A 72,089-nucleotide genomic window follows, 5' to 3' on the forward strand; every position below is an offset into this window, starting at 1 on the left:
TCATCCTAGATACAGTGATGATTCCGTAATCGCTATATTCTATCTAGTGTAAAAAGCAGCACCGTGATGGTAGACTCTCCCTGCTCACTCCCCCCAACCAAAGGATGGATCTTAATAAAGTGCAACAATTATCCATGTAGAAGCTCAATTGTCCCAACTTTACCAATAGAAGCCTCTTCCCCTTGGCTCCAAATCCTATTCTCACAACTATAGCAAATTCGCATAACTACCTTGCTTTATGTATGAGTGTTTGGAAAAAGAAAACATCTTGTTTTTCCTCTGATCTCACTCTTCAATCAGCACAGGGGCTTCTATCCTCTGATCTCACTCTTCAATCAGCACAGGGGCTTCTATGACCTCAAAAGGTAGAAAGTTTCTTCCCATCAGCTAGCAAGAAATTATAGAAGGGACATCAGCTGGATTCCTTTCATTTACATTCAACTTGGACACTACATACCTGGAGATCCTGTCAGAGCTCACAGATTGAACGCTGGGGCCAGAAGAATCCCCGCTTTGCCAACATAGACACACATTTCAGATGAACCCATTGTTTTACCTGTTCTTTTGATCTACTATAATCAGGAGTTCTCAAAACTCCCCTCTTGGGTTCAGTTAATTTGAGCTGATTTGGGAACTCAAGGAAACACTGACTTACATTCACCAGTTTATTATAGAGGTTATTATGGAGGACATAAATGAGGTATGTAGGGTGAGATATGGAGACGGGGTGAAAAACTCTGATCCCCTCCTCAGATACATTATTCTTCAGGAGCTTCCATGTGTTTATATCACCAGAAACTCTCTGAACCTGTCTTGGTGTATTTTTTTTTATGGAGGCTTCATTACATAGCTATAATTGCTAATAAGGTGGGAAAACCCAGCAAGGTCAGTCTATTCCAATTTTTCTTGGCTTCTGTGCAGCATTCATTCCTTTTGTTTTCCCCCTGGGTATGGAGCAGAATCCCTGAGTAATGAGGAAGATCTTATAATGTACTACTCAAAGGGAGGTCAGAGAATTTATGAGCAGCTGCAAGACAAAATGGTGGAGGGAAGATTAGTACTTTTGTGATCTATCATGGAAAACAGAAATGCTAGTTTCTGTGGCTTGCCTTGTGGAGAGAATTATAGGCCAGGAATTGTGGTTGAAAACCAAAGTAGATATGCTGTAATCTTACTATATGATAAAGTGGTTTGGGTTATTTTGAACATTTTATTCTTTAGGACCCTGAGTCAGCAATATTTTGTTGTTATTGTTTTCATTCCAAGTGACAAGTGGCTTGTTAAGACCACAGTCTGAGTGCTAGAAATGGCAGCCTGCTCCTGAGTTGGTAATTTTCTAGATCGCTTAATAGAGGTAGGATAGTTCTTCCCTCTCCTTTTTCGTTCGACCCTTTCTCATTTCCTTATTTCCTTCTTTTTCATCCAACTATTTCTTCGGCTATTTCAGTATAAAACATTTAATAACTCCAATTCAAGTTCGAGAAGTCTATAGAGTATCTGACTTAACTTTTTCTACACACAGACTTAACTTTTTCCTTTCACACACAGTCCCATGGGTCTCAAAGTCAAAGAGTGGTAGAATTAGATTGCTCCAACATTACTTATTCCATTTTATATTTGTAAGTCTTTTAGTAATGCTATTTTTTTTCAGAAAGGAATTTTGATAACATATTTTTAGCATTTGCTCTCCTGCTTTGGTTTTCACCAAAGATCTCTGTTAACCATATAGCTACTCTTTTTTTGTGTGTGTGCCTCATTTCAGTATTTGTTACTTTCCCTCAAATGCTTTTTACTTGTTTTTATTTTTGTTGCTGCTGTTGTTGTTGTTGTTGTCGGTTGCAGGCCTTGAACTCTGGGCCTGGGCGCTGTCCCTGAGCTCTTCAGCTCAAGGTGAGCACTCTACTACTTAAGCCACAGCACCACTTCTGGTTTTCTTGTGGTTACTTGGAGATGAGTCTCATAGACATTCTTGCCTGGGCTGGCTTTGAACTGTAATCCTCAGATATCAGCCTCCTAAGTAGCTAGGATTACATGCATGAGCCACCAGTGCTCAGCAAAATTGTATTTTTAAAAAGACTCACAAAATTCATTATGACCATGAACAGCCTGATTTAAAAATGGGCAAAAGTTTAAAACAGATGTATCAACAAAGAAGATGCACCAAAGAAGATGCTAAATACGTGTATGAAGAGCACTGGAAAATGAACATCATTTTCCACTAAGAAACTGAAAACTTATATCCACACATAGACACATACATGAATGCTTATAGCATAATTCATTCATAATTACCAAAATTTGGAAGCAACTAAGATATTCTTCAATTAAAAATTGTGATATATCTAAACAATGAAATATATAAGTCAATTGGTTAATGACAGTACATCTTTGCACAGTTTTTTTAGGCGTGAGCCACTGGTGCCCTTTTTGCTTATTTTTTTTAAAGAGTTGTCTTACTTTTACTTTCCACATTTGTAAAAAGTGTTATTTTGCTACTTTAGATTTTTTTTGAAATAAACCAAATAACATACTAATTCTTTTCTGAATTTCTCATTTTGGGTTTTACACCTTATGTTATTTAATTTCTTTTAGCTCTTTTAAAATCTGTTCTATGCACATGTGTTCCTGCCATGCTGTGCTTGTTTGCAAGGAAATTTTTATGTTTGATATTCGCTGTTCTTATAATAACTATGTATGGAGTCTGACCTCCCTACTTTTCTGCTTGTTAGACTTTCCAAGCTTTAACACACAAGACTGACTCAGGATATCTTGTCTAACTTCAGAGAACTCTATTTTCTGTTTTCAAAATATAATTTTATTGTTATGATTAATGTGTTGTACAGAGGGGTTACCATTTCATGTCAAGTAATGAGCACATTTCTTTCTTTGGACAATGTCGACCCTTCCCCAGTTTCTCCCTCCCATCCCAGCCTGTAAGTTACACAGGTCACTTTCCACATAGTGTATATAGTGTATAGAATGATGGCACATGTTCATCTTTCCTCCCTTTCTGTGCCCCTCTATCCCCTCTAGAAGAAAACTCAAAGCACAAATACCACCACCAACAACAACATTAACAAAAAAAATTTTAGCTGTGAAGAGTTAAACATAAATTTTAACTCTGGGGGCTGGGAAGGTGGCTCGGTGGTAGAGTGCTCGCCTTGCATGCATGAGGCCCTGGGTTCGATTCCTCAGCACCACATAAGCAGAAAGAAAGCCGGAAGTGGCGCTGTGGCTCAAGTGGTAGAGTACTAGCCTTGAGCTGAAGAGCTGAGGGACAGCACCCAGGCCCAGAGTTCAGGCCCACGACCGGACCCGCCCCCCCACAGTTTTTATTTTAACTCTGAAGAGTTAAAAATGTATTGTGGTTTACTTTTCACACTGTTTGTTCCACTCTTCTATTGTCTTATAAACATTTTCCTGTTTTTGTTTTTTTTTTTTAAACAGTGGTACCGGAATTTGAACTCAAGGCTTCACACTTGTTCACCTTTTTCACTCTGCCGGCACTCTATTGTTTGTACCACACTTCCAAAACAGCCTCTTTTTGGTTTTTGGACATGGAGTCTCACAGACTTTACTGCCCAGCCTGACTTTGAACCATGATCCTCTAGACCTCAACTTCTCAAGTAGATAGAATTACAGGCATGACCCGTCTCCTTTCCTTTATCTTTGTTATGCCTGTCCTATTCTATTTCAATGCTACTGTTTCTCTGAGTAGGGTCCTACCCTGGAATGAAGCCATGAAGTCAGGTTTTTTTAAATACATAATTTTATTATTGTTAAGGTGTTGTAAGAGGGTTTACCATTTCATCAAGTAATGTGTACATTTCTCTTTTGGACAATGTCACCCTTTTTTTTTTTCCTTTCCCCAGTTTTCCCCTCCCATCCCTGCCCACAAGTTGTAATTTCCACATAGTGTATACTGAATACCATGATTGCATTCATTCACTCTTATGCCTTCCCTTTCTATGATCCCTATTGTTCTCCCCTAAGAAGCAAAAAAAAGAAAGAAAAAGAAAAAATAAAGCAAGCAAAGTGCACACAAACACTACTGCCACCCCCATCACCACTACCAACAACATAAATAAAATAACATGTTATTTTACATATTCATGGGAATGATTCCTTTGGGTTCTTCCCCTACTGGTATCTTCTTTGGTCTGACTATGTATGAATGCTTAGAGTCATGTGTAGGTTATCACGTCCAGTTATATTTTGGATCTAGCTTCCACATTTGAGAGTACCTGTGCTGTTTGTCTTTCTGTGGTGTCAGTTTTGAAAGTTCATCCAGACCAGTCTTCTCCAGATTCCTCAGTTCCCACAGCAGATGTTGGTGATTACCCACAGATTAAGTGGCACAGCCACCCAGGACCACCATTTGGTCCTCTGTGTCCTCCAGTAAATTCTCTTGGCAATCCTGTTCTGAGATCTGCTACCCCTTGTAGCCTTCCCTCTGCTCTCTTTCAGCCACAGAGGCTAATAGGGAAGATTGTACTGTTGGTAATTTATCCCCATCTGCTTGTATTTTGTGCTGTGTAAGCCACTTGGTTATCTGTTCACTTATATTTTGCACATGCTATTTATGGTTACCTATTATATAGTTGTCCTCTTTTGATGTGAGAATCTGGTTAAAAACAAAACAATGTCACTGCTGCCTTCCTTGAATAAACAATGAACTCTTATTATGAACATACAGTTACCAAAAATATATTATATTCCCTTTAGTAGATCTTTATTCAAAGGAAAGTTTCATTAATTATCCTGAATGTAATTCTTTTTAAATTTACTTATTGTGAAGGTGATGAACAGAGGGATTATGGTTACATAAATCAGATACAGAGTCCATTTCTTTTTGAACAATGTCGCCCCTTCCTCACTCCATTTTTCCCTCCTGTCCCCACCCTCAAGTTGATAGTTTATTTTCAACAAGTATTTAGTATCACCTATAAAGACAATAAAAGCCATCACTGAATCCATGCCTCCCACTCAAAGTTGGGCCAGTTATATATTACTTTCCTAGTGGCCCTGTAATAAACTACCACAAACATGAAAATGCACATTTGTTACCTTAAAGCTATGGATGTCAGAAGTCCAAAATGGGCTACGGTCAAGGCAGAAGCAGGGCGCATCTGTAGGCTCAACAGGAAGCTACTGTCTTGCTTCTTCAGCTTCTAGTGACTACCTGTATTTCTTTTCTCTTTTTTTTTGGGGGGGGGTCCAGTCCTGGTGCCTGAACTCTGGGCCTGGACGCTGTCCCTCAACTCCTCAGCTCAAGGCTAGCGCTCTACCACTTGAGCCACAGCACCACTTCCGGCTTTTTTTTCTTTTTGCTTATGTGGTGCTGAGGAATCGAACCCAGAGCCTCATGCATGCAAGGCAAGTGCTCTACCACTGAGCCACCTTCCCAGCCCCAAACTACCTGTATTTCTTAAAAGGTATTTCCTTCTTCCATCTTCAAATCCATCAACAGAGCATCTCCAAATTTCTCCTTGTAATTTCCTTCTCCCACTTAAGTAATTTGAACTCAGGAGATAATTTATCCCATGAGCTTGAGCCCATCTAGAAAATTTGTGATAGCCTTCCATCTGAAGATCATCACTGAAGAGCATCACTGAATCATATCTGCAAAGTGTCTTTTCCTGTGTGGACTTTGGGAGATTAGGTTATGATCTTCTTTGCATAGGCAAAGTTGTATACACTGCAAACCTCTGCTCTCTTCAGTTGTTAGTTGAAGACTGACCCCAGGTTGGATCATTTACCTGGCTCCAGTAAGCTAAACAGACGCTGCTGGTGATCCATAGCAAGAAAGTAAACCAATCATTAACTTTGATCTCTTACAGTTTAATTTTTCCATCACCTACTGTACTGAAAATGAGGGTGAGTTAGGCCTCGTTGGTTAGATAAAAATGGTGAACATAACACATGGCAAACAACATGTGACCCATCCTGAAGATGCTTCTTCCCATAATGTCCTGGGTTTTTAAAAAAATTAATGTAAAAATACTGTACAGAGGGGTTACAGTTACATGAGTAAGGTAATGAACACATTTCCTATCAAGTATTGTTACCTCCTCTGTTCCCTCCCCCCGCGCCCCAGCCTCCCTCCCTCCCTCCAAGCTGTAAAGTTTGTTTTCAACATAGTGTCTTATACATCTAACAAAACGCTGAAATAAAGATATAGGTTGTCCTGAGTTTTTGCTCAAGTGCTTTTTCCCATAATGCTTAAAGTTCCCATTCAATCAATGAAAGGAGCCAGAGCCATCAACACACATCTCAAGGGAGGAGTTATGTGAGGAGTCCTTGTACTAAGACTCCTCCGCTCTATGGAGAGTCTTACATTCTGCTTTTGCTTTCAAATAAACTTTCTGTCTGCTGTAAACACTTTTCTTCCCTTTACTTCTTTAATTAGTGAGGATATTAACCTGTACCCCAGATGTCAGAAATGCCTCAAACTATTTTCACTCGAGCCTTCAAGTTCTAGAGGACCTCAATCTAAGAGTGCTTCAGATGGTTTTTGTGATATTTGTTAAATTCTTCAAGATTGGATGGAAGGGAAAGAAATTGTTACATTTCTTGTGTTTATTTTTTGATGATGTTTAAGGAAGCTGTGCATGAAGGAAGCTGGCATGGTGGGTGCCTTTGAAGGGTATGTCTTGACCTTCAACTCTTTCTATCCTTCTATTCTGGTCTGTCATAAAGTGAGCATTAGCCATTTTTTCTTTTTTTTTGGGGGGGGGGAGGGGTCTGGTCGTGGGGCCTGAACTCTGGGCCTGGGCGCTGTCCCTCAGCTCTTCAGCTCAAGGCTAGCGCTCTACCACTTGAGCCACAGCACCACTTCCGGCTTTTTTCGTTTTGCTTATGTGGTGCTGAGGAATCGAATCCAGGGCCTCATGCATGCAAGGCAAGCACTCTACCACTGAGCCACCTTCCCAGCCTCCATTTTTTTTCTGATCATACATTACATCTTTACAATGGAATAGGGTCAAGACAGAAGCTTAACTTTTTTAAAGCATTAAGCAAGCTGAACATGATTGCACAAGCTTATAATCCTAGCCTTCAGAAGGCTGAGGCAGAAAGATTGTGAATTCCAGGTCATCCTGGGATATATAGGAGGCCACCATCTCAAAACAAACAACAACAACAATGACAATAACAATAACTAAACCACACACAAAAAACCCTAAACCAACATAATGAAAGATTGACTTGTTATTAAGCTAACAAACTTCTGAGTCTGGCTTCTTCTTTCAGTTCTTATTTACCAAGAAAAAGAGAAGACTCATATCCTGAGTCAAGGTTTTGTAGAGTGGTCAGTACAAGGGACACCCAGCCAGTTCAATAAAACATCAAAATGTATACCTTGAAGAAATTCATTAGAGGTTTCTTATGGCCTTTCCAAACTGTCTCTAATTAGCACGGACTCTTATATGAAAACAACCTGTAGAATAGTAACCCGCAAAAGTTTGAGGTTTTTTTAAAAAGCGGATGTAATTTTTCTCTGATTTGGAATGGTATTCTGGGCAATCTGGTTTAGGATTTATGGTTTTTGAATTTGTGGTCCATTTTAAAGGGACCATGAGCTTTGTTACAGTTGCTACAGGAAATGTTTCCCCCATTCTAAGTAAAGAAAATGGGAAGAATTGTATGAATGCTACAGAAACACTTCCCAGGATGTTTGCTTGGTCAGTACGAGAAGTTCTAAGTGGCTATGGTCACTCCAGGCTACTGTAGGTGCAGTGGAAATGCATGAAATGTCTAACTGCTGACAGTAAAGGCTGTTATAATTTATAATACTAATTGATAGCATTCTTTAAAGTCAGGAACACTGATTCATTCATCTTTACCTCTTCAACCATAACATATTGTCTCTTTGAATAAATGCATTATGTACTAAAAATCATTGAAGTTTGGCTTGGAATAATGTCAGAGCCACTGAAGGAAAGATTTGCAAAATCAACTAATGTCAATGATAGCCCATGCTAAGTACAAAATTCAGGATCCCACATTTGGAATCTCAAATAGTGACAACTTCAATTAGTTCTTATGATTTCAATATTTGGCTAGCTAAGCATTGAAAGTGGTCTTGGAGAAAACAGTCCCACAGCAACTCTGAGCTCTCAAATTTTGAACATTTCCAATTCTTCCATTTCTTTATTGTTTCTATTCTGCTTCATCTGATAGCAACCACCTGTTGAAAGTGGAAGTTTCCCATAATTTATATTCAACATATTGATATTTAGAAAGAATATGTAACTAAAGTAGGAATGATCTTTTCCATTGATAGGTAGCTGCAGGTTAAAGATGGTGGCCCTTCCCTCTTCCTGTCACTCATTTTCTCCATAACCTCAGATAAATGTTCATTGTTTTTATGATAATGAACAATCTCATGTTACATGTTCCGGAGAAATGTCTAAAATCTTTTATTCAAAAGTTTCATAATGACAAGCTGTGAAAAGAGGGTATGTATACATACCATGGGTACTTTTACCATGATTTCCCTCACCTTGGTTTGATTAAAATCTCAACCTGAAGACTGTAACAACTCGGCTATCTTCCAAGTCTAGTTGTTTGTTTCACTTTGAGAAAAACCTCAAAGTGGGGCATGAACCGTGGCAGAGCGGAAGGAGAAGTTAAGGACTGAGCTGCTCTGCCGAATGGGGTTTGAGGCAAAACCCACAGAAGACTTAATGCCTGTTCATTTCATTGCACAAAGTCATTCTGGCTTTTTCTCCTGTCCCCTTCCTGCAGCTCGCCTCTTTTTATTTATCTCTTACGTTCCATTCTGGTAGAGACCCTGATCCAACTCTGAAGAACTGAAGGGCAGAAGGGATGCTTTTTCTATCTCTGACATATTCAGGGAAAGAAGACTTTGCCTGCCATGTTTGGAACTGGAAATCATTTGGGGTTCTCTTTCTACTTCTGCATCTGAGCATCTGTAGCATCGATGGTAAGGCAATTGTGTAGAATTCTTCCTAGTTTAATGTCCTAGGGGGTCATGGAGGCACTGCTTGTCCTTTGCTTAGACTTAGTAGGGTACAATGTTTTTTGTGAAGTAGGTACTGACAGATGAATCAAGCAGTTAGATGCTATAGGAATAAACCAAATTAAGAAATGGTAGTCACCTGCTTGAATATATAGATGCTAACCATCAGTTGGCCAATGTCCCTAAAATTTTGGTTGTAGTTAGAAAAGAGCATTGAGCAGACATAAATAGAACAAGTAAAAATTTATCCGTACTACTAGGCAAAAGCCTTCTGACTTCCACACTGATGGTGAATAAATAGCATGTTCTTTCTAAAATGACTCCAACAGAATGTTGAAGTGCTCATTTAGGCAAGACAGGTGGTGATGAATTTGGATTATATCTGTCTCCATGGTTATGTTGTCTCTAAATCTTTATGCTTGTTTCCATGGGGTTTGCACCTTGAGAATACTAAATGAGAAATTTAGGAGCAGAGCAACTCACATTGTTCCTAATGAGCTGAAAAGCGAACACGGGAATGTTTGTGTTGTGCATAAATGACATTTGGCCATCCTTTTTGAGACTATATGTAGGCAAAAAAAAAAAAAAAAAATGGCAGTTCCTTTCTCTGAGGACTCTTGTTCCCTTACCTTGACACAGGAGGTATATATTATAAAGGGAAAAGAAGGCCTAGGAGTAATCAGTAGAAGATTTTCGTAGTTAACTGAAGATAAGAGTTTCACAGTCTCTCCTGCTTGGGCTGGCTTTGAAACGCAATCCTAAGATTTCAGCTTCTTTAGTAGTTAAGATTCCAGGAGTGGGCCTGGCTCCCAGCTCAAATATGTTCTTTTATTGCCTTCCATAAGCACATATGTATCAGTTCTTGTGCTAATGTTTTGAATTATAAAATGCAATCACTGCGGTCCTGTAAAATATCATCTTTAAGTCTAGAACTTGTAGATTGGAATTTGACTCTATGATATCAAGATGTCACCCAACCAGATCCAAAGTAAAAATTTCTCCAGTCATCCAATTATTTTGTTGTTGTTGTTGTTCTGTGGTTTGAACTCAGGGCCTAGGTGCTGTTTGTTGTCTGAGCTTCTGTTGCTCAAGTCTGGTGCTCTACTACTTGAGCCACAGCTCCACTGTAGCTTTTTGGGGGTTAATTCAAGAGAAGAGTCTCATAGGCTTTTGTACCCAGACTGGCTTTGAACCACAATTCTCAGATCTCAGTCTCTTGAGTAACTAGGTTTACAGATGTATGCCACTGGCACCCAGCCAAGTATTTTTCTTAAGTGTTTCTTATTAAGTTGACTGGGTATTTAATTTAAATGGGTGACTTGAGGATGTTTTTAAACTTTTGATCAGATGCTCACAGTCAGTTACATAGCTACAATTAGAGTTAGAAATTATTCAACAGAATGTATCCCAGTTTGAAGGCTCTATTATATACTGTTCTGTATGAAATAAGGAAATTGTTTTTTAATGTTATCCTGTAATTGGTATGTAGCATTACTTACACTTTTTCTCCCAATGTGCTGTAGCCTAGTGTTCCCAAAAATACACCTGCTTGTTAGAATTGGTTTGCCACTCACTGTGTGAGATATTGGTTACATTTCTCTGTGTTCTTTCTTCTTAATTGTGATATTCAGTATGGTTGATGGATTTACCTGTAAATGCAATACTCCTCATCTCACCCAGATGATATTGGTCTACCACAAACTGGCCATTGACTTGGGTTGAAACAGACATTCCAGGGTCGATGATGTTTTAAATCTATCATTCCTTGCAATTTAAGTTTTGTAGTACTGTGTCTTTATCAGGCTCATGTCATGACTTCATTTATTTTTCCTATGGATATATGAGAAAGAGCTGTGTTATCAATTAAATGCAAAATACTTACATGGTGTTTTCTCAAACATGTCTGCTATTTATGAAAATGTTTAGAAGCAGATTCTTCAGTTTCAGGATTTCCTGGATTAAGTCATGAACAGATTAATCCTCATGCTGATTACAGCTTTGAATTGACTCCTTGAACTTATCATTGTTTCCTTTGTCCCATCATAAGAATTTCTGCTGGGAGAGACTAAGGGAAGGGTGATATTGTCCCCCCCAAAATGTACTCTTTACCTGACTTATGTAACTATAGTCCCTCTCATCACCTTGGTAATAACAATAAAAATTATTTATTTTTTAAAATATTTTGTTGTAAAGTTGTTTACAGAGGGGTTACACTTACATAAGTAAGGTAATGAGTCCATTTCTTGTCAAACATTGTTACACACGCCTACATTTTTCTCCCTCTATCCCCCCCCCAATTATTTAAGAAGTGTCCTCTATTGTGACCCTGAAGTCAAAAGTTATTGTCTTTTCTACCTGGAATTTTCCTATTTAGTTTCCATTATCTGTGAGTTTTGCCTTTACTTTAGAGTTCATAATGGTAGAAAAAGGTAAAACCAATGGTTTGCTTAATTTCTTGTCTATCACAGTACGTTCTGATAGAAAGTAAAATATTGCCACTGTAACAAAATTACAGATGTTTTATACATTTAGTAACCATTTTAGTTGTCCAGGAAATTATTTACATATCTGTGTTCATCTCTATCAATGTCAGCTCAAAAATAAACTATCTGAACTTACTATTGTCATTAATTTTTTTTCAATAAGTGTAACCATTTGTAGGAATTTTTCAGTGGAGGGATGGTGACTCTGTTGGGAACTTCCTTGTAATAATAGCTATAATCAAGTAATAGAATCTTCAAAAAAAGGAATAATAACTTTCACAAAATATTCCAAATCACAATCCTATAACTTTACTTGCTCAGGAGGAAGGTTCTAGACTAGGTTGCTGTCTGTTACTGGCATTCCTTTCTGATGAACCAGTTTGGGTGACTGTGGAATATCAGTTAGTAAGTATTTGAATTTCTACCACTGAGTGGACACAAATCAGGTCTTGCCACATTGAAGAGCTGAATGTCTCGTTTTTTGTCAGTGGTTAGAAGTTAACCACTACAGGATATTTTAAGATGCTTAACCACCATGCAACCTCTCAAAAGACACAGCTGTGTCTACTCTGTTGCCCTTAATGGACAAGCACAAGTAGCATTGTGAAAAGGCTTTCTTCATGAGCCTCAGGAAACATGATGTCTCTCCCCTTCATACTTTTCTAAGGCTGTCTCCTCTTTTTGCAGAGGTATCATGCAATAGGAAGTGGTAGACCAGAGAGAAAGCAAATGTGTGAATGTAAACATAGCTGTAATGGTATGGGGCATGTCACACAGAAAAGTATGGGGATTCTACTGAGAGTATGTTTGGTGTTAATTATGTCTGTGGGAAGAGGGCCAAGTTTGCCTAGAATGGGTCTGGGAATAAGAAGAGACTCATCTTTCCCTCAAAGGCTTTTCTTAATTGACACAGATAGTAGGGCTATCTCTTACTTTGGGATTTGAAAGCTTTAAGAGATTTTGTTGTATTTAACAATCTAATTGTGAGATGATATGAACAATTTTCTGACTCTCCTTTGCACTAAAAATTGTCACATTTCTGAATTGTGGTGAGCACTTGAATGGCCACAATTTTGGTTTGTGAGCAATAAGGAGGTACATTGCTTTTACTGTGTATTGTTGTGTATTGTCACCATACACAAGTTCAGAACAATGTCAGTGCTAAATTATTGTTCCCCAAATATTTTTGGTCTAAGTTTTAATAGTTATGTCCTCATTATGTTACTGTTTAGTCTAAGTTTTAATAGTTATGTCCTCATTATGTTACTGTTTAGTTCTATTAATATGTATGTAATTTTCAAATGAGCATATTTACAGTCTTTATCCTTTATTAAAAACTATATTCCATGCACAAATTAAAAACTTCCCAGCTATGTATTTGTGCTGGACACCTAGGAAATCAATTCCATGTCCTTTCAAAGAATAAATTCATAATGTTTAGAATCACTTGAGTTTAGTTAAGGTATGGTCCACCCTAGTGTCTTTCGGGCTACCTATTCATGACCTGTGGCTGTCCATTTAGATAAAAAATAATGCCACCATGCTTATGGGTATAAAGCAGCACCATGGATGTGGTTTCACTTCTGTCACTATACATAGCTCTGTTTCATTTTACTTGCATTTAAAGTTTAAAATAGTGAAACAGAGTACAAATTATTAGGCACTGGTGATTCATGACTGTAATCCTAGGTACTTGGGACACAGATCTGAGGACTGCAGTTTGAAGCCAGCTGGGACAGGAATGTCCATGTAATTCTTATCTTCAATTAAGCCCTCCGAATCCTGCATTTGAGCTGTGGCTCAAGTGGTAGAGCCCTATCCTTAAGCAAAAACAGCTCAAAGACAGTATGCCCAATCCTCGAGTTCAAGCCTCAGGACAAGCACAAAATAAAAACAAAGAATATTTAGGAGCTATAAGATATCCATAATTTTTACTATATATCAGTGATGTAGTTAGGACTAACAGCCAGCTGTATGGTAACTGTGCACCTCTCCCAAGCCTGTAGTCACTGAATACTAGAACTGGAAGGCATGATGAATGGTGCTACTGGCATCAAGCAACAGTTTTTTGGTTAAATGGAATGGTAATACATTTCAGTAAAATAGGCATTGCGGACTACAAATGGTTTCAAGTCACTTATGAGAAGTGCCATCATGTTTATCTTTGTGTTGGAGTGAGCAAATTAAGAACCACCTGTTTTGTAGTTCAGTCCTTTATTTTTTGAAGAATTGGAGACTGTTGGGATTGGGTGGCTACATCAAGTTTGTTTACTATGTTAGCATTCAAAACAACCACATTAAAATGAATATGGGTATATTTATAAGGGGTGTGTGAATGCTCCATTTATTTTAAAACTGTCTTGTATGCCACTTCCAGAAAACCATGATCCAGTTGTGGATCAATTCCTTGAATTGGCCATATTTCTGGACCTGAAATTTTGTCTCTCCATTTCCTCAGTTCCATAATACCTTGTCAATGCTCTGATTCTCAAAAGACTATTTACTAAATGGTGTGTAGGTCATGTTTCATAAGTGGTTTCTCCCTACTTACAGCATTATTCTCCAAGTCATTATGCACCTTGATTTCCCATTAGAAAGCAAATTCTACAAAGGCAGGCATCATGTCTTAATTTTGTATTTCCTAACAGCTATCATATAAGTTCTCTGTGAACCCTTTTTTCAAGCTCAGGTAAATTTGAAGAGAAAAACAGTGGTAGATTGTAAGTTTATTCCAGTTCCAGTTTATTATTATTAGGTAATTTTGTTTCACAATGAAATAATCAGATCCTTGAAGATGAAAAGGTCTTTGTCTATAATCATCTTGTTTTCCACAGATCTAGCTCAGGTCATATGCTCATAAACTATATAGTTTCACTTGGCTTTTCTGTCTCTGGCCTGTTGGCTTGTTTGTCATAACTCTTAACCACATCTACATGTTGTATTATTGACACTTCCTATTAGCAAACTATCTTACCCTTCCTCTTCAAAAGTTTTGGAAAACATCATCCTATAACTTACCTTTTAATTTGCTTTCAATTTTACACTGAGTTTTTGAAGCCAACTAAATTTAGGAAGTCCTAACATGAACTAGTTTGAAGTCTTGACACCGTTATAGAGAAGTAAATCATTGGGCATGGTAGATTCCTCCAAACTCAAAGTTCAGTTATTCTAAGCAGAAGTTGGTGAGCTATTAACAAAAATTATAGTGAAAGGTTTAGTAAATATAAGGAAGTAAATAAAAAGAAGATTCATGCAGGCAAGGGTGTAGAAATAAAGTGGAACATTATTCTCGGTAGGGAACATATAAAACCCAAAGACAAATAAACCAGGTACTGGTGGCTTGCACTTGTAATCTTTGCTACTCAGGAGGCTGAGATCTGAGGATCATGGTTCAAAGCCAACCAAAGCAGAAAAGTCCATGATGGTGAGTCATCAGTTAACCACTCAAAAAAAGTCAGAAGTGGAGCTGTAGCTCAAGTGGTTGAGTACTAGCTTTGAACAAAATAGCTCAAGGATAGTGCCCTGATGGGTCTGGGAATGTGGCTTAGTGGTAGAGTGCTTGCTTAGCATGCATGAAGCCATGGGTTCGAGTCCTCAGTACCACATATACAAGAAGTGCTTGCTTAGCATGCATGAAGCCATGGGTTCGAGTCCTCAGTACCACATATACAAGAAAAGCCGAAGTGCTGTAGCGCAAGTGGTAGAGTGCTAGCCTTAAGCATAAAAGCTCAGGGACAGTGCCCAGGCCCTGAGTTCAGGCCTTAGGACTGGCATAACCATCTACTTAGAGAAGGTGTGTGTGTGTGTGTGTGTGTGTGTGTGTGTGTGTGTGTGTGTGTGTGTGTGTGTGTGTGTGTGTGTGTGTGTGTGTGTGTGTGTGTGTGTGTGTGTGTGTGTGTGTGTGTGTGTGTGTGTGAGACAGTGCCCAGGCCCCGAGTTCAGGCCTTAGGACTGGCATAACCATCTACTTAGAGAAGGGGTGTGTGTGTGTGTGTGTGTGTGTGTGTGTGTGTGTGTGTGTGTGTCCCGTGTGTAGGCAGGCTGTCTTTCACTGAGCCACATCTGGCTCCAACAGGTTTCTCTTTTCATTGTTCTTGGCTCTTAAGTTTAGTGAGATGTTCCAGTTACAAGGCAGCTTTCCTGATAAGTTTAATATTTTCATGACATTATAATTTGTTCAATAATAGAAAATTAAAGTTTTTTCTGTGCTATTTTTTGTATGCCTGGCAATTACTAACTGTTTATAGATTGTAAGATTTAGTTTCAGGAAAAATTTCCCATCTCCAAAGTAAAGAGAGGCACACTTTCAGTTTTCTCTGGCCAATATACAGAAATTCCAAAAGAGATGGAGCAGTTGTCCTTGACTAACTAGCTCAAGTTGTGTGTCTCCAACACAGAATACTCACAGACAAGACTGCAATGCAGTATTAACAATACTGAAAAACAGAAAAGACAATTCCTGAAGCCAAGTGTTTCAGGGAAATGATTGCGTACAAAAATTTCTCTCTTTGGAAGTGGTGATGTGGCTCAAGTGGTAGAGCGCTTGTCTAGAGCTGAAGAGCTGAGGGACAGCGCCCAGGCCCAGAGTTCAAGCCCCATGACTGACAAAAAAACCTTTTTTTCTCTCTTTTACTTAATGTAATATCAGAGCTGGTAATAGAAAATCTGAAATACCACAGATTAATGAATTATAGAGAATTATAGACTTCAGTATGACTTTAAAATCCTGATCTTAATTCTAATAATTAGCACATTTCCGTAGACAAATTTTTACTAGCTCAGTTTCCTCATCTGTAAATCAGAGCTAGAATCTGTCTGCCCATCTGTCTGTCTATCTGTTTATCTATATAATAAGTATATGCCTAGTTTCTGTTGGAAGGATTAAATTTGTTTGATTTTTTAATGAAATATTATATGTGTGTTAGGTATCAGACACTGAACTAGTGAAGGTTTTGATTTTTGTGGGGGTGGGCTAGTGAGGGTTAATTGCTAGTAAATGATTCTTGAGGAATTTTTGTCAGGAGCTGTTGCATTAGTATATAGTATTTGCAAAAGAGCAGATTTGATTTTTATTTTGTCTCATTTTTCAGGAGAAGAGTCATGTAAAATTCAACTTTATGTTAGGAGACATTTAATACATGATGTCATAGCAGGACATCAGTTTAGAATGGAATGCCCTGTGAAGTACTGTGTTAGCAGACCTAATGTGAGTTGGTGCAAGTTCAGTGGCAGTGACTGTTTACCCTTTGGGAGTAAAGTTTCGTCGCACACAAGTTGGGAAGAAAAGAAGAATATTTCCATTTTCAGCCTTCATTTTCACTCAGTGCTTCCTACAGACAATGGGTCATACCGTTGTTATGTGAATTTTTCTTCTCAGTTGATTACAAGCCACTCAATAGTCATAAATGTAACAGGTGAGTTCTCAACTCCCAGAGTGTCTATTGTTTTCCAGGAAAGAGAAGATCCAGGTTCTCAAATGATTGAGTCAGAGACTGAATTCCTATATTGATCAAAAACCTGACACATCTCACAAAATGAGACCTCTAAGTCCATATGGCTCTCTGTTTGAGTTTGTAAAGGAAGGTGGCGAATAATATATATATATATATATATATATATATATATATATATATACACATGTGTATATATGTATATACACATGTGTATATATGTATATATATGAATGGAGAAAAATGTAGTAATAGTTATTGTTCTTTGGGAATTATAAAACTGGTGTGGTAACGCCTAAAGTACACTGAAATAACTAAAAACTGTGAACTAAATATGAATGCTTTTAGCTTTTTATTCTTTGTCCTTGTTTTTTCTTTAATTTAAAAAATATTTTTCTGTCTTTAACTTCTGTTAATTTCTTTTATAAAAAATTCTGTTTGTAATGCTCGGATAAGTGCATATTCATTAGTAGCTTACAGTGTGCCCATCCAGAAAGCAACATACTGATAGCCTGACCGATGAGTTTGGGGGAAGAGTTAGGGCTTTGGCTGATTCCCCAGATCCTCCCCGGAGGCCTCCAATTACATGTAACAGTTTAGAAAGTACAGGTGAAGGTTAAACTGGTGAAAGCCAACTCAGCAAAGCATGGGAAAAAGTAAAAATGGGGGAGCAAATAGGATTAAAAATTTCATTCAGCAGTATGTTCACTAGTGAAAGACAATGCTAGCACCATGCCTTGTGTCTCCTGACTCTCCTCCTGTCACCATGGTGTCCCTCTTCAACTCTCCATTAAAATTGATCTGGTTTGTTGAGACTGTTTTCCTGCTCTTTCTTTATTCTATGAACCCCATGGCTCAGTTTCCTAACAGTATTAAGTGTATTTGAGGCTGCAAGTTTGGGGGAGACATGCATCCACTTGCAGTCACCAGCTTCCTAATAAACACCCCAATTTGACCTCTCAAAAAAAAAAAGGCTGAATGTTTTTCTCCTAAGAACAGGATCATGATAAGGATGCCTGCACTTGACATTTCCATTCAACTTGAAGTCTGAGCCAGAGCAGTAAGAGTGAGAAATAAAAAGCATCTAAAATAAACTATATACTGCAAACTATCTCTATCACAAGTGGCATGGCCTTGTGTTTAGAAAATTCATTAAAAAAACTACTTGATACTTGTATTCATCAAAGTTGTAGGATTCAAGAATTAATGTATAAAATTAGTGGTACTTCTGTACACAAGTAATCAATACTCTGAGAAGGAAATTAAGAGAATTTATTAAGAGAATTTCTAATACCTATATCACAAACCATGCAATACATAGAGAGTGGGGGCATGGCCCAAGTGGTAGGGTACTTACTTAACATTTGTGATTTCCTAGGTTCAATTCCCAGGACTGGAAAATAAAACAGGATAAAATACATAGAAATAAATTTAAGCAACAAAGTACAAAACTTTTGCATAGAAAAAAAAAGCATGAGAGCAAAAAAAGAGATTCAAGAAGATATAAATGAATATAGACATTCCATGATCACAGACTGGAAAACTTAATATTCTGAAGATGATACTATAGATGATCTACAGATTCAGTGTCATTTCTACCAAAGTCCCGATAGCTTTTTGTCCCTAAAAATGGGAAGGTTTATCATAAAATTCATATCAAATTGACAAATCCAGAATCGCCAAAGAAATCTTTAAAAAGTGAGAACAACACTTTCTTATTTCAAAGCTTAGTATAAAACTACTAATAACCATGTGGAACTGACATATGGATGAACACAGACATTGGTGCAATTGAATTGATAGGATAGAATAAAATGTATATGGTCAATTAATTTTTGAGGAGCATGTCAAGACCATTTAATGTAGAAAAGAAGAATCTTAGTAAGAAGTAGCAAGTGGGAATAAATCTCAATGTTATAGCTCTTACCTAATTTATTCTAGGTCCTAGATTTGGTTTCCAGCACTTGAAAAGCCGCACCAAAAAAAGGCTCAAATCCTTCAAACAAATTGTATTGGGAAAATTATATAGTCACATACAAAAGAATTTGAACCTTACTTTAGAATATATGTAAACAAATCAGAATGCATTAAGGATTTTAGAATAAGAAATAAAACCATAAACCTACATTTATATGAAACTACAAATCTATGTTCAAAAGAACATAGAAAACAAATCTACATTCAAGTCTTCCCAAACTTACATTTGCTAATAACTTTCTAGATAGGATTATGAAAGCATGAAACAACTGAACGAAATAAGATTTCATAAAAATTTACAACTTTTCTTTATAAAAGGGCATTATGAGGAGATGCCTTCAGCCAACCTACAAGCATGAGAACATATTTGCAAGGCATACATACATTTGATCAGGAAGTACTGCCCAGAATATATAAAGGGCTCCACTTTTTATCCCCAGGTACCTCTCTGGATTGTTTGTAGGTTCCACCCAGAATCTGTCAGTTACTGTCTACAGCCTTCTGTTTCCCAGGTCTCTTCCACTCATTGGTCATCCATTTGTCTACTCCTTCAATACCCAAGTTTGAAAGGAAGCTTTCCAAGATTACCCTAGGGAAAGTGATTTTTCTTGTCTGTCTATTTTAATGCCATAAGATCTGTGCCTTATCACGTTTCCTTCTACTGTTGTAAAATGTGGAAATATGTGCCCTTTTTTTAAGTCTTAAGAAAAGATTACAATGCCTCAGAAAACAGCAATCATATTTATTGGAGTTGTCTCTGGTTTTATTTTCAAAAGTTAGATACATTATTTAACAATTAGGTTTGATTTTAATGGGTGTGGGTTTTCCTTTAGTGAAACAGTGAAAACAAAGATAACAGGGAAAGGGAAAAGAAGGATTTCCTTCTAATCCTGGGAGTGCTCAGTTAACTAACTATGAAGCGAGGAAAGAAATGCATAAACATGTTTAAAGGCCATGATTTTATATGTAAATTTTGGAGATAAGATTTTTTAAAATTCTCTTGCCTCCCCAGAACCATTGGCTCATTCCTATAATCCCAGCTATTCAGGAGACTGAAATTTAAGGATCACACATTCAGAGCCAGCTTTGGAGGACAAATCCTTGAGACTGAATCTCCAATAAAGGAGCAGAAGGCTGAAGTAGAACTCTGGCTCAATGGTAGAGTGATAGATGTGAGAGAATAAGCCAAGTGAGCATGAGCCCCATAGTTCAAACACCAGTGCTGGTACACACACATATACATATACACCTATATATACACACATACATATACACACACCCACATACACATACACATACATATACACACATATACATGCACACACATATACACACATATACATATACACACAAATACACATACATATACACACATATACACATACATATAAACACATATGCACACACATACACACACATACACATGCACATACATATACATATACATATGCACACATATGTATACTCACACATAAACATTTACACATACATATACACACATATACATGCACACACATATACCCACATATACATATACACACAAATACACATACATATACACACACATATACATATACATACATACACACACACATATACATATATACACATATACACATACATATACAGACACATATACACACATATACATATACACATACACATATACATATACAGACACACATATACACACATATACATATACACACATATACACATACATATACACACACATATACATATACACACATATACACATACATACACATATATACATATACACACATATACACATACATATATACACATACATATACACACATATACATATACACACATATACATATACACATACACACATACATATACTCACACATAAGCATACACATACATATACACACGTATACATACACACACATATACACACATATACATATACACATACATATACACACATACATATACACATACACACATATACATATACATATACACACATATACACACATATACACACATATACACACATATACACACATATACATATAGACATACATATACACACATATACACATATATATACACATATATACATATACACACATATACATATACACATACACATACATATACACACATATTCATATACACACATATACCTATACACACATATATACATATACACATATATATGCACACACATATACACACATATACACACACACATATATATACACACATATACATATACACTCATATACACACATATACATTTACACACACATATACACACATATATACATATACACATACATATACACATATACACACATATACACACATATACACACATATACACACATATACATATACACATACATATACACACCTATACATTTACACACACATATGCACCCACATATACATACATATACACACATATACATATACACACATACATACACACATATACACATACACATACACACACATATATACATATACACATACATATACATACATATACATATGCACATACATATACACACATATACATATGCACATACATATACACATACACACATGTATACACATATACATATACACATACATATACACACATTACATATGCACATACATATACACACATATACATATGCACATACATATACACACACATACATATATATATATATGAATGGGTTGGTATAAGTGTGTGACAGAGTAGTTAGTCCCATAGTAGGGATTTTGGATGCCCTTGTGAAAGCAATAATTTCCCAAAATGTATAAAAGCACTTTGGAAATCAAAAATCCTAGGGGACAAGAGGACAGAAATGGAACATTCATTGGCCTGCAACTCTGTTCTCCTCACCTGTCCTTGGGTCTATCTCTGATTAGGGGTTTGGAGAGCACCTTATCTGAACTGGAAAGTGGTTGTGGAGTGAGCAGACAGACATAATCTCCATCTATTTCACAAGAAACACCCAGGATGTCACCAAAAGTACACCTTCCCTGCGGCAGGCCATTCAAGTGGTCTTGTGTCCTTCCTTATAGCTGGGAAAGAGGAAAGAAAAGCAGATAGATAAAGATTATGCTGTCTGCACAGAGTGTTTCTTTGGGCCTGACAATAAACATTTCATAGTCTCAAAGTGATGCTCCATTAGCAAAATGACTTTGGGACTGGGTTATTGGATTCCCTGTTAGTGAGCAGACCCCCAAGTCCTCTCTGAGATTAGCTTTAATGTTAAACATACCTAAGTGGACACCTCACTATTTTCTCAACTAATTTCAATTCTTCTTCTTCTTTTTTTTTTTTGGTTTTCAATTGCAGAGCAGTCTCAAAATAATTCAGAACGACCTCTAATTAGTAAGTAAATAAATAAATCAAAAAAATTGGTGGTTAGAAGACACAATAGAAGTTGTATCGCCATAATTGGATGTATTTATACACTCTTAATTGTGTGTATTTATTTGTATTATATTTATTATCTGTTGTTTGGTATGTAGCTCCTCTCCCTCTCAAGACAGCTATGTTTGCTGCTTCTGGTAATGATTTGGCTCTTCGCCCAACCCAAACAGCAGCTGCAGCATGAACAGTATGACAGTGCTTACAATTCCGAATTACCAAACTGTGTATAATATGGCCAGCTTAAATGGCCTCCTGACCTCCAAATGCTAAGCATCTAAGTGGGATGAGGACTCACACACATAATGGAGTACTATACTTCAGTCCTCTCCAGGCTGTGTTAACAGTAACTCAGAATAAATAATAATTCTTCCATCATAACCCAGAATACACTTGTATGTTTGCGTGTGTATGAAAGCTCCACATGTGCATTCTTACTAAGGTGGATAATTCATTGTGGTGAGGGAGGGTGCTCTGTGTAGTATAGTTTAGTAGAATTCCTGGGCTCTCCTCACAACCAGCCTCTCTGGCCAGCCTTCCTCTCATTTCATGACTTCAAAACCCACTCTGGATATTGCCACCTGTTTCCCCTAACTACTTTTAGCATTGACTAACATTGCAGATGTAACCAATACTTCCGGACCCCCCTCCATAGAAGAGATGGCACACAGGAGATGGCTGCTTCACAGTTTGCTTCCTGTGGGGGCACTGCCACTACTCATCATTGCCTGTCTCTGCCTGATCTGTGGCCTGAAAAGGAACCAAGGTGGGTTCCAGTTTCTCTTGCCTCTCTCTGTCACACATTTTGAGTTCCTTAGATGGGGACAGAAAAAGAACCATTGGTTCTTACTGTCTTCTTTTCTGATCTCTGTGACAAGCCATGGATAATGATCTCCTGGCCTGTGACTCATTTCCACCAAGAAGCCAAATGGATTGATTTGGACTGCCACCTGCTACAGTGAGGCATGCCTTGCCACAAGACATGCTCCACTCAGTTACTCAGTTGTGGTATTTTCTCATTTTATTTGCATCCCAGGGTTGAAAGGGTGGCTGAAATAAATCTCTTGGGTCCACATGTTTGACTTGAGTTAATCTCCCCACCTCCCCCCACCTACATTTCACAACTAAATGACATCATCCCTATCCAAATAAAGAACCAATGTCCTTTGAGAGGATGCATGCTTATGTGTGTATGTATATACTTTCTATTGCCATCATAAATGTTTAAAGTGAGTATTGAACAATGTCAAATTGAAAAAAATGTGGGTTGGGCTATGCTTGGCAAGGTGTGATGTATTGAAAACAATTCCTATCTCCTTTTGAAAATATTCCTCCAGTCTCACCACCAAACACTTAAACACAGAAAGCAAAGAATGCACAGAGTATTCTGATCTGGCTTTGATCTGGCCCACGTCAGCTTTTCCTTTCATGTTTTCTTATCCTTTCTTTCCCCAACACCAGACAAGATATGGCTTATCAATGATCCAGACAAAGCAACCCTTAAATAGTTGTCACAGGAGAAAGCTTTGTCTGGGCAGAGGTGCTTCTGGTGTTTTGGAGTGAGGACTTCTGGAATGCAGAACTTTCATCATCTACAAACTGGACTCTGAATTTATAACTCTGCACCTCTTTCCACAATTTCTCAGTTGAGTTCAATACTTAAAGAACATCTCTCAGAACTTCAGAAAAAAGATGTTGGGATGTGTATCTTAATTGATCCCATTCCAGTGTGACTAGGCACCTGGCTATGGATGTGACAAAAGTATGTCTGCCATTGAGTTGGAATAGCCCAGAGCAGAGACTTCCATCCTTCTCAACTCAATGACCTTCCCCTTCCTCTGGGTGTGGCATGGAAGCCAAGGCAAACAGACAAGAACCAAACCGAGCATGCCCACTGTTATACGGCAGGATAGGTACAGGTGGTTCAGCCCTGTCTCCTTCTCTCCTAATTACTTTCTTTTTGTTTGTCTTCCAGGGAAACAAAAGAAGACTTCAGATTCAACAGGCAGGGAAATTAACCTGGTATGTTCGATGTATCTGTTAAGACAAATACAATTATATACATACATATATACATGGATATATGTATAAACACATACATATTGCATTAAATATATTTACTACGCTTATATGACACAATGAGCAGATATTGTTTACACTCCCCCCCCTCTCTCTCTTTCTCTCTCTCTCTCTCTCTCTCTCCACATAGCAAAGCTCTTTTAAGTGTCAAAACAAAGCGTTCTTTGTGAAACAGATTGGAAACGGTATTAAATCCTCTTGGTTCAGCACTTGCCTGTTATGTGGCTTCTGATTATTCATTTATTTTTACAAAATTACTTTAAAGGGTTTTCTTTTTTTAAGCAGGATAGTAGGGTGTCAATGAACAATGAACCTAAAAACATCTTCACTTGTGGGTTATTTATCACAATAAGTCATAACGCGATCATAATAACTAGGTTTCATCATGAAACATCCCAGTAGATAGAGGCCTGCCCCAGGCTTAGTTGCTATGCAGAATTTCCTGGGGATGAATGTGGGCTCATTAAGGAAGAGACTAGCCAAGGAGAAAAAAGGGCACTTTGTAGAGAATTTTTTCTACAATATTTTGGGAATGCATTTAAACTTCCTTTAGATTCAGAGTTGTAGTGATATTAGAATGCAAGATGAAGGCAATATATCTGAAAAATGGGAACTTTAAAAATTAAATGTAAATAGTCATAAATGAGATGCTTCAAAGGAACTTGATTTGTATGTGCAATGTGTTTCAGAAAGAAGTAGAAATGAACAATACATCTATTGAAAATTACAAAAATGCCAGAGAAAGTTCTAGCCAATTATTCTCTCTACATATTAAATGGCAACCAGCATTGCATACCAAATTTCAAACCAAGCAAAGGATGTCTACATTGATAAGATTGTATTAATATTTACTAAACATATTTTCAGTGATAATGATTTGTTTTTTCAAAAAGGAACTTTTTCTTAAGTATAATTTTTCCCTATTCCATAGAACCACAGAACTAGATTCTGTCACCATCAGATTTGAGAACTGGGAAAGTATAAAAAATTACAATGTAATTTACTAAGCAAATAAACCATAGGTTGGTTTAAACTGTAGTCATATTCATTCCTATGTAAGTTAGACAAATTATTTGAGGTTTAATTTAAAAGGGGTTTTAGCCAGGTGCCCATGGCTCATGATTGTAACCCTAGCTATTCAGACCGGAGACTATGGAGACCTGAAGCCTTTGAGACCCGAGGACCATTGTTCAAAGCTAGCCCAAGCAGAAAAGTCTGAAACTCTTATATTCAGTTAAACAGCAAAAAGCCCGAAGTAGAAGTATGGCTCAAATAACAGAGTCCCATCCTTGCGTAAAACAAAACAAAACAAAACGAAACACTGAGGAAGAGCCAGAGGCCCTGATTTCAAGCCCCAGAGCTGATTTGGGCACACATTCATGCACATACTTGAACATGTGTGCATGCATACACACATGTATGGTTTTTTTTTACTGTGTATATGATTATTGGGGAAGTTTCCTTTTAGTTGTCCTTGTCATTTACAGGCATTTGACGTTTTTCCCCATTTATGTTAACATTTCAGAAAATAATAAAAAAGATGCCACATTAGGTCCCTGCAAGGTTTTTTGTTTTGGTAATATTGAAAAGTGGAAGTTTAATTCAGTGTTAAACTGGCAATATGTCTATTGAGAGGCATACTCTCAGAAACACTTTGGGTTTTATTTGTTTTTTTTGGTTGTTTTGTGTGTGTGTGTGTGTGTGTGTGTGTGTGTGTGTGTGTGTGTGTGTTTGTGCGTGTGTGTGCGTGTGTGTGTGTGAGTGTGGGTGTGTTTTATGTGCTTCCATTACTGTCTGGATTTTCCATTGCAAGGACCACAATACTCCTATATATTCCATCCAAATGGTTGAGATAACAGGTATTTACCATCACACCCAACTTGTTTTTTGGGGGTCCTGGTAACATTTTGCCTCTACTGAGGCAAAGATCTCAAACTGAGATCTTACTGATTTCTGCCTCCTTAGTAGTTAGAATTGTAGGTATGAACTACCACTCCCAGCTAAATTTTTCTGAAGAAGAAACTTGTGTGGGAAACAGTGAGACAATCCAAAGTAGAGAAAGGAACTAGGTTTAAAAAAAAAAAGAAAATGAAAACATGGTATGAACTGTGAAGCAAAAATCAGGAACAAATTTGAAATTTTTAAAAACCAAACACAAAAAACCTGAAGCAAAACTCATTCTTGTTTGGTGCAAACCAAAACACACACGTTCAGTTTAAAAACCTAGTAAGTGCACCCTGAGATGAGACAGGATTGAGGCTTTTATAACAGTAGGGGAAAGGGGAGAACACAGCTCAGGATCCTTTAGAGAAAAGGCCTTGGATAAGCCTAGTGGTGGGAAACTGACCCAAACCAGGGAAGTTGCTAATTTTGCGAAGACACTGTTGTATCAGTGCCAAGAGCAGACTGGTCAATCCTCCCATCTTTGCAGTCCACAGGGTATTGATAAAGTGCCAGAAAAGTTGGATTTTCAATTCTTGATGCATTGTGAAGCAGCCTACACCTGTGAGCAAACCTCTAAGGCTTTCAAAAGCATTCATGTTTTCTTTTTGACCCTTCAGTGACCACTTAATTTTCCTTATTAGTACCCATAAAAGCTAAAGTTCAAATCTTATTCCAAAATGGCAGTTGGAAAAATATAAACGTGCTTGTGTACTAAAAAAAAAACACTGAATCGTACATTTATTTATGAAAAGTGAATTATATATATTATATATGTATATATGTGTATGTTTAAAGTGCTTTATACACTGTAAAGTGCCATAGGAATACAATATAGGATTGCTTCTGTCATCTTCTGTCTAGTGTATCTGTCTACCACCATATGTTACCCACCACTTTCTAAAAAGTTCCAGGAGAGCTTCAGGTGTGGAGTGTTCTGTCTATTCTTAGAAAATTTTACATGAAAATGAAACATTTTTGGGAAGAGAACTAGGTAACCCATAGACTGATTAGTACAGATTGAATTCAAGAGAGGGACTGTGTTATGGAGGATTTACATCTTGAGGATTTATGGATATATATTAGGTTATGTGACAGACTCTTCTGTGTAAAGGCGAGAGCCATATTAGCAGCTGAGAACTAAATACCTCAGTTCTCACTACCTCAGGATAGGGAGACAAGCTTGCAGTGAAGATACAAAGGACAAGGGAGGAGTCTGTAGGTTGTCAAACATTATGTAAAAACTAGTAAGTTAAAGGAGTAAGGTCAAGTCTTAAGGATCTAAATTGACTGGCAAAATTGAGATTACGTTTTTAAGAAGAACAACTAGTATCTTCATTTTTTAGTTTTTATTTATTTTATTATTATTAAGTAGTGATACAAAGAAGTTTCAATTCAATGTATCAGTTTGTAAGTACAACACATCTTGATCATAGTGTCTTCATTTTTACCTAGCCGATTCTTCTTCCTACAGCCAGGAATGACTAACAAGCAACTGAAAAGAATGAGAAAATATCAAGACTCCTCTATTTTTAGTGTCAACAAGTATATTTCTTTGTAAGAAACGTGATATTTGACACTATCTGAAAGTAAGGATTTTCTTGGGATAGAAATAACAACCAGAATAAGATTTCAGAAATTTAGCTAAACTTTGCCCCTCCAAAACTGGCACCAGTTTTCTAATTCCAGATCTGACATCACCATTTGCCTGGGATAACTCATAGTATTTTTAAAAATTCTTTCTTCCTCACTTTTTTCCCCTACTTTATGCTTAATCACTTTAGTCTATACAATATTACTATTGCCCAGTGGGTTATAAGCTGTTTGATGATTTTATTGCTTATTCAATAATTTGCTTTTATCTTGAAAAGGGATTAGAAAGCCTTCTCTGGCACAAAATAATTCTTTTGTTGGAACGGAGTGGGTCTCCAAACTTGCTAACTATGTGGATAGCTGGAGCATCTGTGAGGGATAGTAGATAGTCTTTTCATTCATAATTTACTAATCAATATGTATTATCATGTCCTTGTTTATCCTTTTAAAAAAAATTTTACAGGCTGATGTTCCCCAGCCCCTTAGCATCGAGCAAACTGAAATGAGCACCAGGCAAAATTCCAAAACACTGCCATCAGAAAGTGCAATTTATAATAATGATCCCTTGTTCAGGCTATCAGAAGAGCTTGAAGCTAATACTAACCGAGGACTGGAGGAAAACAAACACTGCATTGTTTATGCTTCCCTGAACCATTCCATCATTGGAAGGAACACAAGACAGACACGAGATGTGCAAGAAGCACCAACAGAATATGCATCCATATGTGTGAGGAATTAACTCTGGTCCTGACACCCATCAGTGATCGCTGACTGCCCAGCAAATCGTCGTCATTGTCTGACCTCAGCAAGATGTCAACAGTCCTTAATGTGTGGACTTCAGTGGTTCATGGTGGTGGCTTGGGGCTTCTGTGTTCATATGGAGTAAAATCTCTCCTGAAAATTTCATTGGGAGACATTTAACAACAAATCTTCTCTCTGGAACTGTTTCATAGCATGACTAGAAGAGGAACATTAACATTTAAACTTAATCAAATTTTTACTGAACATGAACACTTATTATTCCCTTTGGTTTTTATCTCAGACTTATAGCAAAGAGTGGTTTGTGCTATCTAGAACAACTCACTACAAAAAAGTCTCAATTTGACTAATTGTAATACAGAAATGATTGTTATTTTACAATACAAGCAGTTGTTTGTTTCTTATATACTTGAGCTGTGGCTCAAGTGGGAGAGCGCTCGCCTTTGAGCTGAAGAGCACAGGGACAGCGCCCAAGCCCCACGACTGACAAAAAAGAAAAGAAAATAAAAGAAAGAACTTTAGACTAGATATAGGGAAAAAGTGGAAAGAGTAGCTGGTGGAATATAGAATCTACTAATTAGATATGAGAAAAAGTTTTCTCCATACCTGGAAAATGTGATCATTTTTTCCCTTGTTAGATTGAGGAGTAAATTAGATCTTAATGGAGAAATCAGTGTACAATCTATTTATGAGCAGAGTAAGTGAATATGACATAATGCTGCTGGATTGATACACGTACAGGATCTGAATAAATATAAAACCACTGAAACTAGGCAAGTGCAGGCTGAACTTATCAGCTGCCTATGGTTTTACCTGATAGCAAATGAAAAGAGCAAGTAAGGACATGGAGGAGAGGCCAGGAGTTATTGACAGTCAATAGGGGGCAACATACGTTCATTAGCTTCTGTACAGTGCTGCTGTTCTTATGAAGGAATTCCAAGAAACCATAAGGTTTGCAGTTTATATTCATTCATTTTAAAATGCTGATGTTGCAGCTACTTTAGAGGAGGAAAGTTAAGATTTTCATATTTTCTGAATTTAGAGAGTACTTGAGTCTAATTATTTCAGAAATATCCTATAACTTTATTCAGCAGCTGGAAGCTAACTTCTCAGAAGCTGCTACTAAACAAATAATGCAATAATTCCTCATACAAAGCAAAAGTTAGAACCTGCTTGAACACACATAAGAGCTGCTGAACAAATGAATGTGGTCCATGTATGTGCATGAATGCATGTAGGTATGTATGCACACGTGTATGTTAGTGGATAGCAATAAGAAGGAATTTACAGAAATTGGGACAAGAATGAATTTATCGAATTGATATTCTTTTTTCAGTTTGCTTATGAAATGCAAAATACTACAGTAGATGAGACAAAGAAAATTGGTGCCAGGCACCAGTGACTCATGCCTATATTTCTAGCTACTCAGGAGGCTGAAAATTGAGGATCCTGGTTCATAGACAGTGAAGGCAGATAAAACCAAGAGGATTTTATCTCCATTTTTTTGCTGGTTAGCAAAAAGCAGGAAGTAGAGTTGTATTTCAAGTAGTAGAGCATCATCCCTTAGCAAGAAAGCTGAGTGAGAATGCAAGACTCTGAATTCAAGCCCCAGTATCATCAGTAAAATGTAAAAAAATGTGTGAAATGAAAACGGGAATGTGAACAGAGAACGCAGCCACAAAAATACGAAAATAGAGTTTTGTTATGCAGATTTTCCTCCATAATACTCAGATTACCTTTAGTTCCTAGGATTTAGGGCTGCAGATAATATTTCTGAGTCACTGTTAGGAATCCAGTTCAATATCATAACACCTAGAATTTTAACCAACCAATTCAATTCTAAATTAGTTCTTTCAGTCAGGCTGCTTTTGTGGACAATTTATGCAAAAAGGACGCTAGAATAGCTGCTTGTTTTCTTCTTAAAAATAGAAACAGGAAATATGGGAGGATATGGACAGCTCTTATCAGATTAAACATACAAAGCTCAACAATTCTTTCAAAATGGTCTCCAGTTTTAAAACACACGTAATTTCTATCTACTGTGATTAAAATAATCTTAATGTATCTCACAATAAAGAATAATGTTATGATTTCACCTAGAAATAATTTATGCTATTTGTACAATGCTTGTCAAAATTCACAACTCATTTATACTTTTAGTCCCTATTAATAAAGTGTATCAGAGATGTATGCATATTTCTCTGAATGAATCTATTTTAGTATTATATCTATGCTTATGTCTTCGATTTACAGGTAAGATGCACTTTTCTATGAATTTTAAGCTTGTCATTTTTTCCAAAAGTAACATGCATTCATTGACACTTTCTTGTAAACAATTTGATACAAACTTTTGTACCAAAAAGTATGTGGAACATACTTTTTGATTCTTGAATTTCATGGCGCATGAAGACAACCTGAAGGACCTGTGTACCTACAGATGACCAACTCAGAAATCCTGACTCAGAAACTCTAAGCTCTATCATCTACGTCTTTTCAAAGCAATGTAGGTGATATTTATGTTTTTCAATGTCTGCTATTTGAGAAATCTTGAAGTAGTGACTAACTTTGTGATATTTTGACTTAATCAGTTTTGTGTACCAAGCAAGATCATGTAGGTCCCAGAATAGATTCTCTAGCTCAATAATATAGCATATCTTCATATATATGTATATATAGAATATAGAGAGAGCACATGTATCTATGGTACATATGTAACATAAGAGTATATATATATATATATGTGCATATACACATATAGAGATAGATAGAGACAGAAAGAGAAACAGACTTTTTAAAGATAAGTTTTAGATTCATCAAAACTAAGCAGAGGAAGAGAGTGAGGAAAGGTGACATTGTCCAAAAAGAAATGTACTCTTTACCTGACTTATGTAACTATAATCCCTATGGACATCACCTTTATAATAACAAAAAATTTTTAAAAGAAACTAAAATGTCATTAAAAAACAAAAACTAAGCAGAAAGCACATAGATGTTTTCATATCCCCCCCTCACACTATGCACAGCCTCCACCCTTAGCATCCTGCACTATAGTGGTATTTACACTAAAACCGAACCAAGGCCAGGTGCCAGTGGCTCATGCCTATAGTCCTAGCTTCTTAGGAAGCTGAGATCTGAGGACTGAGGTTCAAAGCCAGCCCAAGCAGTAAAGTCTGTGAGACTCTTATCTCCAATTAACCACCAGAAAATGCTGTGGTTCAAAGTGGTAGAGCACTAGCCTTGAGCTCAGGGACAATGTCCAGACCCTGAGTTCAAGCCGCAAGACTGACCAAAACAAAAACAAAAACAAAAAACAACCCAAAACAAAACAAAAAATACTAAACTAAGCTGTACTGTCATTATTAACCAATCTTTGTTTGGCTGTATCATAATTTTTTATTGGAGAAAATCTTATTTGCTTCCAAGTTTTGGTAATTATGGAGTTGCTATAAGCATTCTTGTATGTGTCTATGTGTGGATATAAGTTTTGTTTCTTAGTGGAAAATGGCGCTCATTTTCCAGTGCTCTTTATACACTTATTTAGCATCTTCTTCGGTGTATCTTCTTTGTTGATACATCTGTTTCAGACTTTTGTCCATTTTTAATTCAGGCTGTTCATGGTCATATTGAATTTTGTGAGTTTTTTAAAAATATAATTTTGCTGGGTGCTGGTGGCTCACACCTGTGATCCTAGCTACTCAGGAGGCTGAGATCTGAGGATCACAGTTCAAAGCCAGCCTGGGCAGGAAAGGTTGTGAGACTCTTATCTCCAATTAACCATCAAAAAACTGGAAGTGGTGCTGTGACTCAAGTGGTAGAATGCTCACTTTTGGCTTCTTAAGGGCAAGGATTATGTCAGATTCCTGTTTATAGCCCAGTGCTTGATACATATTAAATTAACTATTAGTTAAGTAGCTTTGAACGAATGAATGTGTTTGGGAAGTAGTAAGTGTATCACTTCTTTGTTATTCAAAAGATATTCCACAACCCAGAAGCATAGGGATGTCTGGGAGCACAGTGTTAATGAAACCCACAGGCTTCACACACTAAGAATCTTAATTTTAGCAAGACTCTCCAATGATTTGTATGCAGATCCCTTAATTCATTTAGTCCTTTTGAATATATCTTTCTCCATCCCAAGTCAAGTGTGGCAGGAAACCAAAATATATTTGTAGACAGACTAATTTGGAAAGTTCTATTTTAGGAAGGTACAGGAAGGGCTTTACCACCCCATCTGGAAAGTAAAAATGGCAAGTGAAAAAAGAAAATATGACTGTTTTATAGAACAGAGATTTGTACTAAGCTTGTGAATATGAGAACTGAAAGTTCTGTGCTAGAAATCAATTTGCAAGTCAAAAGCAAGTTATAGATGTTGATCTTTAAAAATCAGACTCTATTCCAAATCAAGTCAGGGCATAGCCATATGCAAAGTTTTATCAGAAAGTAATTCATGTCCCTTTACTATTACCTACTAGTTTTCTGGATTCTGAAGTTACATGGATAGGAAAGAGTCTATTTCTCTCTACCACTGTTTATAGAACAGCTGAAGAGATAGAAACTAAACAAATCATTATAATTGGGTGGTTCAATGTTACAAAATCCAACACAATAGGATCAGTGATAAAGGAGTAAGGGGACGCCCAGAAATAAAACTATTGAACCAAACTTGTAGCTCACATTAAGTTCCATCTCCCATGAGCTAGAAATAAACCACAGTACCCTTGAGAAAATTAAGGGTGTCCCATTTGCTAAAACCCACATGGCAAATAAACATCCTTGTTTAGACCATTTAGCTGACAACTCTTTAAAATATGCTGGCCTTGTGACATTTGATTCCATAGAAGCCTTTAGAACAAATTTCAAATGAGCAAATCTGTTTGTTTTTCCCTTGTAAAATGAACTGCTTCTTGTGAATTTTAACTGTCAACAGTATCTTAAAGCATTTCAGGAGTCTCAAAAAACAATATTCTAGCATGATCACATTAATAGGCATACACAGAGACATATTTATGTCTCTTTGTATTTACACATATAAATAAAAAAAGAGGACTCACATTTATCATTAATGATTACAAGACTTACGTAAAGTATTTTCAAGTGTGAGTCAGAGCATTCAGAGAAAATAACATATTAGATCTAAGGGAACCATTCCAAGGAATATAATTATATAATTATAATCATAGACTTTAGCCTCTGAAGAAGATGAGACTAAGTAAGGTTAGAGTAAAAAATATATATACATATATTTGAAGAAGTAATTTCAAGATGCGTGCAGAGAATGAGGGGGTACTTTCCAGCAATTCCACCATAAAAAATGCTGAGAAAGGATTTCATGTGGGAGGCCAGCCTGAGCTGGCACACAAACCAAAAACAAAAACAAAAAAAGCTGAGAAAAGTTGTCATTAAATAAGATGCATCAATCAAATACTTCAGAAATATTTTGGGGGCTGAAGGAAAACAATACCATATGGAAAACTAGATCCTGACAATAGAATGAAAATGATCAGAAATGAGAAACATGTAAGTAAATATAAAAGACAATTCTATTTATGTTTTCTAAGACAGATGACTGAAGGAAAAATAATGTGGACATCGTAGAATGTGAAGTATATGATAATGGGGACTGGGAATGTGGCTTAGTGGTAGAGTGCTTGCCTAGCATGCATGAAGCCCTGAGTTTGATTCCTTAGTACCACATATACAGAAAAGGCCAGAAGTGACACTAAGTGGTAGTGTGTTAGCCTTGAACAAAAAAAGCTCAGGGACAATGCCTAGGCCCTGAGTTCAAGCCCATGGACTGGCAAAAAAAAAAAAAGTATATGACAATGATAAAGCATGTAAGACTGGTGAATGCAAATATGTTGCATGCAATAAAATGTGATAAATTAAGGATATAAACTGGAATCCATAGAGAAATCACTCCCAAATTTTATGGAGTCAAAGATTAAAAGCCACTTAAAGATAAAATAGAAGGGCTGGGAAGATGGCTCAGTGGTAGAGTGCTTGTCTCCCATGCATGAGGTCCTGGGTTCAATTCCTCAGCACCACAAACAGAAAAGGCCAGAAGTGACGTTGTGGCTCAAGTGATAGAGTGCTAGTGTTGAGCTGAAGAGCTGAGGCACAGTACCCAGCTCAGAGTTCAGGCCCCACGACTCACGCAAAAAAGATAAAATGGAATATTATGTTTATGTACTTAATAGAAAAAAAGAAGAAAGAAGAAATATAAACAGGAAATGTAAATAAAAACAAATAATAAGATAGTAAATGTAAACTTAATATAAATAATTTCATTAAGTGAAAAGGAATATAGATTCTAAGTTGAAGTCTGAATTTGTCAGGCTGGAAAAAAAAAACAAGACCCTATTAAAGATAGTTTATGAGACACTCTTTAAATTTAGTAAGATCAATAGTTAAAGAACACAGAAAGATATATCACTCAAACATCAACAATGATAACATGAAAAGGGAATGTTAATATTAAAGTAGAATCAAAGAGAAGTTTTATCAGAGTTAGAGACATTTCATAATAATGCGGGCATTAATTTTGCAAGAAAAAATCAATTATGGGGGGAAAGGGAGTGAGGAAGGGAAAGCAGGAGAAAATAAGGGAGGTGGTAACTGTTCAAAAAGAAATGTACTTATTGCCTAACTTATGTAACTGTAACTCCCTTGTTCATCACCTTTACAATATATTTTAAAATGCAATTCTGAGTGTGTATGGATTTGATAATAAAAATATGATTGTAAATCAATGGGTATAAAGGTAACAACAAATTCATGACTGAAGCCTACAGTGAGAAATGTCCATAGATTAGTGGATTCATATGTAGACTCACAGGATTCATATGTAGACTCACAGGGATAATTCATAACTACATGTAACTCTAAAACATTTTGCTAGACAAAAGAAGGCAGACATAAAATATAATTTCAATTATTTGACATTCTAGAATAAATGGAGTGAATCTATGGAGAAATAAAAAGTAGTTACCTAACTTGAGGTCTGTATATGTCTCTAAAATTATTGATAGGAGGAGACAAGGAATTTTCTAGAGAAGTAATATTCTATACCTAGAGATAGGTAGATACATTTGTCAAACTTCATAGTATACTTCAGATCTGTGCACATAAATTATACTTCAAAACTTTAAAAATTAAACCCTTATTACATGCTGAACTATAATTCAAGTGCAAAGGCAAGCCACACTTTTAGCAAATAAGACTTTCCCTTAAGTCTCACTATTTAACGTATTCCAGTTAAAATGCCAATGTAACTTTGGGAGCAGGGAAAATTAAACTCTACCAAAAATTACTAGATATTAGGAAGTTTCTCAAAGAAGAAGACTAATGATTATATGAAACATACAATATTAGTAATCATTAAAAATTAACTTTAAATGGAGATAAATAACAAAACCTAAACCAATACGAAAAAATAGTTGGAAAAGTACCAATCAGAAGTTACAAAACACTTAGTTTGTGTTTGGGTAATGGCTTAGAATTACTAATCCTTATAAGAAAATAAATAGTAGAGAAAAGATTTTCAGGTTGAAAATGGAATGATTACAGTTATGGAAGAGATCATTTTGGAATTTTTGGGTAATATCTCAGATTAGATATTCTTCTTTAGTATATTTTAAAATAAATAGCTGAACTAGCAAGAAGATAAAACAATATGTGTTCTGAGAAACCAATGAAAACATTGCCCTAAAAGGTGTGACCAATAACGACAGATGATCATGTCAGCCATTGTGCACTTGGTCCCTTGTGGATGTCCCTAATCACCCATTTCTGATTTGTTACATGTGAACTAGGGCTTGAGATTCTCTACAGATTGTAGCTGTCATTAATTACATGTTCTTGAGACATGCAAATTAATATTAGAGAAGAGTAGGGCTTTTTTCAATTGGTCCCATATCATTGGCTATCAGTCAACATGCGCAGATAATAATAACATCAACTGAAAGTCAGATATATACCTAGAAGCATTACTAATGGGCTTCTATCTTTACAATATTATCTATTATAGTCCCATTTTATAAGTGAGAATTCTGGGATTTAAAGAAGTTATAATTTTGATTAAGCCAGTTAAAGGGATTCTGCCTCAATCATTTCTGCTAATGCTGCTTTCTGCTTAGAGAACTGTGGGCTTCCTTTGCTTATAAGATCTTCCTGTAGGGCTGGGAAGGTGGCTCAGTGGTAGAGCGCTTGCCTTGCATGCATGAGGCCCTTCGATTCCTTAGCACCACATAAGCGAAAAGAAAAAAAGCCGGAAGTGGCGCTGTGGCTCAAGAGGTAGAGCGCTAGCCTTGAGCTGAAGAGCTGAGGGACAGCGCCCAGGCCCAGAGTTCAGGCCCCACGACCGGACCAAAAAAAAAAAAAAAAAAAAGATCTTCCTGTAGAAGACTGTAGAAGCAAAGTGGGCCAGCGAGGACTTAGATTTTCAGGAGTGCGCAAACCTGATTTAAGGAAATATATAGAGAGAAATGGAACATGGAGGAAACTTGAGCAAAGGGCTCATTGTGGGTGGCATGTTTGAAAGAAAAGACAAGAGCAGAAGCCTTGAGAAAACTTTGGATTACCACAAAGGAAAAGTATTCATCCCCTGAGTATTCTTAGTGCAGTCCCAAAACCATTTGGGATTTTTTTTTAGGTTTCCAAACCTTGGGTTCTACTCTTGACTTAACTATCTAGGGCCCATGGTTTTCAGTTTGGATCACACTATGATGAGCTCTCTATGTTATATGCACACATCGCCAATGAACAGCACAAGAGACCTTTTTATGTATATCATTGGATCCCTAGCCTGAGAGCTTCATCCTTAATTAGGGGAAAGAAATCTCTTGGTTCTTATCTACCTAATCCATGGCAGGCAGCCTAATTTTATCTCCAAGGCATTTCCCTTGCCACAATCATAAAGCAAAGCCAGATCAATAGCAACTGAATATTGAAATAATTTTTAAAATGTTTATTCTGGCTTAGAAACAATTAATTCATTCCCGTCTAAGAAATTAATTTGTGAACACAGCAGTAACAGGCATTACGTTAGTTCAACCACCAAAACCATGCTGTGCACAGAAAAAATGTTTTATAATTAAGAAGGGTAAGCCAACTTACCCTTCTTGATTATAAAACATTTTTTCTTCCACACCCTCTAATCACTACCCCTGGGAATGAACAGAAAAAAGGGCCCCGCCTTGCTATTTTGGTCAGCTCATAGTTATTTTCCTGCCTTGTTAAGACCACATTCCTCAAGCTAGTTTATTCTCCTAGACCTTTCCTTCTTTATTTGGGAGATGGCTTCCACCAGCACGTGGCTCTACTAATTGCTTCATTCTCTGGTTTGTGTATCTAAAGCCACACTCAGTCTACTTGCTGATGGAGAACATTACCTGGATAAATTGTATCTGCCTGGGACTGACTAGAGGCTGTGTGTGTGTGTGTGTTGACACTTGTCTGGATTTGATGGCAGGTTTTTAGTACTTTTGCCCAGGACTATTTTATCTGCCCTGGTTGGTAACCAGGGAGGTTCTTATGAGTTCTTATTTAATAGATGTTCTCACTAAGATTTTTTTTTTTTTTTTTTTTTGCCAGTCATGGGGCCTGAACTCTGGGCGTGGGTGCTGTCCCTCAGCTCTTCAGCTCAAGGCTAGTGCTCTACCACTTGAGCCACAGCTCCACTTCTGGCTTTTTCTGCTTATGTGGTGCTGAGGAATGGAACCCAGGGCCTCATGCATGCAAGGCAAACACTCTACCACTGAGCCACCTTCCCAGCCCGTCACTAAGATTTTTAAACATGGACATTTGATTCCTGAAAGTGTTCATTTATACTTTTCTGTCTCTTCTTGGTCTCTCTCTTTTCATGTCACAGAGCCAACTCTTTGTAGTCTTAACACCTTTCCCTAGATGTCAAACAAAAAGCTAAACATTACCTAGTAGGACATTTTCAAGCCTATACAATTTGATTCCATAGTAAAGCCCTTCCAAGGTTTTTGTTTTTTCTCATCCAAATACTGCCATAAATCCAATATAAAAACATAAAAGTGTGGCCAGGTGCTGTGGCTTATACCTGTAATCCCAGCTACAAAGGAAGCAGACATTGAGAGGTCCTTTCTGTTTTCTTTCCTCTGCCTCCTTCCCTACCCATCCCCTCCCCTTCCTCGGCTGGTAGAGCATCCCACGGCTACATCTGTGGTAGTCAGAAGCATCCTGGCAGTGCCGCCACCTCGCAGAAGGATGAATAGAGCACCAGGCAAGTGTATACCTGCACCTTTGCCTCTGTGTAAGTTCTGGAGGTTTACAGCCTCCAGGCAGCTCCCAGGGACTTTGATAGGACACAGTGATTTCCATCACTTCAAAGAAGGGATGAAACCTATGTGGGAGAAGGACTCAAATATAAACCAAGGCAGGTGTGCCTTGGGCCGCTGAAGGGCTTGGCTTCACTGCTGGGAGAAACTCAGCACAGCCGTGCAGGGGAAGCAGCTCCTGGCCGTGGAGTCGATCTGGGTGGGGTGGGGCGGGGGAGAAGGGTCTATCTGCTTTCAGGGGTACATTATTTCCATGGACAGTTAAGACGGTCAGGAACCGAGCAATCATAGCCACCTCTGGGACATGCTTCACAACGTGCTTCCACCCCATCACCCAACACCTCTGTGGAGTACAGAGCTCACATTGGCAGCATGGAGGACGATTCGAGCTTCGGAAATGCATCAAGCATATTGTGAAAACACACAGGCCCCTCACTGACTCCATGTCTGTCTGTGTGTGTTTGCCAGGAATGGATGGGAGGCCCCGCCGGTCCTTCCTCTCTGGGAGGCCTGTGTCTGAGCCATGTGCCTTTCCTTCCGCCCTCCTTCCAGGCAGATGGATTCCATTCGGTGCTCTCCAACATCTCCTTCATAAAGTGCAAAGCCAGACAATGTGACTTTGAAATAAACAACGTGTATTTGAGTTTTAATTGGGTTCTCTCTCTCTCTCTCTCTCTCTCTCTCTCTCTCTCTCTCTCTCTCTCTCTCTCTCTGTGTGTGTGTGTGTGTGTGTGTGTGTGTGTGTGTGTGTGTGTGTGTGTGAGCACTGTCTGTCGTCTTGCTGTGTGCCCTGCGGATGCTTCAGGCTCCGTGGAGGTCTGTTCTAGGACAATGCTAAGGGTGTGGTGACTGTGTTGTCAGTTAGCAGCATACCAAAGCTTGCCTATCCCGGAGCAGTCTCTGGCTCCAGACCTGGATAGCCACACCCCTTCCAGCTGGGTCATGAGGTTATTGGCATGGTTTGTGTTTTCCTTATCTCTCAAGCCACTACTCTGAAGTGGAGTTATTATTAATAGGATGTCTCCGCCAGGATTTTGCCTATTCTCCGCGTCCCCCCGCCTCCTGTTTTCCCCTCCTGTGAGACTTTGGAGTCTTAAGCCTTCAAATTGTGGAAGGGGGTCAAATTCGGTCATGTAAACTAGAGCAGAGTCCAGTTTGACTATGAGCAGAAGCACAAGAAAAGTCCAAAGTGCAGGATTTGGAGCTCGGGACAGGGATTGAAATTAGTTTTCCATATGAACAAGGCCTTTTCCTATGGGTTCTTGCATGTCACTCACAGAAGGAGGGAAGTGACCGCTACTCATCGCCGGGTACACAGGGATTCTTAGTGGGCAATATAGCTACCAATAGAAACTCCCATTTGTTGGCTCAAAAGGGAGTTAGTAGTTAGATCCTTGGTAAACAGCTAAGCTAACCTGGGCTCCTGAAATGAATAGGCATAAAGGGACTTTGGTTATGTATTGATGGATCTAGGTAGGATGTGTTGGAACCTGATGGCTAATGGGTTAAGAAAGAAGTCTCTAGAAATGGGTTGAACAGGATCGCTTGATGACACGGGCAAATAGAAAGCGGGCAAGAAGATGGCATTCAATCATTATTGGAGTCCCAAGGGGCTGAAAAATTGGCTTTAACTGTGCTTGAGACTAATGGATTTTTTTTCTTATCCTATAATAGAAACAACCTCAGGGATACATGGTAAGTGTTAGAGAGTAAGCTATCCATCAGTTTGACCTACTTGGATACACACTTCCTTTCCTTTCTGTGTTTTTTTTTTTCTTCAGTGCTGGGAAATGAACTCAGGATGTTGTGATTGCTACATAAGGGCTTTATTATAATTTAAGCCACAAACCTGGTCCTTTCTGCTTTTACTCCCTCCTGCTCCCCAATAAGATCTCATACTAACTTGGCCCTGGATGGCCTCGGCCTACCCATTGGCTGGGATTACATGCATGTACCAGCACATGTGCCCAGATTTGTTTCTTTTGATTAGTGTCAATGTTTCCTTTTTGTTTTTGTTTTTACAAATGAACAAACATGAATGAATATCACATGGCTGCACCTTATTTCTTTTCATTCTCAGAGCAGTAGTTTTATGGAAAAATTGGAATGGGGTTTGAAATATTCCTTTCTCAAAGGGTGTTGATTATTTTTTCAAAGGGTGTATCAAAGCCAGCCCAGGAGGAAAAGTCTGTGAGACTCTCATCTCCAATAAATGACCAAAAAGCTGCAAGTGGAGCTGAAACTTAAGTGGTAGAACACTAGCCTTGAGCAAAAACAGCTCAGGGACAGTGTCCAGGCTTTGAGTTCAAGCCTAAGGACTAGCACATACACACACCCACACACCCACACACAGAGCTGTTTCAGTCATTCAAATGATAGTGCATGAGAGGAAGTATAGTGACAACTCCACAGGAACAATTTCTATTTTCAGGAAATGAAAATGAAGGGTGAGAAGGAATTAAGTATAACAATTATATAAGTTTCATACTTAATCAAGTGTTCCCTTTTTGCCAGGCCTGTTCTAAAGCTTACATGTATACTAGAAAGGCTTTATAAAATGAAAAAGACAAAATATCCATGTAATTATTTGATGAATAGAAAAGTAGTTTGGGATGGGTGAAAACTTAACCACACATAGCCAGTTTGGACTGATTCTATGACATCTTCCTTGGAAGTGGCACCAGAGAAACATTAACACAATTGTTGCTACAACTCTGTGGGAAAATACATCTGCCAAGCCCCCAAATTAACCTTTTGGCACATGGAGTATTTATTTTGAATGGAGACCACGAGAAAACTTCTGCTACATCATAGCAGAAGTAATGGAACTAAGAAACAGATCACAATTCCATTAAAAAGTAGAATCATTGTTTCCAAAGAGCATTTCAGAGCAAGACAATAACATTCTCAGTGCACGCTCTGTCTGTCTGTCAGTCCGTCCGTCTGTCTGTCTGTCTCTCTTTCTCTTAGAATTTCTTCTGGATGGTATTGAAATCAATGCACATATATTAATATACATATGCTTTTATTAAAAGAGCAAAAATTTCCCCAAGATCATTCAAGAGAATTCCATATAGCCCGTGATCCAAAAATGAGTATCATAGTCTCGATAAGGGAGTTGAAGGGACACACCATATTCTTCAGTTGCAAATGCTAGGGAAAAGGGGAGCTGAAAATGGCTGTGATTTTTACCATATCAAATGCTTCTTCCACTGTGGAAGGGAAGATTCAAATTCATATTCTTTGAAAGACCATTCTGTCTCTAGAGTAGAAGGTAGGCAAGAAATGGTAGAGTTGAAGCTAGGAAAGTGAAGTTAGACGGCTGCTAGATCTGCAGTGGTAATATTGAAGGAAGAAGGGGTAACACATGGTGATGGACGTGTACTGCTCAGAGAGATACAAAGGATTAGGAAGAGGGAGAAATGTAGGATGAGCCTCAAGGCTCTGGATAAAGTGAATGCTGATGCTAATGAAAGAGAGGGTAGACCTGACTCTACCCTCTTACATCTGTCCATTCCAATTACCTCCCATCTTCTGCTTTAACTTTTTAAAAAAATCTTTTGCGATTTTTATTTTCTTTATGTGGTTGTACAAAGGAGTTGCCAATCACCAAACCAATTTACCAATATAGTGCATTTTGATCAATGTTACCTCTTTCAACATCTTCATCCCCAATCCCCCCCTTCCTTTACTTAATTTTAGCTTATGTACTGATTTATTTATTTATTTATTTATTTATTTTGCCATTTAACAAAGCAGTTTCAGGGCCTGGGTACTTTCCCTGAGCTCTTTTTGTTCAAGGCTAGCACTCTACCACTGGAGCCACAGCCCCACTTTCCACCTTTTCTGAGTGGTTTATTGGAGATAAGACTCTTATGGACTTTCCTGCCCAGGATAGATTTGAGCCACGTGATCCTCAAATCTTAATGTCCTGAGTAGCTAGGATTATAGGAGTGAGCCACTGGGCACCCAGCCAATACATGCACTTTTATTATGTATTTCTTTCACTTGGTATGATGTTCTCCAGGTCTACTTATAGAATGTTTCAGCATTTCCTCTCTTTAAATGGGTTGAGCAATTCTGTTGTATAGATATACTGCATTATATTTACATACTCATTAGTAGATGAATATTTGACTCATTTCTAATTTTTGGCTATCTGAATAATGTTATCAGTATATGTGGTCATTAACCTTATTTTATGCTTTCATAATCACATATCTATCTAATAATCATTTATTTTATCAATCTATTTTTAAAGTATTGTGAATATATCATTTTACCTATCAAAAAGCATACTTTAAGTCAAATATTCTCCATATCATTAACTAGAGTTATTGTTTAACATTTCTACTTCATAAACTGTGCATTATATAAAATGTATATTTGCTGAGTTATAAGACACATGATTTTAAACCAGTCTTCTTTCAATATTTGAATTGTTGTCACTCTAGAAAGTTCTGTTACGTTTCTTTCTGGTGAGTACTCTCCATTCTCAGAGAGAATTGTTTTGATGTTTTCCACCATAAATGTGTTTACCAATGCATACCTGGGTTATAAAAGGGAAATGGAGTTCTGAGTTATATGACTTGTTTATTTTGGATGTGCTTGTTGATTTCCTCAAACTTCTTGATTACCTTAAATGTGATGTTTCCTTCCTTCCTTCCTTCCTTTCTTTCTTTCTCTTTCTTTCCTTCTCTTTCTTTCTTTTTTCTCTCTTTCTTTCTTCCTCCTCCTCCTCCCCCTCCTCTTCCCCCTCTCCCTCCTCCTCTTCTTCTTCCTCCTCCTCCTCCTCCTCCTCCTCCTCCTCCTCCTCCTCCTCCTCCTCCTCCTCCTCCTCCTCCTCCTCCTCCTCCTCCTCCTCCTCCTCCTCCTCCTCCTCCTCCTCCTCCTCCTCCTCCTCCTTCTTTTTCTTCTCCTTCTTCTTTTTTCTTGCAGACCTGGGGCTTAAACTCTGGACCTGGGCACTGTTGCTGAGCTTCTTTTGCTCAAGGTTAGTACTCTACCACTTGAGCCACCAGTGCCACTTCTGGCTTTTTCTGTATATGTAATGCTGAGGAATAGATTCCAGGGCTTCATGCATGCTAGGCAAGCCACATTCCTAGCCCAAATGTGATATTTTCTTCTTGGCATGCTTTGGAGATTTGTTTTCTCTCCTGCAATCTTTTTTATTTTCCCCTCAGTTTACTTCCAAATTTTCTATTCTCATTCTGTTTTGTAAAGCATTTTATTTTGTCCTATGAAATTAAATGTCTATTTTTCTAGTAAGATCTAAGTTTAAGCATATCCTCTAGGACAAGAATATTTGTGTAAAAATCTTTTCTCCTGAGGGGTAACGTTGACCAAGAAGCATTATACTCATAACCTGATTTATGGAATTGTAACCTCTTTGTAAAATAACATAATAATAATAATAATAATAATAATAGCGATAATAATAGTCTTTTCTGCTTTCACCAAGTCTATCCTTGTATTTACATGGAAGATTCTAGCTAACCAAATGTCAGATGTCTCATGTTCAGATTTTAAGGTAACTTGTAGAAATTTCTTTAGTTGTCATTGTTTCTTGCAATGCACATTGTGTTTCAGAAATAATTCTTTTTATGCTATCTGTTGAGGAAATTATTACCAAATGTTTTGAGTTCCTGTATGCTAAAATATTCTTATTTTATTTTTACATTCATAATTTGATTTTTACTGGAATTCAAGGATCAAAATAACTTTCTCTTGAAACATTAAAGATAATTTTTATCTTGTGATCTCCAGTGTTTCTTATTAGAAAATTGATGCCACTAAAAGTCATTTAAATCCCTATGATTTTGTCTTTTAGGAATTTCTTTCAGTTCTGGGGAGTGGGACTCAGAAGAAAGAGAAATTTGGGGGAGGAGAAAAGTGTATTTTTCACATTTTCAAATGAAGATATGACCCATTTACATACACACACACATACTCAAACCTTTCGGATAAGAGCTATAACTCAGTATTTCTAGTTATAAGTTACAAATGTGTAAGTATAAGCTATAAGTGTGGTTATAAATATAACTACGTGGGCTATTTACTCTTAGTGTTGGGAAATTGAGCCATTTACAAGGTCAATGATCTAATGTCAATGTCAAAAACATTTGCAGTGCTTAAGAACTGTGTCTGAGCTGGGAGCCACTGGGTCATGCCTGTAATCCTAGCTACTCAGGAGGCTAACTAAGATCTGAGGTTTAAAGCTAGCCCAAGCAGGAAAGTCTGTGAGACACTTATCTCCAATAAACCACTCAGAAAACCGGAAGTGGCGCAGTGGCTCAGTAGAGTGCTAGTCTTGAGCTGAAGAGCTGAGGGATAGCGTTCAGACCCAGAGTTCAAGCCCCATGACCAACAACAACAACAAAAAAAACCCAACCAACCAAACAAAAAAACTGTGTCTGATACATATGTTCCTGTTTTGATCTTACAACAAATGTTGTTGTAAGAAACTTTGACCACTGTGTTGTCATTGAGTAAACTGATACTCAGAAGGGATTTGAACAACATCCTTTTATAGGAAGCAGTGGATGGACACTGGTCTTAGATGATACATCAAATGTATAATTTGCTATGGGAACTGCATACACATGTTCTAGTCCTGAAGCTACTGATCTGGAGTGAATAGTTGGTAGTTGCTGTTTGTTTTAAAAGTTAAAAGGCCAACCTTCTTCAATCTGAGAATAAGAATCAAAGAGAAATTAGAGCATGGAAATGAATAAAATCATAAAAGGCAAGTTTAGATTATTGCTCTTAGTAGTTTTTAGGACATACTTAGATTATGTACTTTACGATTAAATATCTTCAATTTTTTGTTGTAATTGAATGGAAATGTTTTTAACTTTAAATTTCCTGTGGAAAATGGTTTGATTTGTTTATTGGGGTACTAACCAGCAGTACCCTTAACCACCAGTCCTTGGTGTCAAGGGAAAATATTACACAAAGGAGTAGAAATACTTTCCATGATCCTCAGACTTAATCAGGTAGTGTTTTACTGTTTTAGAAATGGCATAACAAATGTATTGGAGACATTTTTAGTTTTAATGCTTTATCAAAAGTTGAAGGACTTTGTGGTCCTCAGTGAACTATATAACTGTGCATAAGGCTTGGAGAGAAAAATTGGGAAAGAGTGAGAGGAGAGTGCATTTCCTTTTGAAATGTAACTGATGTAACTATAACCCCTCTGTGTATCTCCTTTGCAATAAGAAAATCCATTCAAAAGAAGTTGAGGGACTTGTAAAGAATTTGAACTGGCATAATCATTTTGTTCATATATATTTTTCTTTACATATGCTTAAAATACCAACATTTATGTGTGTTCTTCCAACAAAAAGTTTACTCTAATCATACTTGAGTTAGGCTGAGTCCAATGATTCATTTTAAATTCATTATAAATTACAAATTGCCTAACACTTTTCAGTCTGTGCTTGTTTAGTCTATATTTTCACTAATTCATTCAGCAAAAATTTAATACCCAATAAATGATGATAACATGCTTAGAGTAGAGAGACAAAGAAGTAAACAAAATAGATGTCTTCATTTTAGCATTTTGTATTTCTGTGGAGAGAAGGGCTTCATATGTAGCAATTATAAACACAGACTTTTTAGCTAAAATACATGTCAGATGAGTAAATAGCATACCATGTAAATTATGTTAATTTTTTTCTGCCCTTTGTCTGACATTTAAATGTAACTGAAATTCTTGTACGATATACAACTGCAAGTGGTATAACATTGCTGAGCCCAGAGAATGATAGGAATACTAAGTTCCCTATTTATCAGGAGTTTTAGGTTTTCCAAACATTTCAGAAGAGAATGTCTCATTTCTGCAAGTGGCTCAAGTCGGTAATCTATAAAATCATTTGATAAGTCCTTGAGCCACTGATTCATTCTTACCACAGTGATGTTCTGCTCAAGCACCTGGAGCCAAGCAACCATGGACTGAACCCTCTGAAACCATAAGCCTAAAGCAAGTAATTTCTCTCTTTAAATTTCTGTCAGGTGTCTGATCATGGGTGATGTGGCTGATGAAAAAGGAACCACTCTCTGAACTTACAACTTAAACATCCAGGGAAATTCTACAGCCATACGGAGGTTACTTTGCAAGAACAGTGACAGTTATTTTTATTGATGACACCTATTACAATGTCTACAATGTGGTGTCTCATGTGGCCGGACCAAACCCCATCTAGAAGCCTTGCCCAACCAGGAATTCAAGCCACTCACCCCATTTCTCAATGGTGCCCAGTCAGCAGACATTGACTGCGACCCTATAAAAACTTCAAAAGCATTTTCCACAGGAAAGGAAAAGCTATCTTAACATTTATAAAGAACTCCAATTAGACAAAGTGATTTTGACCAATAACAAAGGTGTAAGCATCATACTTCCTGATTTCAAAATATATTGCAAATGTGTAATAATCAAAATGCATAATAGGCAAAATGCAGACATCTGCATCAATGGAACATAATAATAAAGAGCTCAGAAATAAAACCATGCTATTAGGATGGATGTATTTTTTGACAACAATGCCAAGAACTCACAGGGAGACATGAATAGTTTTAGTAAATAGTGTTGAAAAACTGGTTATTGACATTCAAAGAAAGAAGTTGGGTTTTCTACTTTCAAAATACACAAAATTCAACCCAAAATAGATAAAAGGTTTGTATGTAAGATCTCAAACGATGGACACTCCTAAAGGAAACAGGGAAATTTTTTATAACATGGATCTGGGTAATTATTTCTTACATGACATATCAAAAGCATAGAACACAAACAAAAAATAGATATATAGTAAGCTAATAAACCTAATAAATTTACAAAGGTTTGTGCTGTGAAGAGAATAATCCACAAATTAGAGCAAATATTTTCAAACCCTGTGTTTGACAAAGAATTACAATAAATAATGCATAACAAGCATCTGAAACTCGACAGCAAAAAATAATCTTTTTAAAAATAGGCACATGACTTCAAGGGTTTGTTCTCTAAAGAAGAGAGATAACTGACCAGCAGGTGTATGAGAAGACACTTAACATTGCTAGATCATCAGGTAAATGCATTAAAACCACAATGATTATCTCACAATTGTTAATGGATGAAAAAAGGGTAACAAATGCTACTGAGGGTATGAGAAATGAGGACATTGTGCACTGTTGGTGAGCATTTAAAATAGCATGACTCTTGTGAAACATTAAAAATAGAGAACCTGACCTGATACAGAGATGAGGATGATCATTGTTTAATATCAGCCCAGGGAAAATTTAGTGATCCCCTATCTCAAATAATAAGCTATAGGTGAAGGTGTTCAAATATGATCCCAGTTGTAGGAGTCATAGGTAGAAAGAGTGTGATCTAGACTAGCCTAGGGCAAAATACAAGACCCTATCTTAAAAAAAATTAAACTTGGAAAGAACTGGAGATGTGGCTCAAATGGTTAGAGCTTCGACCTAACAAACATGGAAGCCTTTTGTTCAAACCCAAGTACCAGTACACACACAAAAACAGTATGGTTTCATTAGTAATTATATATCAGTATGAGTTTACTAAGTATTACAAATGTGTGAAAATATTGTAATGTGTCTCTAGAGAAAACTGATGTAGTAGACATGGAAACACTATTATCTTTTCAGTTTATGTGTAAATCTACAACTGTTCTAAAGATATCTTTTAAATATACATAATCCTGCAGTACTGTGTGTGGTCGTCATTAGATCAACCCTTTATGTAGTTAATATTTGAATGTTGTTTTTATAATTATTCTGTATTGTATATGTTTTTTGAACTAATTGCTAGGGGTTGGGAATTTAGCTCAGTGGAAGAGCAAAGGTCCCGAGTTCGTTCCTCAGCTATGAAAAGAAAGTATTTGGTAATAGCTTATGCTGAATTAAATGTCTTTAATACTTCTAGTTCTATAAGCAAATATGAGCTTGTCTCAAGGTTGAGGAAAAGAAGTCAGTAGAAGTCAGTGAATGATCTAAATCCAGGGAATATAGCTAGATGGAGACCAGGAATGGTTCACAAGAGTGAGAAGAGCCTCTGAAACAGGAGGAAAGGAAGAGAGGATTGAAGAAAAATAAAGAGCAGAAAGTCTTGAAGTAGCCCTGAAAGCTTTAGCTATGGTATTTTCCTTTTGTATTCAGATATTAACTGTGCTTCCTTTCATTCCTCTGTGAGAATAATGAGGCTCGAAGAGACTACCACTGCTTTCCAAGGTACCAGCATTAGATCTGAAGCTCTGAGTTTGTCATACTTGGAAGTCTGCATCTTTGGGAGTAGTAGGAGACAGCACTTCAGACAGGGAGGCACAGTTCTCTGGGCGAGCACTCTCCATATCAAACAACATATCTCAAACAACAGCTGACAAACTATCCAAACCTGCTTCCAGAAATAACTGGAAGAGATGTGGACCAGAAGTGAGGTGAGAGGAATAGAATTTCTCAGTCAGGCAAGAGGAGATGACCAATGAGGGGAAAATCAAATTAAGGACGTAAATCTTACCTTTATTTTACTCATGAGTTCATCGGATTAGAAGATAGGTGGACAACAAGAATTTCAGCAAGTTATTTTTTATCTGTTTATTACTAGAACAGAAATCACCTTTAGTGACTTAAAAATGATTATGAGTAATTTCAGTCTTTGATACCCAAAATTTAAAACTGGAATACAGGTCTCATGTGAGCACAGTTGGTCTCTAGGAAGAGATACTTGCTTGGCTGGGAGCTGGGGATATAGACACTCTGAATGGGGGATTTGTGTACCACCGAATGTGTGAGACAGTATCAATATGTTCCATGTATAACCCTATGCATTGCTTCCTGTCTAAGGTATGACATGTATTTGCCTTTAGTCTCTTCCTAAATTGCAATGCTCACTCATTCCTCCTGGTGTCATCGTCCTGTCACAGAATGTCTAAATAGCAAGTTCAGGTGCATAAAACTCTAGATTCCACTAAGCTTTGGTGTCTGAAGCTTTTGCTCTGAGCTGCTTCGCATGAAATGACAAGTGTGGATTTTTGTATATATATAATTTTTGCATTTTATGAATAGGACTTCTAGTTTACTTCTATTTTTGGTTAGTAGACGAAGTCCTTGTAAGAGCGTATTCTGTGTATATATATCACTCTCCAGAATGCATTTGTGTTGAGATTCACAGATCCAATGCTGAACCTCAATAGCTTCCCTAAGATAGCTGATAAAAATTTCAAGCTTAATGCACATAAGCCCAAACTTCTTCATTTCCTTCCTGTTCTAATATTGCTTCTGCTGTTTCCTATGTAAATGACAGCATTCACTTATGTGAAGTGGGGGGAGGGCAGCTACTGCTTCCCTTTTACTCTTTCTGCACCTTCAGTTCAGCAGCTTGTCTCTTCTAAAAAGTACCTTTCTATGTACTGCTCTCTCCCCATCTTCTCCAGCTATCCCCCACCTCCAGGCCATTGTAATTTCTTCCAGCAGTGTAGCAGATCCTTGCTCTCTTCCTTCCCTAATTGACCACCATAGACATATTCTTCACTAAGCAGCCAGGAAAATTGTACAATACTTCCCTATTTAAAAATCTCCCCAGTAATATTTTTGGAAAATAATAAATAACTAATTCCTCAGATTCCATGACTGGTTAGAGATTTGTTATTGATATTCTATTACTGGAATTCTGTGTCTACTCTGAATCAAATTGTGACTGGTCCAAATTGTGTTTGCATAAATTTGAATTAGGATTTGGTCATAAGTACACTCCCTAAAACAGATATGAAATTAATTTCATGCTACACCTGGAGACAGAAATATAGAGAAAAGGCGATCCCCCAAAACAAAATCCGGATACTTTGTCTCCAAGATGGATCTTAATTCCCATTAGCAGAATGAGCAAATGTCCTTAATATATTCTGATAGTCAACACAGTCTCCATCACACATTTGAAACTCACTCCAGGGCTTTGTAGAAGGAGGCATTAATCCCCAGCAATCAAACTAATGTTTGGGAAGACAGTGATAGACTGCCCATTAGCAAAGAGCCAGTAACATTAAGTATCCATTAAGAAGTAAACATTTTTTCCCATGTAAACCATATATAAAAATAAGAAGTTCATCAACTATCAAGTATTAATCTGTCACTGTTCCTCCACTTAAGAGAGCTAGTTCCTAGCTAAAAACAATAGGACTTATTTATTTAATTTGATAATTGCCAACATAGTTAACAATAGTATATTATATACTTGGAATTTGCTAGTAGAGTAGATCACTATGTACACAAAATAGGTAATTAAGTAGGATGAGAATGCTATGTGTCATTGTAATAATGAGATGTACAAAACACTATGTTGAAAATGAACTTTACAACTTCAGCGGGGAGTGGGGGGGTAGTTGTGGAGGTGGGAGGGAAGGGATGATAGGGGAAAACAAAGGAGGAGGCAACAATGCTCAATAGGAAATGTGCTCATTACCTTGCTCATGTAACTGTAACCCCTCTGTGCAGCATTTTTACAATAAAAATGTACAAAAAAAGAATTATGTGTTAAGCAATGTATGGCTTTCATTTGACAATATGCATTGTATCAAAGCCTAGTGCTTTAAATATAAACTATTTATGTATTTATTTATTTAGTGCTGATGATCAAACTCATGTGCTTGTGCATACCAGGCAAGCAGTGTAATACCGAGCTACAAACACATCACAGAGTTTCACTCATCTATTATATCTCAATAAAACTGGAAAAACCTGTAGTATTCTGAAAGCCTTCTTTCTTCTACTAGATACTCTGTTAAATGTTAGGATATAAGAAAGACAATTCAGTAATACCTTTCTTTATAGGCCATTATAGTAGGGAAGACATTAGATAATTATACAATAGTTATGATTACTATGACTATGATAACTATGATTCTAAGCATCACACAGAAGAAAGACATTGTATGAAATGAGAACTAGCTAGTATGGGGACCTAACTGAGTCTGGAGTTGGGGAGGTTTGCTGGAGAAGATGATACTTATGCTGAGATCAGGACCAGTCACCTGATTATTAGTATACTATCATTAGTAGTAGTTTAAACAGGAAAGAGAAACCACACATTAACTTAAACAAGAGTTTCATATAAAGATGATTGTTGAGCCAGGTGCCATAGCTCACACCTGTAATCCTAGCTACTTAGGAGGCTGAGATCTGAAGATTGAGGTCAAAGCCAGCCTGGGCAGGAAAGTACAAGAAGCTCTTTTCTCCAGTGAATCACCTAAAAACCAGAATTGGCACTGTGGCTCAAGTGGTAGAGCGCTCACCTTGAGCTGAAGAGCTGAGGGGCAGTGCCCAGGTCCAGTGTTCAAGCCCCATGACCAACAGAAAAAAAAAGAATATGGGAGATACAGGAGATGGACTATGAACATGAGAAGAGAATTTCTACAGATCCTTTATGGTTGCAATAGCCTAACAAGGAAAAGACAACCATGCAAGGAAGGTTCAACCCTCACTGAAGAAGGTGGCTGGAGAAATTGTGGTTATAGCCCACTGGAGCATAGAGATGTTTTCTGGCTGCCAAGATCAGACTTGTTCCAACTAAGTTAGTTCCAACTAAGATCTGCCTTCTAAAGATGTGAGCTCAAATTGGTACTAGGCCATACAGTGACAGCTGGGGTATGGTTGGAATGAAGGATTCCCCTTTCAAGGTTCCCACAGCCTTCCTGTGGATGGCTCAGGCCTTAGTCACTGAGCTAGTTTATACTGAGTGGAGTCTAGGAAAGATTAATGAGATCAAGAAGGAACCAGGACCACATGATCTGCTGATTTATTCAAGAATCAAAAAAATTTACATAATTATCAAAAGCTAGAGAAAGTTGTACAATGTAGGCAGCTAGCACCATGAAAAACATTCAGGCTAAGCAATTGTAGGAAAACAATCATGCTATCCTTGAGCCTGGAAACTGAGCCACTAAAAGTAGAAAGGAATACTCCCTTCTCACTCACTGTCTCTCATCTGATTGCCCTCTACTGACATGAACTAATATCATGGTAGTTGTTAGAATATATTTAAAGGAGCCAAATCCATTCTCAGATATGGCAACTAAGATAAATTTGGAGCTTAAAGGTAATAAATTAATAATTGAGATAGGGGTAAGAATGTCTCAGACAGAAAGGAAAAACATATAGGAAGATCTTTGACAAGAAAGCACTAAGTGCATTCAGAGTTGAATAAAGGCCAGTATAGTCTGGGGAGTCCCAATTAGAAGAAATGAAATTGAAGAAGTTGATGGGAAGATGAAATTGGGAGAAGTCAAAAGAACAACTGAAGTCAAAATGGAATTAAGTTGTCTCCATAAATGCATATGCTCATGATAATGTGAGATGAGCAACTCAAATATGGACCAGTCTACTCTGTTTTGCACAAGTGCCTTATTGTGTTTTCAAGGTAACTATGGTTCCATTTTTCTGCATGACAGCTTCCAGGAGCTTCTAGAAGTTCTGTGCTTCCACCATTCTTTAGCTCAAAATTATCTTCTGAGCATTGCCTCCTGTATTCTTGGTCAATATTGCCACTCCCGAAGGTACCTAGAAACTCTTAATTGCTCTGGGTGTGGATCACTGGGATTATGACTGGTCTTATTTTCAGCCATTGTGTAAATTCTTTAGTAGCTCTTCTTGGTCTTTTCTCTTTAATTGTCATAGGATGGAGACATGTAAAGGAAAGAAGAGAGGTTTAGGAAATCATGTGTTTGAGAGAGGCTGACAGCACTTGCAGTAAGAGTGGACAGAAGAAGGACACCAGGAAGGGGAGAGGAGAGGATATTTTCCCCTCCCCTTTCCGTTCCTGTAATCCATCTTTCTCTTTTCCCTGTAGTTTTCTCTTTGACACTTCTGGTATTCATGTAAATGTTGTGTATTTGGATCATTGATTCTAAATTTCCTTTTTACTACTTCCTCTGACTTTTGAATCTAATAACAATGGGCTTCTTTCAGGAATTGAACAAAACTATGTTTTGAGAAATTTCTCTTAAAATGGACTCAGGGGTCAATGTGAGAGCCAAAATTCAGTAGGAAGTTAAAATTTACTGCTAATATAAATAGCATCATTTATTAACATGGTTTCCCAGAGTTCTTTGTGATATTTTTCTCTAGAAAAAGAACTGAATGGATTTAATGAATGAAACCTATGGTTATAATGAAACATAGAGATTACACAATGCTGCTTTGATATAAAACAGGCTTTGGGGCAAGATCTAAGGAAAGTAAAAAATCAAAAACCATATAGAAAATATAAAATAGGAAAATAGAAAAAGTATACTTCTGTAACAGAGTCCAAGAACAAGAAAGCAGAACAGGGAGAAAGAGGCAAGTCTTATACTAAACATCTTTTCTAAGCATATGTGAATTCTAGAAATAGCACTTGGCACAAGAACGGGTTGTGTTCCAAAGCATCTATTTGTGTGTTTTTGTTTAGTTCAAAGAACAATATTAGTTAAGGACATTAATGTCCTCAACCATCTGAGAAACCTATTCAGTGTGCCTGGAATTCTTGTAACAGCAGTAAATCACGAGCCAATACAATTATGGCGCTAGATTAAAATGATGTCTGATTCTATGGGTATATTTCTGATTCAGGACAGCTGGTTGTTGCCAGAGTGATAATGGCACAGGTAACAGGTAACCCTACACATCAGACTGAAAAGAGCTCAGAATGCTCATGTGCTTGTGAAGCCCCCAGGAAGCTAAGAACTAGGGCTCAGAAGGTTAGTGACAGTGGAATCAGAATGGGACTCAATTCTTTGTGGCAGCTGAGTTGGTTCTCAGAATGTGAGCATGCGCATAGACAGCTTGGGTTTTGAACCTGTACTATTGTAATGGTTCCAGTGCCTGAGGCTTGGGTAGGCTCGAGCCAACACAGTGAGGGTGCAGAACCTATGTCTTGAGTGTGACCACTGTGACTACTGTGACTGTGGTTCAGGGGATCAGGGCAAGTTCAGGATTCAGCTCTGATCTCAAGCAATACAAAGGATTTTCAGTGCTTCCCTATCCCTGAGTTTCCCAGACAAATAGGATGCTGACTATCTCACTGATAAATATGTTAGTGTCCTCTGTGAAGCAGACCACTAATAACCACAGTCATTGCCACACATGACTGGTGCTCATACCCTCCACTTATTTCTGTCCCTAGTTGTGACCTAGCAATTTAGGTAAACTCAGCTCATTAGCAATCCTTTCTGTGAAGCTTGTGTTCTTTCTCATTCTCTCTGCCTCCCTTTCCCTCTTCTCCTTCCTTGCACCTTTCCATCACCCTTCCTTCTCTCTCTCTCCTTTACTGAGCATTAAGGAGTCATTATCCTCGCTCAGGGCTATGTTGATTATCTGTCTGTATCAGTTTCTTTCTGGAAAGTTAAGGCTGCTTCTTCCTACTCTGCCATCTGGGTGACTCCACAATTAATAAGTCATTCATCAATTCCATTCTTTTATTACATTTAATTTTTCATTTTTATTACATTTAATTTCTTTTAGTTAATTTCATTCTTTCATTATATTACTTTTTTTAAAGTACTTTAAAACCCCAAGGGCAAGAGATTGAGAATAATTGCTTGCTTTGCCTCAGTGTTCAGTGTGTACAACCTTCACTAAGTCTGCCTCAAGGAAGAGGAAAGGCAGGGATCTAATGACTCAACAGGCTGTTGGCGAAGCTAATCTCATTACAATTTCCTGATGTGTTTCATGTGCATTTCCCAACTAAGCAACATTTGTAATAATAATATGATTCAGAATATGTCACACCAATACAGGAAAGTCAATCCAAAAACTCACTGATCTGCTATGTGTATGATTTGTCCCCTCTGACACTCATTTGAAAATCTGATTGTCATTGTGATAGTTCCTTAACAAGTGTTAAAATAAGTGTTTGCTTTCTCATGCAAGCTGGTTCATTCTCATGGGACTGGGTTAGTCACTGCCACTTTGAGGGTGACTAAGGCTGCCTTTAGCTTTCCTTCCTGAGTGTGCTCTTGGACTTCACAGCTTTCATAACTGTGAGACAACATAAACTCTCCATAGTAAATTATCCAGCCTCAAGCACTTTGTTATAGCCACAGACAACAGATGAAGGCATTTTACCTAAGAGATGCAATAAAGAACCACCATTTGTTTAACATGCTGAGCAATTGGGTGAGTGATTGGCCAGAACAAAAAAGCAGGTTTAAAAGTAAATGTTCTCTCTTGGGTAAGAAAACAATCATTCTATGGACTGATGGTTAGTACATGGCAATATTTTATTATGAATGCATGATTTAAGTAAAATAAATTGTTATTGCAGAGTTTAAAATAAAGGGAAATACATGAGTAAGGTGAAATCAGTTTTTGTTCGTTTGGTTTTCTCTTTGTGTCCTTGCAACCTTGTGCTAGTTAGTATTTGGCAGGTTGACCTTTAAGTCAGAGAATGTTCTGAGAATTTTCCTCCAGCCTCTGCTTGATTTTATTGTTTTTCCAAAACAAAAATTGTATTGTACATGATATTGCAGTTTCTGTGTCTTTAGCACACTCTATTCAACTACAACAAAATTAACAACAATGAAGAATAAACCTTTGACTATAAATAAGAACCTCAAAGGTAACTAAAAAAGTTCCACAACTAAAAGATTTAGATTGTATTAATGGAATTTTAAAGGAGAGCAGTATTATGAAACTCAGTTCATTGGTAAAGACATACATAGACTGAAAGTAAATAGAAGGAACAGATATGGTCTGGAAACACAAGCCAAAACTCAATCAGGAATAGCTGTCATTATATCAGACAAAACAAAATTCAAATACTATTAAAAGAGACAAGTTACTATGTAGTGATAATAGGATCCACCTGACAAATGGAAATAGCATTGTTAAACATATGGACATAGATGTATATATTTTATTATACTGAATATATTTATTATACTGAATATATTTATATTGCATATATATTTATATCACATATATAAATGTATACACACATATCACGTGCACAAAGAAAGGACAGGTTTCCTGTACTGTTGGTGGGAGGTAAGTTAGCAGAATAGTATAGTTAACAATATAAGCTTCCCCCCAAGTTAGAAACAGGACTACCATATGATCCAGCCAGTGGACATATATCCAAGGAAAATGAAATTAGTTTGTGGAAGAGACATCTGCACTTGCCTTTTTATTTCAGCACTATTCATAATCTCTAAGACATAAAATCAACTGAGATACCTGCTAATGTATAAAGATTCTTTATGGAATATTATCCAGCCATAAAAAAGCAATGAAATTTTGTCATTGGCAGCCACATAGATATAAATAGATGACATTAAATGAAATAAGCCAAGCAGGGAAAGACAAATAACAGAGGTTTGCATCTGAAAGCTTAAAAAATGTTGATTTCATTGAAATAGTAAGATATGATTTAATAAGGATAGGAAAGGGAAGGGGGATAGAAGGATGAGTAATTTATATCAAAACATAGGTAGGAAATAGGAACAGAAGGAGTCAGAGAGAGGACAGAACACTGAGAGATAGAACAGATCCAAGAATTTACACACATTTATTATACTCATACTCATTTAGATACACATGTATGTGTATATACATATGTGTATATACAGCATAGTGAAATCCACCACTGATTGAAAAAGGTGGGAGAAGGGAGGAGAGAAAGGGGGAACATATATTGTGGAGAGCATGAATATGTCCAAACATCAATGTAAATATAATGAATGGGAATATCACAATGAAACCTTCTTATAGTACAAATATACACCAATTTAAAGTACTTTTAAAAAGACAGTAGATTCTCATGTTTTGTTATAAATTATGGTGACTAGTTTCCAACAGTTTATTATTTCTATATTTGTATATTTTATTTATTTGTATTTATTTTTAGTTATATATTCTTTTTTTCGTGTATGTATGTGTGTGTATGATACTGAAATTTGAAATCAAAGCTCATGCTTGCTAAACAAAGCTTCATGCTTGCTAAACAAATCCAAGTCACACTCCCAGCTTTAGTTTGTAGTTTACTTTTAGATGAGTTTTTTTCAGATACATTCTTACATTAACTTTGCTTTGAACTTGTGATCCTCTTGTCCCTCTTCCTGAGTAGTTCTGATAACAGGATTATATCACCATAGTAATATTTTAAAAATGCAATTTCAACTTTTCTTCTGAATCAAGGGCTCTATGTGAGATAACAATAAATGTTTACTTGAAGGAGAGGTGGCATAAGTTAGTTGAGTTATTATAGAATTAAGATTCCTTTGCCATTCTAACTTTATAGTTTGAGACTTCTCTGAAGGGCTAGAAGAGTTGAGTCTGGTGGCTCCAAAAGCAAAGATACACTACAAAGAAAGAAGGGATACAACTATCCTTATCTGATTATTACACATTATGTACATATACAGAATTATCATATCGTACTTCATACATATCAACTATAATAAATAAGTGAATATCTAAATCTTCTCAGGAATGTAACCTTTCCTCTTCCTTCTCAATGCAGACATCATATTTAATTGGAAAATTTTCTCCTTGGATGCATTGTGCCTGCTCACTGATCCTTGAGTTGGTCTGCTCTCACATTGCTATCTCAGGTCTTCAGTCAAGAATGGCATGGCAGGCCAGAAGCATGGCTGCCTAGTCAGGCCCTTCTCTGTTCCCAAAGAGTGTTGCCAAGATGGAATTTACCTTGGCATTTGCGTGTGCTCATCGATCATGCACTGTTTGGGCCTATCCGCGCTTCTTTTAGCCTCTCCCCATCTCCCCTGTCTCTGCCCTTTCCTCAATGCACCAATACCATTGCCCTTACCAGTATTTACTACTTTTTGTTCTTTGATAATATTTATCCTAACAGTGGCAAAATGGAATCACCTTAGAGTTTTGATTTGCATTTCCTTGATAGGTAAAGATATTAAGCATTTTCTCATATATTAATAGGCTATTTATATTTCTTCATTTGGTGTTTTTTCTGATACCTAACTGGATTACATAGTTTTTGATATGTTTTTGAGTTCTTTGTCTATTCTAGATATCAATTCTGTCAGTTAAATAACTGGCAAAACTTTATATACAAGTCAGCTTTGGTGCAGGACCACCCCCGTCCCACCACATCAGTCTTCTGAGTAGCTATGATTCAAACCATAAGCCATGTGCTCAGCTGTAATATTTTTCGATGTAAAGTATTAATATGTAGGATTATCAGAGTAACTATGATGTAACATATGTATGCTACTTCCACTTTTATCTAGAATTATAACTGTATTTTCTTAAGTTTGAAAGAATATTCAATTTCAGGCTCTTCTCCAAACCAGGGCTTCTTTCTGTGTAAGACAAAAATAATTCTTACTTGAGTCTGGAAGGCTAATCAATTGGTTATTATAAAGAATATATTTTGACTCTGAGTTCATTGCTTATGGTTCATCTTGCTGTGATGGATGTCTGCTAAGGCAACAAAATAGGACCAATTTCAAAACAGGTATTAGGTTGGGTCTATTATTTTGTTATTAAGTAAAGCCAGGTTAAACCTTCTCTTTGAATCATGCTTCATGATCCTAAGCTTTGATCATCTCTTTTACTTAAACACATATCATGGTACTCCAAAGTGCCCAGAGAGTTTATACACATTTATTTATCTTATTCATGGCATGGAGATCCAGTGTGCCCCCATTTTGAGGCTGGACTTGGCTCAACTTCTTCCCCATATTCATTCTTCTGAATGAAACACTATGGCCTGAAGTGAAAGCCATTTCCAAAGAAATTCTCCTCTTCCTGCCTCTGCCCATGGTTGATAGCCATGACCCTGGCCTTGATCTTGTGCAAGTGGTACTTTCGGTTGTTCCTGTTCTCCTTGAGCACTCATGATCATCTGGGAAATCTCTCCATGGAGTTCCTGCGATTCTAAGGTGGCCTGGACCATTGCTATCACTGCTTCTCCAAACATGTTGTTTCAATTCCTTTAAATGTTTAGCCATGATGCTTAGATTTCCTGGAAGGAGCCTTCATGACTGTCCCGTGGAACTAGAGTGTTATCATTGGTATAGCAAGACACTTGGGAGAAAATCCAAACAAAAATCTTATCCTGCCCTGGGAAAGTACTCAGGAGGTAACACAGTTCCCAAATGGCCTGAACTCCCAGCTTGTTTACATGCCCATGGAAACTAAAAAGTATTCCTTAGTTCTATCTTCTTAGGTTTCCTCCTCCTACACTGTGTTTTAAATTCTTTGATGCATATTTTTATTTATTGGAAAAATTTGTCATTGCTTAGTAGCAATGGTTAGTAGCTTCACTATTCATAACATAGACACATCAGCAAGACAACACAGCCATAAATATATGTAATGAAGGCAACTAAGAGACTTGAAAAAAAATTCCTCAAATTATAGACCAGAAGTTCAGGTTGAACATATTTGTAAATGCCAGCTCATTAAAAAATAAATAAATAGAAAGAGAATCTATGATATCACAGTGAAAGCCATATAGACATAATTTTCCCACAAAGCTCTATGCTTCTCTGCATAATGAAACAATGTTCTCCAAGTAATTCTTTCCCCTGAGTAATATGGGTTTATAACTGAATAAAGAGCTCATAATATATGTCATGAAAGAAGCATTTGTTGTTTACCTGGTTTCATGACATTGTCTCATGCTTGGATCCCATGAGATAAATTTCTTTTCTCAGGTGTGTGTGTGTGTGTGTGTGTGTGTGTGTGTGTGTGTGTGTGTGTGTGTGTGTGTGTGTGTGTGTGTGTGTGTGTGTGTGTGTGTGTGTGTGTGTGTGTGTGTGTACTGGTGTTTGAACTCAGAGGCTGGGCTCTATCCTTTAGGCTTTTCACTCAAGGCCAGTGCTCTAGCATTTTAACCACAGATCTACTTCTTGCCTTTTGCTGGCTCACTGGAGATAATCTCACTGACTTTTCTGGCTGGACTGGCTTTGAACCACAATCCTCAGACCTGAACATCTTTATATTACAGGTATGAGTTACCGGTGGCCAGCCTTTTATTTGGTTTTAATGAACTTGGGGACCAACAGGGTAAACTGTAGATCAAGAACCAGAAGAAAAGGGAAGACAACTAACATTATGATCTACTATAATTCTGAAAGCAAAGCAAAAAATTACTCACAGATAAGGACATGAGCATGAGAAATTGTAACCTATGTTCACATAGTACATTACAGATCTTGGGTTTAAACCCAGGCTTAATTTACTCAAAAATCTATCTTACAATTTCACTCCATGTGTCCATCCTGCAAGATATCTACCCCCTTTTGAGCCACAGAACTACTTCCAATACTATGGGACTTTAATTGTTGTTGTTGGTCATGGGGCTTGAAGTCAGGGCCTGAGCTTTTGCATTCAAGGTTAGCTAGTGCTCTACCACTTTGACCTATCCCTTTTTGTACTCAGCCTTTCTTTTGGACTTTAAACTCTAAATTCTCTTTCTAATCTGTATCATTTTTAAATGGCATATACTTAGGATGGATACCATAAACACTTTTTAAATACATTTAAAAGCCCTAACATCACTTCAAAATAGTGAAGGAATTTCAGCGTCTGAAAGTCCTTTTATACATTCTTTCCTCTTCTATTTCTTTTAACATCCTAATACAATGCATATTTTCATGATCAATTTGACTTTAAAACTGTGGGATACGAAGTGATAACTAACCTGTGGGAAATGCATGGTGCTGTTAATGACCTAACACAAACAAGGTCTCTAGGTCTAAGACCCCATTAGCTGTTCAGTGTTTTGTGAAGGAAACATCTGGGGCCTTGCTTACAGAGATCCAGCATCCAGGGGAAGGGCAGCAAAGTGTACACAATCTTTTTCAAGGATGCCAGCTGTGGTTTCCTTCCATTAACGTTTTCAATAGTTCTCCCCGTCACCCTGCACCCCCATTTCCTTCCTATTCTCTGGTGATGGTCTCCTCCTTTATTTTCAAAGTGACAGGTGTTTGAACTTTCTTGGTGTAAAGATAATCTGCTGTTCTCCCCTTCCTTCTTTATAGTCTTAGTCGATCGTGTCTCAAACAAAACCAAACATCTACAATGTGGGTGCAAGAATCTGCCACCTACTACTCCAGGCATTCTGCTGTCTGCCACTGTTACGAAAGTGGAGAAGGTTCTCTTTCTTCACTGACATGTGTGTTATGAGTATATCTCTACTAGGGTTAACTTTCTCCTCTAGTTTTCTTGCAGCGTTGTGCATGTCTAAATTCCTTCCCTTATTAGTCAATTTGAAACCTGTGGGGTTTGTTCTTGGCTGAGTTCTGAAAGCAATTGCTGTTAAGTCTGCTTGTAAAAGGAAACTTCAAAATGAAGGGATTGTAAGGCAGAATCTTAGAGAAGATGGAGTTGGGCAAGGAGTTGGAATAAAGAATCCCTTCAGAGGTTGGAGGGTGAATCTGAGGAGAAAACAAACTCCAAGGACCAAAGGGATGAGAAGGGCTAGTGTGGGAGTGGCAAGAAAGACAGTGCATGGGGAGAGGGAGGAGCAGGTGGTGAAAACACTGAGCTACTAGACTTCTTTGGTAAAGTTTGGAAGTGCAATCTTGTTCCAATTTCTTTACTGTTTTGTTGTTGTTGTTTTCTGGAGAATTTCAATTCCTAGAGGCCTAGAAGAGAAAGAGTACTCATGCATCTCAAGCCAGGCTGGGCACTCCACTGGGAACTCGGGGATGATGATCATAGGATCTGTTAGAAGGCATTTCGGGACATCTGAGCAGTAACTACCAAGGCTTATTTGTAAAAGACATATTTTTTTGTCTGCCATCAACTAATCTCCTGGTACTAGAGGAGACTTTCCTACTTTCTTTAACATTCTGTTTCCTGCAACGCAGTGCTGGAGTTTGGGCTTTCCATGGATTCTGAGGCTTCTTTTCCAACCATTTATTTCAACATTCCTTCTTTTCTGTGTTGAAAATTATGTTTTCTGTGGGCAAAAATGTTTTTTTTTTCTCCCTCTACATCCAAATACCTATTATTTCTTCTCCCCTCCCCCCACTTTGGTCTGTCTTGTTGGCTTAGCTAAGATTTCCTGTATGATGTTGAATAGGAGAGGTGAGTGGGGTCATCTTTCTTTTCTTCCTCTTCTTGGTGGGAAAGCTTCTAAATTCAGTGTAAGTTCCCATTTTACAATACAGTTTAAGTCCCTATGACTAAATAGAAAATAAAACTTTCAAAACTGTAAACAGGGAGAGATAATTCATGTACTACATTTTACTGCCAGGTAGTTCCCAGAAAGGATGAAAATCCTCTTCTACATTCTCATAAATTTGTCTTTGAGCCAGGCACCAGTGGCTCATGCCTCTAATCCTATCTACTCAGGAGGCTGAGATCTGAGGATCACCATTCAAAGCCAGCCCAGAAAGGAAAATCCAAGAGATTCTTATCTCCAATAAACCACTAGAAAACCAGAAGTGATGCTGTGGCTCAAGCAGTAGAGTGCTTGCCTTGAGCTGAAGAGTGCAAGGACAACGCCAAAGCCCAGACAGAGTTCAAGCCCCACAACAGACAAAAAAAAATTTGTCTTTGATTAGGAATATTTCAGGTCTGGGCATTTTAATCTCCCATGATAGACAATATTGTGCATCCTATGGCTACTCCAGGTTTTAGTTTAATAGCATCCAGATGCTGATCAAACCATAAAGAGCTTTGCCTTGACACACAATTCAGTCCCCATTCACTAATACCTGAGTTAAATGGAAAGAATAAATTCCTTAACATTTACTTTATGCTCCCCAATTCTGAAACCAATGTCAAAGTGGTCTCCAAAAATCTCTTCCATATGTTCTTCTTAAGGGCCTTGAATCTTAAGGTACATTCTAAAATGAGTATTTTAGACAATTTCATAAAGGCCTAGAAGCTCTTCTGCTGACTCCAGACAATACCATTTCTTTTTAAGTGTGTATATAAAACATTAACATGGATATAGAAGTAGGATTGATAAAAAAGATATAGTCAGAGAAGTGATGAAAGTTTGTTGTCTCTTTTCTCTGTCTTGTCCCCTACCCATAGCTTGTCTTTCTTCCTTTCTTTAATTACTTTTTCTTCTGTTGGTGGTCCTTTGAGCCCTATGATTGCTAAGCAGATGCTCTACCACTTGAACCACTCCCTAGCCCCACTTTTCTTTTTTGCTTTACTTATTTTTCAGATACTTTTTTTTAAATTTTTGTCCTAAGGTTGGCCTAGACTTTGATCCTGCAACTTTCACTTTCCATGTGGCTGACATTCCAAGTGCATGTCACAGTCTCCAGCTTATTTGTTGAGATGGTAAGGTTAGGATCTTGCTAACTTTTTGCTGTTCCACGTATATGGAGCTACTGGCTTGAGACCCCATTCTTGGTATCTTTTATTTTCTTATTGCTGTTCTTACTTATGCATATGGAATTCTTTATAGATAATCTTTGCTTTTATTTCTCACTGGGAATCACTCTGATGATATTCAAAAGTTTTCTTCCTTTTTATACCAGCACAATTGTCTTTCTGTGTGTACTGTACTTTATTTTGAATATTCAGGTGGTTTTCAACATTTAGTAATTTCAAACAATGTTGCAAATAATAGCACATGTGCATGCACACATGCACATATCCATCAATTTTTATTTTTGAGATGATTTTAGAGTTACTCAAGGATTGTCTTACCAACTTCATCCAGTTTCTTCTGGAAATAACATCTTACATAATTATGGAACATTTATCAACATGAAAAATTCACTTTGGCACAGCCATATAACTAAGCCACAGACTTCATTGGTAAAGTTTTATTTTTCCTTCTGGCTCCAACCCAAGATACTACATTGTATTTGGCTCAACTGTTTCCTTTGTCTCTGTTGACCTGTGACCATTTCTTTTCTTATTTTCTATTACCTCGACATTTCAAATTCTGGTCAGGTATTTTGAAGCATGTAACCTGATTTAGATTTGTCTGATGTTTTCTCCTGATTAGACTGGAACTACGTGTTTTAAGGAAAAAGACTAGAAAAGCGAAGAGCAAAGAATTATCTTATATAAGTGTGTGTGTGTGTGTGTGTGTGTGTGTGTGTGTGTGTGTGTGTGTGTAAATTATTTGCTCATGGACATATACCATTTCACCAGATTTCTTTGTTTTCTGTTCATCTTAAGGTTATTTTTTATATTTAGGACTTCAGCTCTTTTTTATTTTTAGAAATATTTTCTTTTAATTCTTCAGTTGTCTTTTGATTTTTTTCTTTGCCAAGTACAGGACTTTTTATTTGTCAAATTTATCAAGCTTTCCACTTACCAATTAAAAAGACTTCTAGATGCATGTGTATTATTTAGGTTTCTCCAGAGAAACAAGCCAATAGAAACAATAGCATCCCTCTTCTCTAAATGTGTGCTTTCATGTATGAATACATATGTGTATGTTTGTGTGTGAGAGAGACAGACACACACACAGACAGACAAACTTAGATCACATAGATATGTGGCTGGCAAATGTGAAGGCCATACTGCTAGTCAGGGATGGACTTGAGCAGGAGTTGATACTGTAATCTTGACACAGTGATTTCTATACCCTAGAAACTATCAAGTTGTTTCAGCTGATTGGAACTTTGGCTCAACTTTGCTATACAATCTGATAAAATACATTTATAAAAAACTTTAAACTAAAATGAAATAAAAAAATAGAATTAAGCATTTGCAGAACTTGAGTACCTCTAGGAAATCATACAGTCATTGAAACCAGTTTAGGATCCACCAGGTGAAACCACAATGCAAGATGAACTTGGAGGTACACATTTGCAATACCAGCACTAGAGTCTGAGACAGTAGAATCGTGAGTTCAAGGCCAATGTAGATTGTAAAAAAAATAAAATAAAATTTTAAAAATGTTTTAAAAATGGGCTGGGAAGGTGGCTCAGTGGTAGAGTGCTTGCCTTGCATGCCAGAGGCCCTGGGTTCGATTCCTCAGCACCACATAAGCAAAAAGAAAAAAGCCGGAAGTGGCACTGTGGCTCAAGTGGTAGAGCGCTAGCCTTGATCTGAAGAGCTGAGGGACAGCGCCCAGGCCCAGAGTTCAGGCCCCACGACCGGACCCCAAAAAAAAAAAGTTTTAAAAACCAATAAAAATGCCAATTGCCAATTAAACAAGCCCTTTTTGAGAAATTTTACTTTTGCCTGCTTTTTTCTTCACTGCCTCCAAATATGTCTTTTTTTTTTTTTTTAGAGTGGGGAGGCTTATTTACATATAAGGAAATAGATGTGCAGGGAAGTTTCAGAGCTACTGGGGCAAAAAAGAAACAAACAAGAATCCAAGGCTCTTCCTTACCAAACTGACACTTTACTCTTGTCTCTTATTCTGTAGAGTAGGCAAGATTAATGACACGTGACAGGAGCAAAAGGTCTATTCTGTGCCCTTGTGACATGAGCTCCAGAGAGATCTACGCCATCTTGTCTCTTAGCCCTGGTGGACAACAGCTATGCCCCTCTCCTGGGTGGAATCCAGCGGTCTGGTGTTTACCCAAAAGTTCCTCTGAAGTTGAGGTGCTGCAGAAGTCATTGAAGGAACATTCTTACACTTGCTACTTTTCATTTCTGCCTACCCAAGTGTTCACTGAAGAACAATCATGCAATGATACCGTTAAGAACATAGCAGTTGTAGGAATGGAGAGGACACAGACATATGTTTTGGGGCCAGAGGAAAACTGAATTGGGAGCCAGAATTGCCTGTAGTCTGGTGGAAAAAGGACCTGCTGTGGCCTGAGAGCACATGGTGCATAGGACTACCTGGCTCACAAATTTTCCATGCAACTGTGTTTCTAACTGATAAGCTTTGCATTTCCTTCCATTTAAACCACAGGTTCACAACTTCAATGGAGATTCTGTGGATGGGAGGAGACTATCCCGTTAAGAAATAAACATATTAGATTAGAAAAAGAGGAAGAGGAGACAGAAACAACTGTGCACTTTATCCTGAGCCAGAGAGCTGGCACCAGTGTTGGCAAAAGAAAACCCAAACAACAGCTCTGTTTGTTTCCAAAGCAACATTGACCAAGGCCTCTTGAGGGAAAAGAGGATATCTGGAATAAGCCAACTGGATTTCTTTTTACATTGTGTGTGTGTGTGTGTGTGTGTGTGTGTGTGTGTGTGTGTGTGTGTGTGTGTGTGTGTGTGTGTGTGTGTGTGTGTGTGATTCTTTTTATAGCTGTCTCTTGCGTATTTCTCCAGTTAGAGACTTTTGGCATCCTCTGGGCTTCCTGTGATCCTCCCCACTTCACAGCTGTAGAATCTATGTTCCCTAGACACCCCTAGCTGGCTCCTCTCTGCCCTTCAAGTTCAGCCTCACTCTTTCTCATTCTTTATTTTCAGCTTTTGATGTCACTTTCATCACAAAGATAATTTGGATTTGTCCCAGGCTGACATCAGTTGGATTTTTTTTCTCAAAGTCTCATAGAGGCTTTTGTGTGCAGAAAACAATACTTACTGTAACTTGTGTTCTCCTTGACATTCAGTGTGCTATATAGCTGTGCATAGAAGCCCTTGGCTTTTATGTAAGTGGTTGTGGCTTGACTGTTTTATAGGTTTCACAAATAAACCTTTAGATCCTATACATAAACTTCAATTAATTAATATGATGGTACTGTGGACTGAACTTAGTGTCTATCTGCTACATGAGCCACACTCCAATTACTTTATATTTTTAAATGTATGTAATTCAACAAGTAGATGTTAAGTCCAGTAATCTAGGTATTTCTAAGTGAAGTGCAGGCAGGGCAATCCACCTAAAGCCAGCTGTAAACATCCCATGTGGATCCATCTGAAAGGCCCCACTACCTTCCTTGACCTAATGGCTTTTCATTAACCTCTGCTTCCTTGCTCAAGCCTCCTATAAAACCCCAGCTCCTGTCCCAACTCGTGGGCACAACCTCCAAACCCATGGGAAGGTCTGCCCCTCGCTGTTCCTCAATAAACAGTCCTCGCCTGTTGGTGATCGAGTCCAGCCTATTCCTTTTCTGTTCTCCTCCATTTTCCTAATATTAAGTATCTAAACATATATTATACATCTGGTTAATTGCATTTCTATCATTTTTGCCAGCTATGGTCTCCATATCTATGTATTGGGTTTCCTCAGACACCTAAAACACCCCACACAGAAGATGCAAATTCCCAAAATAAAACATGTCCAATATACATGGACAATTCTAGCAAAGCTAATAATAATAAGACTCGCATTTCTATATGATTGTCTGCAACATCATAAAATCTAAAGTTATAAATTTAGTAAATGAGAGCAAAATCAATTTTTAACTATTTAAGATTGATTACAAACACAACTGGCAGAAGTTCCCAAAACTTTTAGTCAAAACCAATTGTCTATTGTGTCGATTACTTTTAAACATCTTCAATACAAAGCCTATAGAAAGCAATATAATTATATTTGAACTTATCATATTTGTAAAACTACAGTATCATATTTGTTTTTGCCTTTTATATATTTGAAAATATATGAAAATATATGTTTATATGTGCATGCATACATAAAGACATATATATGTATTTGGTTTATGTATCTATGTCTTAGGTTACAAAGTCATATACGTATAACTATGTGGAATGGAATCATCATTTATGGGATGTTCTTATAAGGACACAAATCGTGTTGGATTAGGAACCCATCCTTCTTCAGCATAGTTCCATCAAGTTAATTACATTTGCAATGGCTTTATCATCATGTATAAGATCACATTCTGTGGAACTGAAAGTTCCAACTTGATCAAGTCTTATTTTGGAGGACACAATTCTATCTATTCCCTGAAGAATTTAGTTGTTAATTATTTATAGGGCTTCAAACAACTGCTGTCATAATTATCAGCGTGTATCTGGTTTCCTTCCTCTACTAATAACAAATAATTATGGCAGAGTAGTTGGGAACTCTACAAATAACCAACAAGTAAATTCTTCAGGGGATGGAGGGGTGTGATCCGTGGCAAACAGCTGGATCACATAACCAAAAAGAGGAGTTGCTAAATCATCTTGTTATTCAAAGAAGGGACTTTTAAGGAAGTTGAGAAGAAAAGAGCTTAGTAATGGTTATGGTGGGGAAAAACACCTTCTCTTCCCCCATTCTATCCTATGCAGCAAGATCTGGACCAAGCAAGGAAAGCAAAGTCTGCCCAGGGACAAGGTACTACAATTAGGTAGGATGACAGATACAAGGAATCATTAGGACACTAGGACATTTGCTGGCTATTGGCCATTACTAAAATATTTAAGGAGTTGAGGATTGAGCTGAGGGAGCAAAAGTCAAAAAAAGGATTTCCAGAGCCTTATATAGACTAGCGCCTGAAGGAATGAGCAATTTCTAGTAGTCATTCCTGGACTGATTTGCTGGTGTGTTTTTTTTCAACAACTGATGAAAATAGGGATACAATTATATGAGGTAAGGTTTACAAACACTACTTCATTTGAGAGATTTTGGCAGATCTTGAGGGCTCCCTCTTATACCCTGATAACGGATCAGTGCCATTTTACACAGGCCCTGACTGGAAGCATAAAAAGAGAGAATCAGCAAAATATAGAAAAATGAGTTCTATCTTTGGAATTTGCCCTGCCTGGGATTATATGCCAAGGCTGCTACTGTGTTTATCTGTTTTGCACTGTGATTTTAAAAAAATACAGGAAACTGGGTACTTTGTGAAGAAAAGAGGTTTATTAGCCTCATGATTCTGGTTCATGTCCATCTCAATGTAGTTTATTCTAGCATCTCTGAAAATCCAAGTTCAAAGTCTCTCCTGAGATTCAAGGCAAACTCCTTCCAGCCGTGAACCTACAAAATAAAAGTTTTAAACAGTAAAACAAAGAAATTCATTACATGTTTTCAAAGCCAGATGGAAGGAATAGGCACCAGGTCAACAACCTTGTACCAAAAGAAAGAAGTCACAGGCCTCCAGCAAGTCCAAAACCGTATTGGGTTAACTATCTAAGGCTTGTGTCTTGTGCACACTGGAACTACACAGGTCCCAGAAGCCTTGGGTAGCCTTGACCCTGGTGGTGTGCTAGCTGCAGCCCATGTGGCTTTGATCACAAGTTGACTTTGTACATTGGTGCCCAAGCTTTCCCATGTGGGTGTTGGATCCTGTGGAAGGCTCTGTCATCTTGGAATCCTGGATCCTTCTCTAACAGCTAGCTCCACGAGGGTACATCCTCCATTGGAGGTGTCTTTGGCAGTTCTGCGCTGTACCTCGCAGGCCTTCTCCTCGCTTTCCAGGGTTTCCTTTGGAGTCTCTGTGGAAGTTGCTCTGGCACTGGCTCTTAGATTTTGAATGCTTGCAGAGTTAGCACCACTATCTGGATGTGACTGTCACCATCAGAGTGGCAGTATAAGGCAGAGCTGGGTCCTCTTAGACCATAGCTTTAATGACCACAGCGCTTTACCAGAAGGGAGGAAGCTGTATCTCGAGGTGTCTTTGGATAGGGACTTGAAAATAACTGCCTGAAGTCCTCTGGACTTGTCCAGGAGAAGGCAGTCTTATGGATTTCTGAGGGCTCTTGATGCCGTTTTCATATTGTCCTGACACAGGACCTCTGGTTCTTTTTTACCTATGTTATCTTTCTACAAGCAGTGAGTAGCTCACACCCTCACACATTGCTTCTATCCCCTTTTCCTGGCCACGATTAAAATCTTTCACAAGTTTTCTGCCCCTTTTTCTTTTTTTTTTTAATTACAAAAAAAAAAACCTTAAAATAATCTCATTTCTTTTTTTTTAATCTAAGCATAAGTGGTTAAGAGAAGCCATATAACTTCTTGTATGTTTTGGGCAGCAACGTCTTTCGCCAGATTCCTTGTATCAATGTATTTATTTATTTATTTAATATCAACACCTTTTAAACTTGGACTTCCAGAAACCCAAGGGCTCAGCTGTGATGCAGCCAAGTTCTTTTCAGTGATCCGGGAAGGATAACCTTTATTCTAACTTCTGACAGAACTTTCTTCATATCTTTCTGAGTCCTCATTAGCATGTCCTCTGCTGTCCACGTTTCTATCAGCATTCTAGTGACAGACACTTAACCAACACATACAATATTCTAGTTCCTTCCTAGTTTCCTGGAATTCTGAGCTTTTGCCAGGACTACCTGCTATATTTGCAGTCCTGTAGTAGCCTGTTGCTCCAAATGTTTCCAACCTCTGTTTCTTACTCAGTTCCATTACCATTTTCACAGGTTTCAATCTCTATAGCAACAGTCTCACTCCTTAGTATGGTCTCCTACTTTGGCCTATTTCGTGTTATTATGACAAAACATTGAAGGTAAGGTACTTTATTTGGTTCATAATGCTCTGGCTAGAAAGTCCCAAAAGCCCGGCACCAGCATTATGGTGCAGTAACATGTGGAGAAATGGAAAGGAAGATGTCTACATGAATAAGAACCAAATCTGTGAGAGACTTCACTTTTTACAGCCCACTTTTGTGAGACGGCATTAATCCATTCATGAGCTTGGAGTCCCTATAACCCAATTGGTATCCATAAGACTCAGCCACTTGAAGATTCTACCATGTTAACCTCACTTCTACTGCATGAACCACTTTAGGACAAACACACCTTAAATCATAGCAGAGACTGAGGAAGAGGTGGGCTTGTGTCTTCACCCCTGTCAGTCATCCTGTGTTTTTCTATCCCTAGTCACCTCGGTGAATGTGATTGTGTCAATAGTTACCTGGCTCCAGGATGGTTTCTGGATATTATCCCAAACTTTTCTAGAGGAAGAGATAGATTGTCATGTGGTAATACCCCAATTGAAAACAAAAGAACTAGAGTTGGGAAGGTGGCTCAGTGGTAGAGTGCTTGCCTCAGATGCATGAGTCCCTGAGTTAGATTCCTCAGCAGCAATAAGCAGAAAAAGCCTGAAGTGGCGCTGTGGCTCAAGTGGTAGAGTGCTAGCCTTGAGCTGAAGAGCTGAGGGACAGCGCCCAGGCCCAGAGTTCAAGCCCCACAACCAACAACAACAACAAAAAATTAGCATGAGACAGGCCAAGGAAAATTCTGGGTTTTCAGTTGGCAACTAAAGTCCTCCTTCTTCATTTCAGTTAAAAAAAAATCACCAGTCACTGACAGCAATCACTGTGAGAGGACTTTTAGGTCTTACACTAATCTGAACTCGGGAAGATCACTGTGTTT

General features: G+C 37.6%; 2 protein-coding genes across 3 annotated transcripts in view; one reads left to right on the plus strand and one right to left on the minus strand.

Moving 5' to 3' along the window:
- Positions 1-2,893: 2,893 nt before the first annotated feature.
- Btla (B and T lymphocyte associated) lies at positions 2,894-30,861 on the plus strand. Its single transcript, XM_070028868.1, is given in 9 exon segments — positions 2,894-2,933; positions 4,274-4,398; positions 8,858-8,894; positions 8,897-8,947; positions 16,557-16,880; positions 22,225-22,260; positions 22,922-23,065; positions 24,275-24,321; positions 28,376-30,861. Coding segments are annotated over 9 exon segments (1,080 nt in total). The 3' UTR covers positions 28,652-30,861.
- A 38,774-nt stretch (positions 30,862-69,635) lies between these two features.
- Cd200 (CD200 molecule) overlaps positions 69,636-72,089 on the minus strand; it is a 46,953-nt gene continuing 44,499 nt past the window's right edge. The window contains exon 6 of one of the 2 annotated variants that reach the window (XM_070030259.1): positions 69,636-69,741. In XM_070030259.1, the coding sequence (XP_069886360.1) occupies positions 69,695-69,741 (47 nt within the window). In that variant the 3' untranslated portion in view covers positions 69,636-69,694. The remainder of the gene's footprint in view (positions 69,742-72,089) is intronic. The other variant, XM_070030258.1, reaches the window with a different exon arrangement.

This window comes from Dipodomys merriami, unplaced genomic scaffold (assembly GCF_024711535.1).
Source record: "Dipodomys merriami isolate MVZ:Mamm:240054 unplaced genomic scaffold, mDipMer1.0.p SCAF_2, whole genome shotgun sequence".
Classification (NCBI taxonomy): Eukaryota; Metazoa; Chordata; class Mammalia; order Rodentia; family Heteromyidae; genus Dipodomys; species Dipodomys merriami.